At 37.1% G+C, this 72,089-nt stretch overlaps 1 protein-coding gene across 1 annotated transcript; it reads right to left on the bottom strand.

Moving 5' to 3' along the window:
* Window positions 1-19,982: 19,982 nt before the first annotated feature.
* On the bottom strand, window positions 19,983-64,270 carry QRFPR (pyroglutamylated RFamide peptide receptor). Its single transcript, XM_007087601.3, has 6 exons — window positions 63,664-64,270; window positions 29,190-29,348; window positions 26,445-26,506; window positions 22,529-22,764; window positions 21,239-21,336; window positions 19,983-20,453 (listed from the first exon to the last, which is right to left on the bottom strand). Exons 1-6 carry the CDS (start codon window positions 64,001-64,003, stop codon window positions 20,113-20,115), a joined length of 1,236 nt encoding a protein of 411 aa, XP_007087663.3. The 5' UTR covers window positions 64,004-64,270; the 3' UTR covers window positions 19,983-20,112.
* Between the last annotated feature and the right edge of the window lie 7,819 nt (window positions 64,271-72,089).

Here is a 72,089-nt window from a genome sequence, read left to right as displayed (position 1 = left end):
TTCTTTTTTTTTTTTTTTTTTTTTAATTTTTTTTTCAACGTTTTTTATTTATTTTTGGGACAGAGAGAGACAGAGCATGAACGGGGGAGGGGCAGAGAGAGAGGGAGACACAGAATCGGAAACAGGCTCCAGGCTCCGAGCCATTAGCCCAGAGCCTGACGCGGGGCTCGAACTCAGCCCAGAGCCTGACGCGGGGCTCGAACTCACGGACCGCGAGATCGTGACCTGGCTGAAGTCGGACGCTCAACCGACTGCGCCACCCAGGCGCCCCATGTTTTATATTTCTAAGGTAATATCTAAACTAGTGATGCAAAAATGTATAGCATAAAGCTACTAATAAAACTAATAATAAAATGTGGTTTATTAAAGGGTGCCTGGGTGGCTCAGTCAGTTAAGTCCTAGACTCTTGATTTCTGCTCAGGTCATGACCTCTCTATCATGAGATCTAGCTCTGTGTTGGGGCTCAGCGTGGAGCCTGCTTAGGATTCTCTCTCTCCTTCTGCCCCTCTCCCTCATTCACATGCTATCTCTCTCTCTCAAAAAAAAATTATTAATGCAAAAAGAAGTACTATCCTTAGTCAGTAAAGAATAAAAGGATGACATGGCTCTGACTTTTTTTAAAAATTTTTTTAAAGTTTTTTAAATGTTTATTATTTTTGAGAGAGTGTGAAAGAGCACAAGTCAGGGAGGCACAGAGAGAGAGGGAGACACAAAAACTGAAGCAGTTTCAGGCTCTGACCTGTCAGCATAGAGCCTGATGTGGGGCTCGAACCCATGAACTGGGGGATCATGACCTGAGCCAAAGTTGGATGCTTAAGTAGCTCAGCCACCCAGGTGCCCCTAACTTCTATTTTTATTTATTAAAAAAAAATTTTAACGTTTATTTATTTTTGAGAGAGAGATAAATTCAGAGAGTGAGCAGGCTCCAGGCTCTGAGCTGACAGCACAAAACCCCATGTGGGGCTTGAGCTCACAAACTGGGAGATGATAACCTGAGCCAAAGTCGGATGCTTAACGGACTGAACTACCCAAGCACCCCTTAACTTTTGTTTTTAAATACAAGGTTGAACTATTTGAACTAAGAGCTTCTACATTGGGTTTTTCATGTTATTTTAATATGCTTTAGAAACAACATGTACCTTACTACAGTCTCCATTTTCTTTCCCACTCCATATCCGTATACTCACAACTTGGGACTATGGTTCTCTATTAGTCAATTTAAATTACATACGGGTGTGTATTAGATTACACTACCTTCTCCATTCGCTTGACGCTTTATGTAATAGAAAATTTATAACACCAAGACACGTAAGGGTGCAGCATGCCCAATGGCCAAAGACCAGCTTCTAAAGAATTGGGCCAACACAAAGATTATTATTATATATATATATATATTTTTTTTTTACCAAAAATAAGTTCTATTCCACTATTAGATACCATCAGACAGTGAGTATGATTCTACTCTTAATGTATTAAAGTGAATTTGAGAGTAAAAGTAATTTTGATCAAGGTGTCATCAGAAGGCAGTAAAGGGATTTAGATTTCAGGGTTTCAAAATCCAAATTTTCACTTCTCACCTTCAGCCCATCTTTTTATTAATTTCCAGTTTTATAAATGTACTGATATTCAAATTGTAGCACAAGTCCTGGGAGTATAGCCATATTTTTTCTGGTTTCCAACATCAATTTTCTTATTCCTTCTTTACAAGCCAGGCTTCCAAGACTTGCCAAATTCTTGGAGTGATTTATAAAGCATTTAGAAATATAGATTCTCAAGTTTTGCCTCAGACCTAATGCATTGTAATCTGTTTGGGTGGAGCTCAGGAAATATTTGTTCTAAGATATGGAAATCACTCTTCCAGGCTATGCTTTTCTTTTTTTTTTAAGTACGAACAAACAAAAATCTCTACCTACTAAAAATGTATGTATGCTGTACAAACTATATTCTGTGAAACCCATAGCAGATTATAGTGCTAAGAATACAAGGGACTTCCCTCAAAAGAGCTCACCCACAGAGTCATGGTTAGGTGAATCTTTACCAAGCATGTCTGTTTGATAGTGTTATTAATGCAACTGTATTCTTTTCACAAATAAGTGGCTCGAATAGAATTCTAAGTAACTGGAGTTTTCTAGGAATTATTATTCTTCCACCCATTTTCAAATTTGCTAGAAGATTTTAAAAGTTGAAAGGAATCACAGTAGCTAAGGTTCCTCTTCAGTTACATTGTTTGGCTTTTGAATAGGTTAATGAGCCTCAGCATTTATGTTTATTTGGGCTTTATCGCTCACATTCATATTCTACTTTTTGTTCCAAAAATAAAGTTTTGAAGGAATGATTTATTTCATAAAACAAAAATCAGAAAGAGACAGAATCAATGTTTTCTCATTAAAGCAAGAAAGAGCGTCAGGGCAAGAAGAGGACAAAGCATGAATTTGAAAATGAAACAGTGTCATGGCTTCCTCTCCCAGGCAACTTCTAGCCCACCTTCCCACAGACTAAGATGACCTCTTGAGCAGGATGGCATATTTTTGTACCAGCCCAGATGAGCTCTGAAAGAAGAAAAACAATACACAAACTGGGCTGTCAAAAGCATCCTACTAAAGGTTAAGGCACTGCACCTTTGTCTCTTGCTAACAAACCCACTTGTGGATTAGGACTGCCAAACCCATTTTTACCTTTACTTTCCAGACAGTAGAGGCAACTCGCCAACATTTAACCACAGACCAAACCTGAAAATACTTAGCTCTGACCCAACCATGTGCTGGAGTTCCAGACGATCTTTAAAATTAACCTGTTCTGAGCCTTCTTGAAGGCCAATTCTTATGCAACTGACCTGACACTGTGCAGCAATGGCGCCACCTGCAGAACAATGTGAAAAAAATAACAAATGCCTCAAAGATGGAGGTCAGATTTGGTGGAGAGAGCGGAATAACATTTTTTTTTTTTTAAACTATAGTATTTTACAGTGTATTTTCTGTATGCACTTGGTCAGTTTAGGTTATATTTACATTAAATACAGCTCTGCATTTTTCATTATCAACAATTGTTTTATTTAAAAATGTGAAAAGGGAAGAGATATAAAATAAATAGAGAAAATAATAAATTTGGAATGAACAAATCATGATCCATGTAGTGAGTGAATCATGATAAACGAGATGGATTCTGGAAGCCAACAAATGTGGTGGTAGTCCTTGATTCCTTATCTTCCAGACTGTAGCAGAGAAAGTGGCTTCTCGTCAGGCCAGTTACACTTTATGAGAGTAATTCCTGCAAACTCAGTCTAGAGCTTGCTCCTCCAGCCCTTCCAAAAGTATTGGGAGTCACCACAAAACTTCTGTTTAACCTCTTTGACATAAATTGATTAAAGGGTGTTCTGTTGCCTTCAACCAACCCCTAACTCTACATGATGACATGGGACTGAAAACGATTAGTGACAGAAGTTGAGTCAAGGCAACGCCTCTGCTGCTTCCACAGAAAACCAGTCGCTCCCATGGCTGTATTTCTCTGCAGAGGCGGCAAAAACAGCAGAAGTGGGGCCTCTATGTAAGTTCCATCTATGCCCTCAAATAATGATAAGGGACAGTTATGACGATAAATACATAGATGCAGTAGGGTGTGCCTTCTAGATCCCAGGCTGATGCTAGATCCCAGGGAAGCCTGACCTCTAAAGGCATCTAGGAAATGTAGTTTTTTCTCTTCCCAGACTGTAGTGTGCCATAAGGTCCATTTCATGCAGGTGGGAATGGAGGTAGTGATCCAGTCTTCAGTACCAGCCTCATAGGATTGCAGCCTCAAAGTTTTTTCTGTGATTCACTAAACTCCTCTTTGAGAGCTTATCACCTTGTTATAACTATTATATTTTTTTCTAGGGCATATAAAATAAACACAGGACATTAAGTTTCAAAATGTTCAACTGAATGCCACCAAAAATTCATCTTATGTGCCACTGTTGGGCACCCTGGCACATGAAGAGTGCAGACTTTAGATTTAGGTCTGGTCCTGCTCTACCTCTAGTAACCTCACTAAGCTTTGACCTCCACTTTCCCAGGAGGATTCAGTCATAACACATGTAGCACAACACGTGTATGTGGTTGTCAGATCAACCACCCCGTGCTCTGAAAATGATAAACTATTAGATATTTTCTAATTTTTCAAAGGTTCTAATATAGTAACTTATCTCTCTGGAAATCTAAGGTATTTAAATATATGCTATTTGAACAACTATTTCCAATGGAATAAGCTGGGATTTCACTCAGTAAGGAAATGTGGAGCACAATATATAGTAAAGCCAACATTGGTGTCAGTAGAGGAAAAATGCTAAAATTGCTTCCATTTTTTGAGCTCTATGTTTATGGTTTGTGTACTTTTCTCTCTATATATATTATACTCCAATAAAAAAGGTTTATAATAGAGAGAAGTGCCAAGAGATTTCATTCAAACAGATTTGGGCATAGGTTGATGAAATTAGAAAACAAGACACTTTTTAAGGAACGAATGTGCAATGCAGCTTAGGTATTCTGGTAGAATGAAGACAGCAAGAAAAAGATGTTTACAATGTTTTCTTAGAATCGCAATAGAGGATTGTTTTTCAAATCCAAGAGTCTCCTATTTTATACCATAATACAAATGGATTTAAATCAAAAGGGAAAAGTTGTTGAAAATTACTCTTCATTCAGCGTTCTCACTTGGCTATTTTTCCTACTGATTTGAGTAAAGATTATGTTTTTTTTTTTTAAATTATGGCTTCCTTTCATGTCATATAATTTGTTTCTTCTCCTTATGGCTTCAAGTAAATGTTTGTTGCTATAGCACTATATCATTATAGTTCCAGACATTTTAAATGTAGGTGTTCTTCTTTCAAATACTTGGAAAATGTAAGTACTTTTTATCTCAGAAATGTGTAATGGTGGTGTAGGGAGGAAATTAATAAACTTTAACTCAGAGAACAAAAATGCCAATACTAGCAGTTATGCAAACATGAATTATGTGAAGAAGAGTACAATAGAAAGGTTCTAAAAATAGGGGCACCTGGGTAGCTCAGTCTGTTAAGCTTTAACTTGGGCTGAGGTCATGATCTCACAGTTCCTGAGTTCCAGCCCCACATGAGGCTCTCTGCTGTCAGCGGGGAGCCTGCTGCTTAGGATCCTCTGTCTTCCTCTCTCTCTGCCCCTCCCCCACTCATGTTTTCTCTCTCTTTCTCTCTCTCTCTCTCTCTCTCTCAAAAATAACCAGATTTTTTTAAAAAAAGGTTCTAAAAATATATAAAAGCTGAAAGGAACAAAGAACACCTTTGAAAAGGTATCACTGGAGACAGATATTGCATCTAAAGAGAAAATAAAACTCTTAGAAGAAAATATGCATCTAAATCTTTGTTACCTTGGATTAGGTATGTTTTTCTCAGACATGACATGAAACACAAGCAAGTGAAGAAAATATAGGTAAGTTGGACTTCATTAAATTTTAAATTTTTTATATATCAAAGGACACTATTAAGAAAGTGAAAAGATAACCCACAGAATTGGTGGAAATATTTTCAAATGATAAATCTGTTAAGGAGCTAGTATCCAAATATATAAAGAGCTCTTTCAACTAGAAACCTAAATAATCCAATTAAAAAATGGAAAAATGATTTGAATCAACATTTCTCCAATAGTGATATAAAAATGGACAACAAACACATAAAAAGAACCACATCATTAGTGATGTGCAAATCAAGACCACAATAAAATATCATGTCACATTCACTGAGATGTCTATGATCAAAAAATTGGAGCATAACAAGTGTGGAGAGATTGTGGAGAAATTTGAACTCCTGAACATTGATTTGGGGAGGGTAAAATGTATACTTCCTGTGAAAAACGTTTTGACAGTTCCTCAAAAAGTTAAGCATAGAGTTACCTTATGATCCAGCAATTCCATCCTAGGTATATATACAGTAGAGTTAAAAATATATTGTCAGACAAAAACTTACACATGAATCTTCATAGCAGCATTATTCATAATAGACAAAATGTAGAAAAAAATGTTCATCAACTGATGAATTCATAAGAAGTGGTAGGTCCATTCAATGGAATATTATTTATCCATAAAAAGGAATGGACTATTGGTACATATGACAACATAATAAACATTACAGTAGTCCCTCCCCCTTATCTACAGTTTTGTTTTCCTTGGTTTCAGTTACCTGTGGTCAACAGGGGCCTGGAAGCATATGATTTTCCTTCTAAAGGTCAGTAGTAGCCTAACACTATGTCACAATGCCTATGTCATTCACCTCATTTCATCTTATCGCAGAGGCATTTCATCACATCACATCATCAAAAGTAGGCTGAGTATAGTACAATAAGATATTTTGAGAGAAGCCACTTTCATTTAACCTTTATTACAGTATATTGTTATAATTATTCTATTTTGTTAAGAATAGGCAGAATACGTAAATAGGTGCCAGAATAGGGAAACCCATAGGGACAGAAAGTAGATTGGTGGCTTCCAGAGCTAGAGAAGGAAATAGTAGAGAGTGACTGCTAATGAATATAAGGCTTTGATTTGGTGTAATGGAAATATTCTGAAATTAGACAGTGGTGATAGTTGCACAAATTTATGAATATACTGGAAACTCCTCAGTTTCATACTTTTAAGTAGTAAATTTTATGCTATGTCAGATGCATTGCAAAAAAAAAATCTAGGTGTCTTAAGAGCAAGGCAATTTTTATTTTGCTAAAATAATCTTTTTTTTATGAAAATGAACCAAATCTAATTCTCTACATGCTTCTTTAATGAGTTTCTTCCCCTTCTCTGACAGAAAGAAGTTAAGTATTTCAAATTTTTCAGTTCCCAGAATCAATATCTTGGAATACGTGAGTTCTCAAAAAAATTTCAGAGGTAGGATGAGAAAGGAAGGAAACTACTATACGTGGAATGAATACATGTTTTCATATGCATCACAGTGTTAGTGCATTTACATAGATGTTTTCTTAATCCTCACAACAGCATGATATATTGTTTTATTACTTTATTTATGTATTATATTATTATAATTATATATTATAATTATTTATATATATACCTATTCATTACATTTTACTAGAATTACAGAAAATGCAAGAAAGGCTACATACTAAGATGTGAGCAGGAAAGAAGTGATCCAAGAAATCCCAATTGGATAAGTGTCCATTTTAATTTGAAGATCAAACAATCGTGTAAAAAACATAAGGGGAAAATACTTCAGAAAAATCTTGAATAGAATTAAAAAAATATAATTGAAATTTCTAAAAGATAAAAAACAACAATAATAACACATACACACACACACACAACAGATCTAGAAAAATGTTCAGGGCATAAAACTCAATATCCCATAAATCAGCTTCTGACTAAAATCATTAAATACTTTCAGAAAAGATGTTGGGTGATTTAAGGCCTTTTTCTCCTTTCAATTTATGGTCAGTTCTATCATGGCTTATTCCTGATTCCTATTCACTACCATCTGTAGCATATCCCCCCTCCTCTGATTCCAAAACAGCTGATTTCTCAGTAGTGTTTTGTTTTTTTCAACTTGTCCATTTTACTTGAATTTTTTTCTCCCTTTCCTACACTAATACAGACTGTAAGCCCCCAGAGTGAACATTTATTCTGTGTTGCATGCCCAGTGTATTAGCCACTATAGGTATTTAATAATACATAATAAATTAATGAGTATATATAAAAGACAACTGCACAGTTTTGGTAGAGGGATAAAAATTCCAAGATGGAGTACAATTGTAATTTAAATATACTTGCATTCTAATGCCAAATATAAATGGCTTTATCCATTTGCTATCTGTACCATTGTATTTTTTCCAGACGTAAGACAATGTAGATTTATATCATGAGACAAGTAATACTTCAATTTTAGTGAGCAAAATAAGAATAATTACTTTCCTTTTAGGTCTTGAGTTTTATACTCTCAATGATCTGTAAAAGTAAGGTAATCACCAGATAAATAAACCAAAACAGCTATTGGAGATAAAAATTGGCTTGGATTATTCCAACTTAAATTAGCCACTTACCTAAATTCCTTTATTTTTACTATGAAGTCCAATTCTTTTTTCTTTCTACCAAAAGAAAGTTTGTAGTATGCCTCTTTTATTTTCATTTAATTATGTGTCTAGTTTTTTAAATTTGTTTTAGAAATCATGTTCTTAGAAAAACTTAGTTCTACTTGTGTAGGCATTTAAATTAAACCTACACAGTAAGGTACACATTTCTGTAACAGCAAAATATAAATAAATGTAATATTTGCAGAAGGAGGTTAGAACCAGTGACTCAATCCTTCAACCAGATTTCCAACCAACACAGTAAAATATAGACTATGGTTAGAATAATGTTATTAATTTTTAATAAAGTAATAAGGTATTCTTTACATTTCTGAATTTTAGGTTTAAAGTTTCAACGACCACAATCTCATTGAATCTTTATACCCTTACCTTGTCCTATAAATAAGAAAGGTGAGATTCAGAAAGATTAGGACTTACCTGAACCAATTCAGCTCCTGGGAGCTGGCAAGATAAAACATAAATGTAATTCATACAATATTGAGCATGAAATAATTAAATATGAATTTAAGTAAATGGTATGACCATCTAACCTTACATTACATGGGAACCTGAGATCTCTCCCTCTACCCACTCCCCAAAGCCCATGCACTAGCAATCCTGTCCATTTCACCTATGAAGTGTCTCTTCAATCTCTTTAATTCTTCCCATCCTGATTTTGATGTGTGTCTCTTAATAATATCCAGCTTTCCCAGTAGATATCATTACCCTCCACTGGTCAGAAACCATATCTCATTTAGCTTACCACTTTATTCTCAGAATCTAACAAAATTTCTGATACAGAAATGATACAGAATATGTCTCAATAAATGTGTCGAATAAATGAATGAATAAACACAGAGAAAATATCAGGGTATTAGCAAATCAGGATGCATTTTCATTTTGAACTCCAAGCAGTCAGTAACATATTCATTCAGTTGTTTTTGAACACTTATGTCCGCACAAAAACCTGCACACAGATGTTTAAAGAGGCTTTATTCATTCAATGCCTTATATCTTTTCAGATATAAGAAGATATAAGAAATTCCAAGAGGCTTCATCAAAATTGAATTTATGAACACAAATTTCAGCATCCTAGGAGCTGATTTCCCTTAGTGAAGCTTGATCCAAGGCCTGGTTTCTACTTTCCATTTTGTGCCTCACCTCTTCAGTGGAAGCCTTGTTATTAAGTCACTATTTGGCATTATTCAAAAGATGAGTGCAGCAGCACTTGTCTTGAATCCAACAAGAAAGTAAAAGTGTTTCTATTTCAAAATTGGCAAAAATGTCTTAGGCCTGATTGTTGTTGGCTAAAATTGGGCCATGTGCTCATCCTTAAACCAATCACCGTGGCCTATACTAATCATGGAATATTCTGGAGTTGCAAGTAGAGATAATTCCAGTCCAACACTGTAGTCCAATATGACAAAGGGGTGATTCCCCAAAGGAATTTTTTACCATAAAAAGGATGAATGTTTTCAGTCCAGCAAAAACAACAAACCAACAGATTCCCACTACAAGGCCTTTATACTTTTTGATTATTGTTGCTACCAGGGCAAAAAAATACTGGTATCTACAGAAAGCTTGTAGAGTGAGAGAGAAAGAACTATAGCATACACCACATTTTTTCAATGGTGAAGGTGGCAGGTTTATTAAAATATAGAACTCTATATTTAGAACAAGTAAGATAAAACAAAGCCTCAAACCTATAAGTTTGGGCCCCCAACAAGATGAGGAAGCCTCAGTGGATGAGACTAGGAGGCCAGAGCAACATAGTACAACACAGAATGTGTTTCTTTATCCACCCTGGACAGAGTTACTGTTGTCTTACTGAAAATTTGATGATTTGCTGAAAAATACTGCCAACATATATTCAGATTCTGGTTCCCAGAATGGGCAAAAACAGTGAACAGTTCACTCATCCCTCACTTTTATAGAAATCTGTCTGTATATATTTGTGTTACATGAGGACCCCAAAACAAGATCAAAACAAGATCTAAGACAACAAAAGGCAGTACAGGACTGACTGTCAGAGACATGTGTCACAGGCAAGAAGTGCCTTAAGAGTTGGGAAACAAATTGATTAGGCCAAACTCTTCAGGGAGACCTGCAGAAAAAAACATTTTGTCCTCCCCATAGGAAGATGACACAGGAAACAAAAATATGTGCTTTTAGTTGCTTCTCTCCCCCCAGTAGGTAGTAACTTCTTGTATGTATTTTAACTGTATGTTTTTATCTTATCCGTCTTATGACATAGGCATGTTTTGATGAAAGCCCAGCTAAAGATAAGGATGTCATCTAAAACCACGGAAACACAAAGCTTCAATCAGTTCTTGGGCAATATTAAGAGCTTCCATTTCTCCTACAGAATGTTGAAAGCCTCAGTGAGATTCCATTCTCAGAGGACCTTATTACTAGCGAGGTCAGAGCCTCAAAAGAGAAAAACACCTTCCTCTTTTCCCACCCGGGGAGGTGATGAGGGAGAGGTGGTGTACAGATGTTCACTCACATCAAATTTTCAATTTTTTTTAAAACTTTTTAATTTATTTTTGAGACAGAGAGAGACAGAGCATGAACGGGGGAGGGGCAGAGAGAGAGGGAGACACAGAATCGGAAGCAGGCTCCAGGCTCTGAGCCATCAGCCCAGAGCCCGACACAGGGCTCGAACTCATGGACCGTGAGATCGTGACCTGAGCTGAAGTCGGATGCCTAACCGACTGAGCCACCCAGGTGCCCCTCACATCAAATTTTCAACCAGAGTAATGATATCAGACAGTCTGAAATCTCATCTACTCACAGAAGTCCACCTACCAATGTTTTCTGTGCCACACTGCACATTTCCCACCTTCCTTCGGTATCTACTCCTATTATCTGTGTCTGATGACAGAGAGAAGACTTTTCATATCTACTCATTCCTGTCAAAATCAGTTCTCTTCCTCCTTACTGTTTTCTTTTGCTTTCTTAATCATTTTTTTTTCTGTTATTAAAAATAGAACAGCTGTTATATTTTCAAGAAAATACCCTTTATTTTAGTGTTCTTTTTGTGATCACCGTATTTGCTGATCTGAATTTCCCAGGCAACCCCATTTACTCTTTGGCATTATTAGAAAATTTTATAAGACCATGCTGCTTTGATTGACCAATAACTTGTGAAACCTAACTTTTATCTGGCCCACCTGCTAACTCAGAAACCCTTTCAATCATCCCTTACTGACGCATTTCCCATAGTTGACTATTTTGGACCATTTCCATACAATCTAACACTCCAACCACTATTCCCTACTCATAGGAGATGTCTTTGCTTTAAAACAAATCTTATTACATTTTCAACAGAATTCTCCCTCAGCACCTCTATGAATCTTTATTTGCGCTACTTCTCTTATCTAGAACATCCTTTCTTCCCCAGACTATTTTAACCTCACAACTTGTCCAAACACTTCAAATTGCAGCTATTGCTGCCTCACTGTCTCCTTGACTATTCCAGGACCTTCTCTAAATTTCCACAGTAATATTTGAATCCCATTTGACACAGTTTTGTTGTCTACTGCTGTCTTTTCATATGCATATTCTGCCTTCTTGAGTAACAATAAACATCGACACGAATCATAAGATAACCCCTATTATAGTGTCTCAGAATTTGCACTTTAATAAGGCTGCATTTGAAAGTATAAATAATTCTTTTACAGGTATAAATATTTTAGTTGTTGCACATTAAAAAAATTTTTGCTTTACCACATACTTAAAGGTTTGGAAAATGGTTATTAGTAAAGTTATATGTATATACCTGTTTTCAAGGTGATCAGTTAGTTTTCTTCAAAGATACAGCCTATTCAATGGACTAATAACTAATAACTAGAGCTAACTATCTTGTAAATGCAAGGTTGGCATATAGAAGTCACTCAACAAATATATATTAGATGGATAGATATATGGCTAGAATAAAAATGTGATGACTTCATCTTCATTGGAAAAAGGAATTCAGTTGACATCATAATAAAACAACCAGGATTACCTGAGGGAGATAGGAGTAAACAATGATAGTAGTCTAAATTGGGGTGCTGGCAACTCTGCATCCTGAGGGACATCCTCTCTTTCTGTAAACTCACTAAAAAGGCAGCATCTGGATGTAGCCTCTCTTTCTTTAAGTCCCCTTTATATAGTAAGCCAAGATTCTATTTTTTAAGAGAAATATGAACTCACAAAGTAAATTAAGGAGATATCTGAAAAGCATAACTGATATTAAAGGACAGTGATAGAATAAATAATCTATGTAGCCATGCAAAATAAGTGGAATGAGGAGATCAAGAACTTAAAATAAGCACAATAAATATCTTTCAAGAAATGTTAAGAGGTGTCTGGGTGGTTCAGTCAGTTAAGCATCCAACTCCTGATTTTGAGTCAGGTCATGATCTCACAATTTGTGAGACTGAGCTCATGTGAGGCTCTGTGCTAACAGCAGAAAGCCTGCTTGGGATTCTCTCTCTCCCTCTCTCTCTGACTCTTCCCTGATTGCATTCTCTTTCCTTAAATAAATAAACAAACTTAAAAAGATAGAAATGTTAAGGAGCTCAACTATACTTCAATTAATTTTTTAAATGTTATTTATTTATTTGGGAGGGGAGGATAAGTAGGGAGGCAGAGAGAGAGAGAGAGAGAGAGAGAGAGAGAGAATCCCAAGCAGGCTTTATGCTCAGTGGGGAGCTCAATGTGGAGTTCAGTCTTACAACCATGAGATCATGAACTGAGCTAAGACCAAGAGTCAGCTGCTTAACTGACTGAGCCACCCAAGCACACTCAATTTTTTTTTTAATATTACGGAGGATTCCAGTGATATGAGGAAAAAACTAACAGTTACAATGAAAAATCAAATGGATATATTCAGTATGAAAATATAAAATTTGAAATAAAAATATTGTAAGTCAGGATCAAAAGGCAGAGTAGAGAAAACAAACAAATTGTTGAGCAAGAATATCAAATTAAGAAACTCTCCCAGAAGACATCAAGGAAGTTTAAAGGGATGAAAAAAAATCATTAATGAAAAATTGAGTGAAATGGGGAGTGGATGTAGATATATAAAATCTACAGAAAAGAAATTCCAGAAGAAAAAATAAAGAGAGGGAAGGAAATATTTGAAGAAATAATAACCAGAGATTTTCAAAAATAAAGATTAGAAACCTCAGACTAAAAGGACTCAAAGAGTATCAAAGAAAAAAAAATACACATCTAAACACAAGGTGGTAAAATCTTACAGGCTCTAATTCAAAGAACAAGTTTTAAAAGGTATCAAAGAGAAAGAGGATATCTCAGACTGACATCAGAATTCTAAAGAGCTACGTTGAGCACTGGGTGTTGTATGGAAACCAATTTGTCAATAAATTATGTTAAAAACAAACAGACAAAAAAGAGCCACATTGATATCAAACAAAACTTCACAGATTTAGATGTAATGAATGAAATGAATTTAGAACTTAGACTTTAATATCTAGCTAATCCATCATTAAGTATGAATGCAGCACTAAAGGTGTTCACGCATACATGTACTGGATATTTTCTGTTTGTCCACCCAGAACCATGCACCCTGCATCACTGTGCTCTGTGCCTGGATCAAAGGGCTCCCTTGCTGCTAGGCTGTGTCTGGGGAATGGAGACCAATTGCAGATTAGAGGGAGCTAGGAGTCAGGTCAGTGCATTAGTGCCCATGGCACCCACCACGAGGAGTAGCATGGGCTGGCTCATCATGCCTCCATCCACAGTCACAGCTCCAATAGGTAGCCCCTTACACACAGATCTTTCACTGTCTCTCTCCCTCAGTTGCTTCCTTTTCTCCTCCTGCTCTTCTTCGTCTTCCTCCTGTTCATCTTCCTCCATCTTCTTGGCTCCCCTTCAGGCCTAGGGATGGGAACTGTGCCTTGCTATAATGAACAGCTGATACTGCACTAACCCTTCTGCTTTTCTGCACCCTGCTCACTCCTTTGTAAATCGTCCCTTTATTAATTACACCTCAAATTACTCCGTTTGAATGTGCCATCTGTCTCCAGACAACACTCCAGATAATAAACATAGCCTCAAGAGGTTTGCTATACAAACATACTTTGGGAAATGCTTTTGAAGGAAAATGTTGGGGCTTTTCTAAATATATGGGGGATAAAGATGAGTACATAGTCTATTTTTAATTTCAGCAACGTATTTTTAATTTCTCAGAGTTTCATTAACCCGTTTTTCCCCATTTTGTAGCATGCTTTATTTATGTTTTTATAAAAACAGTTTTCTTAAATCTCCTTGAGAATAGTACTAATTATATTTATTTCTAAGCCTTCTTTTATTATCTTGAATTATTTCATTATTCTAGATTCAGTTTTCTATCTCTATCATAGTCTTATTCCTTCATTTTGTAGGATGTTCTAAAATGTCTAACAAGCCTTTAAGAAGGCAGAAATGATTGTTTCCTTTTCTGTGCAGAAGCTTTTTATCTTAATGAGATCCCAATAGTTCATTTTTGCTTTTATTTCCCTTGCTACCGGAGACGTGTCAGGTAAGAAGTTGCTGCAGCCAAGGTCAAAGAGGTTGCTGCCTGTTTTATCCTCTAGGATCTTTATCCTCTTTTCCTGTCTCACATTTAGGTATTTAGGTCTTTCATCCATTTTCAATTTGTTTTTGTCTATGGTGTAGGAATGTTCCAGTTTCATTCTTCTGTATGTCGCTCCAGTTTTCCCAGCACCATTTTCTGAAAAGATTCTTTTTTCCATTGGATACTCTTTCCTGCTTTGTTGAAGATGAATTGGCCATACAGCTGTGGGTCCATTTCTGGGATTTCTATTCTATTCCATTGATCTATGTGTCTGTTTTTGTGCCAATACCATACTATCTTGATGATTACAGCTTTGTAATCCAGCTTAAAGTCTGGAATTGTGATGCCTCCGGTTTTGTTTTTCTTTTGTAACCTCTGTCTCCCTCTCTCTCTGCACCTCCCCTACTCAGACAAACACACTCTCTCTCTCAAAAATAAACATTAAAAAAAAAAAAGAAACCTGTGGAGTTGGACCTATATTTCATTTACTCCTGTCTTCTCAGGATTCTAAAGATATAAATTGGAGCATTTTTATGTCATTTTATCTCATTTTTTTCTGATTTCTTATTTCATAGATGGATCATAATCTCAGTTCTAGAAAAGAAAACTTTGAGTGAACAAGAAAACATAGGGCCTGAGATATAAGCCAGTAAATTTATGTATGGTTTTAAAATATACAGATTCACCTGATTTTATGACTTTCCCCTATTCTCTCATTTGCCAACCAACCCTCTTTAGCCTTATCTGGTTCAGAGTAAAAAGGATTTTTCTCCTTCTCCTTCTCCTTCTTCTTTCTTTTTTCTTTTTTTTTTTTTTTTTTTTTAGGATTTTCTTGATCCTGAAATGAAAACAGGGTGTCTAGGTTTTACACATAGTAGGAACTCCAAAAATATTGTTGAATATTGTTGAATAAGAACAACATCTAAAAAGTGCAGCCAATCTACACTTTTTCATATGTTGGGTCTGGTTTTGTTTCAACATTTCAAGAGCTCCTGCATGACCCATAAAACCTACAGCTACTCCATTTGAAATGTAGTTGAACTGCTTTTTGACTCTCTGCTCATAGCAATAACTTCTCAAGATTGTATTTAAGAGCCTGCTAGTCTGACAGATAATGGAATTAAATGGCTCCAGGTTGATTTGGTAGCTATAAAGCAGAAAATCATGTTAAGGCTACTTTGATGAACTGAGAATGTAAAAACAACTCTTTATGGAGTGATAAAGAAAGGAATTGTATTTTTACAGACCATATGTGGAATGGAGACAGTCAGGTTGAGTATTAGAAGAAAATTCTTGAATGTGTGATTTTCACATTTTATTACCATAACTTCACCTGACACACGTGGCAATAAACATGGCAATAAATAAAATATACGTATGTAGAAAGTCACGTAACCACGACCAGAATCAAGATATAGAACATTTCTATCATCCAAAGATGTCTCTCATGCCCTCTACATTCAGTTGCCTAAATTTAGCTAGCCTCTAGTACCACTTGCCTGTTTGCTATTCCTAGAGTTTTGTCTTTTCTACAATTCAGGTAAATTGAGTCATAGAGTATATAGTCTTTTCTGTTTTGCTTCTCTTACTTAGCATAACACTTTTGAAATGGATCCTTGTTGCATGTATCAGTAGTTGATTCCTTTTATTGCAGAGTCATATTCAATTAGATAGCCTCAACACAATTTGCTTATTTATTCATTGCTAAATGAATAGGTTGCTAAATGTTTGGGTTATTTGCAATTTTTGGTTATTTTGAATTAAGCTGCTATGAACATTCATGTATAGGTCTTTTCTTTTTTTCTTTTCTTTTCTTTTCTTTTCTTTCTTTCTTCTTCTTTTTTTTTTTTTTTTTTGGTTGAAGTTTATTTTATCAATTCTTTCTTTTAGGCTTCCTGCTTTGCTTTCAGTGCCCTGTCCACAAAATCTTTGCCTTGCCTAATCCAGGCTACAAAGATTTTATTCTGAGTTTTATTCTAGAAGTTTTATAGAATATTCTTATTCTTATTCTTATATTTAAGAATATGACACATTTTAAGTTAATTTTTGTATGTAGTATAAGGCCTAAGTTCCCATTTTCGGTATATGGGCATCCAATTGTTTCAGAACCATTTGTTTGAAAGATTTTCCTGTACCCATTGAATTATGTTACCACTTTTGTCAAAATAAGTTGACCATATACTTGTGCATCTACTTCGGGTAACTATTCTTTTGCAGTGCCAGTGTCACACTCTTTTGATTATTATAATTTTGATTTTTGTAATTTTTGATTATTGCAATTTATAATAGGTCTGCAGATAAGGTAGTATAAGCCCTGCAACTTGGTTCTTCTTTTTGAAACGTTTTTGGACTTGGGGCATGTGGGTGGCTCAGTCAGTTGAGCTCCTGACTTTGGCTCAGGTCATGACCTTACAGTCTGTGAGTTCGAGCCCTGCATTGGGCTCTGTGCTGACAGCTCAGAGCCTGGAGCCTGCTTCAGATTCTGTGTCTCCCCCCTCTCTCTCTCTGCCCCTCTCCCACTAGCTCTGTCTCTCTCTCAAAAATAAATAAAAACATTAAATTTTTTTAAAACATTTTCAGGCTGAGAAATTAGTCAAACGAGTATGCAAAATGCTGATGTCCTGATCCATAAGAAACTAAGAAAAGAGAGATATGTATTTTTTGTTTTGTTTTGGTTTTAGTTTTTCTTGTTGTGTTTTGTTTGTAGAGTAGAAGAAAAGACACAGCTCTTTTTGGCATAATGATCCATAATGAAATAAAAGGCTTAGAGGTCTAAGCAGTGATGCATATCTTTTCACTGATTTCATAGACATTTTACCCAAATGCTAATGAATGGTTTTAATGACTAGCCTTCTGTACCCCTCCACAACCCTCCCTTCTGGATCCAAAGAGACTTTTTCAATTCTCACTGTAAGCACAAATTCAGGGGAAATCAGATGGAATAAAATGAGTGACAGCCTAGGGCAAAGAAAAAAAAAGGGGAGAAAGCAGATGCCTGGGTGGAGGACAAAAGGCCTAAGAGACTCAGGGGGCAGGGAAGTCAGAGGAAACCAGAAGAAAGCTCAGAACCAGGGCTCCTTTTGCAAATCCAAGGTGAACTCTGTATGGGCTCATAAGCTGTGTTACACTATCATCAGTGCTCAGTGTCCAGACGGGAGCTTCTTTGACTAATTATAATAGTTTCCCAATAATGGATTGAACCAGTTTTCTCTTCCAAACTCTTATAACAGAATAAAAAGATTACATGTTTAAAGGACCAAAAACAAAACTGCTCTATTTTTATTTCTGAAATGGCATGAATGCAATGTGAGGGGTAAAAAATCTTTCACAGGTGTCTGGACATTTTACAGTAATTATTTAAATTGTTTAATATCTATATGTTTTTATTTTTTATTTTTTTAAGGTTTACTTATTTATTTGGAGAGACAGAGAGAGCAGTGGAGGGGCAGAGAGAGAGAGAGGGAGAGAGAGAATCCTAAGCAGTCTCCAGGGCAAAGCCCGACCCAGAGCTAGAACTCACAAACTGCGATATCATGACCTGAGCAGAAACCAGGAGTTGGATGCTTAACAGATTGAACCACCCAGGTGCAGCCAGATGTTTTTTGATCAATCTCTGCAATGTTTAGGAATTTTAAAAATCTCCAACCTTAATAATTAAATGGTCAGTAATAGTGTTGATTGATCCCATCTTCAGTAAGTTATATTTGGAACATACGTACATCAAATTTAGGAGAGTTATATGGATATCTGCTGATTAAATAAAGATAACCAAAATCAGTGAATATGATTCATTTTTAATGGTTTAATGATTTAATGATAATTACTGTTTTGCTACAAGATAGCTAGTCATAACAGGAGAATGGCACACACACATAATCCATAGTAAGTCCATTTCAACACAAACCAAATCATCAGTTGTCTTCTCTTGACTTTGTTAATTTTCTGTGTCATATTGCCATTTTTTCTTAATACCACACACTGTTTCAGTTGTGTTGCTGTATCCATTTTATCCTGACACACCTAAAAAGTCAAATGTCTACGTTTTGAAAGATCCGAATAGCCTGAGTTCTCTGGTTCCCAAACCTTAAAGCTTTACAAGTGAAATAATACTCTGATAATTCTTGAGCTTCTCTTCCTTTCTCTATTTCCTGGTAGAAAAAATAAGTGCTGCAAAACTGGAGGCAAAAGAAACACTTTAGCCAAGAGGCTGTGAATGGACTTTGGGAATCACAGTTGTTAAAGGGGAAGTGACAGGGCACTGGGATGTGGTCACTGGTTCCATGATATTTGAGGGTAAGAGGAGAAGACTGGAAAGAAGGGAGGTTATGATTAAGGGAGATTGAAGTAAGGTAAGGAATATGAGTGGGGAACTCCATTCTTCCTAGCCTTGCTCTCTCGGGGGTCAGTCTTGGGCACAGTAAAATCATGGGCTTGGAGTTAATGCTCTCATCTGCTAACTACATCTAAAAGTCCTTTTATATAAGAACCAGTCATTCATCCCACTACTAAAGTAAGGGATTTAAAAATATAAATATTTGAGATAGTTAGACTGGCTTACATATATTACAGCCAGCCTATAAATGAGGATCCCAGAAACATCCTTCTTTTGATTAGAGAAACCAGCTACAAAACAGGCATGGGTGGAAAGCTGGCAGGGTTGAGGGCAACTCTCAGGAAGCAAAAGGGAGCAGAAAGGGGAGGCCTGGAACATGGGGGCTGCGATGATGCTTCAGAACCTGAGGGTGCTGTACAGTACAAAGGGCTTTCCTGCTCACATCTCGTTTTCTTCTGGCAGTGACCCTGTGAAGCAGAAGAGGTACCTCACCAGTATACACAGGAAGAAACAGAGGCTTAAAGAGGTTCAGTGGCTTGCCAGTCATCACAGCAGTGGTAGCTGGTAGGGCTAGAAGAAGCTCACACCCGGGCATCTGCCTCTGAATCACATTCATTGGTCATTTTGCGGCTTCGCCATCTTCTTTGACTTGATGATTATTGGACAGACCTCATTTGTAAGAGACTGTATTACCAAGCTTCAACAGCACTGAAAATTACATTACTGTGTTCAACCATTAACTTACTCAAAAAAGAAGGCATAATTTTTAAGTTATTTCCTCAGCTCATTTAGCAATACATAGAAAGTCACATTACATTGACTGCATTAGGGGAGAAATTACCAGGCAAAAACATTTATTTCTATACAAGTTTTTTTTTTTTAATAATCTACAAGGATAGTTTACTAATTTTTCAAAATTGTCTTTTCATGTATAATGTTATATTTTTATGAAGAAAATGATTTGTTTCCTTCTTTTCCTCATTCTGAGAATAAAAAAAAATGTCTTCCACCTTTGCTCAAAATAATTTTCTCTTCCAATTAAGCTACAAACAGTCCTAATTATGCAGACATTGTTATAATTAGCGGCCACCACCTAAAGCAGAATTTTCAGAAAGTTCAGAATTGAACAGGGCAAGATGTCATTTGATGTATTTTTTCTCCTCTGATTGTTCACACAATTTGACTTCAATGTTGCCATCACTGAATGCTTCTCCTTTTGTCTCCTCCACTGGGTTCTCTCTCTGGGAAAACACTGCTTTCTTCTGCATCATTGTAATTCCTGAATTTCCATGCCTTCGTGCTGGAGATAAGGTTTCTTTTACTATGCAATAACAAACTGCAGACAAAAAATTTTTTTTGAAGTTTTCGTTCATAAATGCATAAACAATGGGATTACAGATGGAATTGGAAAATCCAATTATTTGCACGATAGCAAAAATCATCTTGATTGTGACATCATCATATTCCTTTTCAAAATTGCCTGAAATAAAAAGTAATAGTCTACAATGTATTATGTTTTCACGAGCATAAAATAAAATTTCTGTTTATCATATATCTTTACCAAACACTTACACTTGTACAAGTGGTTAAAGGTGTGAAAAATACTCAAGGCAATTTTGGGAAGAGCCAAATTTGTCTGAAGAAAATGTCTTCAGATGTCTGAAGAAAAATGAGCTCTGTGATGAGTTCCCATTCTTAGAGAATCTTGGCTTACAAGCTTAGCCTGGGGCCCAGCTCATATTAAGGAACTTACCGCATTTCGACTTGATTCCAAATGTCATGTAAACTGGGAAGCATCAGTTACCATTCAAACGTTCACTTGTGTTATAAAAATACAATCTGTATCTGAGAATCATGTTAAGTCTCAGATTATCACAGGTAATACACCGGGGGTCTGGCTGAAATCCTAGGTGTTATCAAATTCATGTGGTTCAAGTCAGGATTCTAGATCTAAACAGAGAATGCTCATAGACCGTCATACCTCCTCCATGTTTGAATGGTTTAGGGAGAACAGGGGACAGAGCATGAAAAAAGACTCTCAAAAATGTTTCTGTCCCTTCTGCGATTATTAAAGTTTTGTTCAAAATTGTACATAATTAACCTACCATGTAATGATCTGGTAATCTTGAAAATACGAGAGAAATCCATTAAATGTTTGATATTTGATTACCCGAGGGAATAGCAACAAATTTTTCAACGATTCATGGTCTAGTCTAGCAAGATATGAACTAGAACTTCTAACAAATGAGAATGAAAAGGACTCACTGTATTCAGTCATCATGTGCACGATGTGGAAAGGTGCCCAGCATAGAGCAAAGAGAGCCACCACTGTCACCATCATAATGACAGCTCGCTTCTTCTTCCTGGACCCACAAGGACACATCGCATTAGTTAACTTCTCCTTGGCAAATTTGTCAAATTGATATCAAAGCTATTAAATAAAGTTTGAGCCTAAATCTCTCAACCATAACTTTTCAAATATTAATAAAGTTCATGATAGGTTAATTGTGGGCTGTTTATCATCTCTTCCCATTGCTATTGCCCTCATTCCCAAATCTCTCATCTTATAAACATCATTATGAAGGATGCTCTATAGATCTGACACTCTGCTAGATGCTTGGCATGGGTTATGTCATTAACCTTCTCAGTAAGCCATTTGACAGATGCAGAAACTGAGGCACGGAGAAGGTTGAGTAACTTGCAAAGTCAGATGACTAATAAGGGATTTAAACTGTAAGGGCTAGTTTGGACTTAAAGTTAGGCAGCTAAAGTCAAGTGTTTCAGCTCTTATTCATTTTTATGTTGAAGAACACTCTTCTGAGGAAGTGAAGTGGAGAGTGAAATCAGCAATAAGTCCCAAAGAGCTGAAGATCCAGCCCTGGACACTGACAGGGAGGATTTCTTCTTACAAACTGGACGCTAGAGGTCGCTGCACACTTGAAGAAATGATAGAATTTCATCTAACCATTAAACTTCTAAGATTTTTGTTTTTGTTTTTAATAGCTGTTCCATGTAGATTATAAAATAAATGATATGGAATACAAGTACTATATCAGTAAATTGTGCTTTAAAATTTTTATTAATGCATATAACCAGAAAAGAAAGCCCTTATTATGATAGTATAGATAATAATAATAAGGTAAATAGCATACTCTGGTCACCAAAGAATTTTCATACAGATTTCATGTATTTCAGCATCATCTGAGGATGGATATTTATTATTCTCCCTGTCACACGTGAGGAAAGCGGAAGCCTTAGGTGTAAGGATACTTATCTGTACCACGTAACTGCCGTGTGGTAGAGAGGAGAACACCACAGCTCTTCCTAGCACGTCATCTTGACATATAGATGAAAATTCAACAGTTTTCCAAATTGTCTAAATACCTGCTATTCCTAAAATCTCCAAAGTTGAACGTCAGCCCATTCTCTGAACATGAATTACAAATGGCACTTGGGCTAAAGTTCCCAAGAATTGGGAGAGCTCTAGCAACTTCCCCCTCAAGCACAACTAATTAAAAGTATTTTAAACGGAGGCGACTGCTTCATTAAACAGACCTGGCTATTTTTGACATTTCTTTTCCGTGAATAGTTCGAAACACTGAGCAGTCCCCCACTCTTTTCTTTATCCAAAGTTCATAACCAATTTTAGTGTACAGGATAAGCATCAGCATAAGAGGCAGGAGGAACAGGATGACAAGGATGAACGTCGTATAGATTTTCTGGTGCGCAGGGCTGGCCCACTCTTCCAGACAGCAGACATGCTCCTTTTCATACAAGAAGTCATACTTAATCTTTAACATAAAAGCAAATCAGTTAGAGGAGGCAGAGTCAGCATCAACAGAACAGAAAACAGCCACATACCGCTATAATGCTGCAGTTTTCAAACCCTCCTGTATTTACTGTGGATCCATATTGCAAATTAGATACGATTTTGATTGTTCGTTTGTTGTAAGGTGTCATTTTCTCCACATCATTTCTTACATTCTTAACAGTTCTATACTTCCTTTCTATTTTAAATGGAATTGAGGTCAATAGGCTATTTTTTTAATGTTTCTCAACTTTTTTTTACACTCTAGTCAGAATTTTTTCAATTCGATGAAAGAGCTATACTCTTTGACCAAAGTATGTATGCATACTGTCCAGATGAGGATTATTACTTTTCAGAGGAAGAATACACTACATCAATCAAGGTACATATGAAAAAAAGGAAACATCTTGTAATTGCACGCCAGCTAGTTTAATGTTCCATTATTTTGCTTCCTCAGTTGTTGAAGAGACAGATTTTGGCAAAGTATCAGCTATCTTTCAGTTCACAGTACTGAAAGATTGCATTTTGTTACTGCTATTTCAGATTGCAATGATCAGGTTGCTTGCAAAGATTTTAGAAAGACAGCTGATAGCTTTAAGATTTGAGATGAATAAGAAATTGGGATTCAAACTATTGTCTATCTACAAATATTTAGACTCAGCTATCAGCCTTTGAGGTAGATATTTTACAGAAATGCAATGTCTCTTTGTTAATACTATTTCTGACAGATGGTTGGGTTCAGAATATTATTAAAAACAATATTACTAACAGTAGCAAATGCTAAGAAGGGACAAACTAAGCAAAGTCATTTATCTGGATAATAAGAATAAAAGTTAGAAAATTTATCAAAACTATTGCCATTTTAGTCACTTCAGAGATTTCCAGATGAAGAATCCCTAGGTCCTAGACATATTTCTGCCTCCATTCCTGCAAATTTTATTGCCAATCTTTAGTCAATTGAATGGGGGAAAAAGCTTTCTGGTATACTTATCAAAGGCAAGAAAATTCAAGTTCTGATCTAGGTGTTATTTACAAATGCAACAAGGGATGAAAACACTTACTGAATAATAATTTCAAGATCCAAACTCCCTTGGAAAGGGATATTAAGGTGAAATTCATGCTGACCCCATGTAGGCAGAGCCCACAAATGCCAACGACCATGGGGGCAACATATTGGCACATCTTAAAACACAAAGCTAGACTGATAGTCTCCAAGGGGGTGCATGTTGCCTTGGGAACAAGCAAAGACTTTCTGAGTGCACAGGCACATGGTTTTATGGGAATCAATTTCCGATTGTCTCTTTGCAACCACACAGTTCTCTAAAATTCCACTGCCTAGGGGAAGCCTGAGATTGAGTGTTGTGCTGGCCCTGCACTCCCAGCTCGCTTCTATCTCTCTTCTCCCCATCTACATAAGTCAGATGTCTCACTCAGTCCTACTCTTACTATGAGGCACTAAAAAAGGAGGTGGTTTGAACTACTGATGTCAGTGAAGCCACCGTAATCAAGACACCATAAATCCATGATAGGGTTTTGTGTTTTCCCTATATCAAACATATTTCTATTCTGGCATTAGAAGAAAGGTATTTTGACAGGTGTTGGGATGTTGTGAATTTACATTTTTCATACAGTGAAGAGGCAGAAGTGATGATGACAATTTTAATTTAGGCACCTCTTTGCTTCCATCCCATGAAAATTGTCAAATACATCACTCCTGAGAGAGAGCCCATTGACAGCAAAGCAAAGAGAACCTCAGTGGGTCGAAATGGTAAAGTTGGTGGTGTTTTATTTCATCCAGGTGAGAAATTCAGGCTTTATGCATGCTCACACACACTCTCTCTAATAGAATTTAGAAGTGAGGTGGCCATGGGATGCATATTAATATATTTATTTGATAGGAAAAATGAAATCACACTTTTTCCTGACAGAAAGCAAATCTGATTTAGCTGATTTGTCTGATAGTGAGGACCGACTCTGCCAATTACATATGCATTTCCTAAAAACTAAATGAGTTACATATTCAAAACATATTTAGAGCATATGATAAAATAATTTTATTTTAAAAAATAGACAAAACTCTTTGTGTTCTGTGGGCCAGAAATGGGCCCCACAAATGACTACTGGGTTGGGTCACTTGTGAAGCCTCCATCAGTATGGGATACCTGCCGGAATAAGGACAGCCTTAGAGAAAAGACCCAGCCACTTACAGTTGTGTGTGGAAGATACATGAGCAGCCTGCTGGAGCAGCAGTCAGAAGCCTCAGTGGTGTTATCTTTGAAAAACCCATGAATAAGGAATCAATCATGGGCAGCAAAGTCACACACATGTGGGCGATGATACCAGTACACCTGTCCCTTCCTCTCTCCATCCTTAACACCAGCTCCCAAGTTGCCAAGGGCAGCCATTTTCTTGGATGGGAAGAGAGAAAGAGAAACACCCAGTAAGGAAGCAGAGAAGAAGGGAATCACCTCCCCTTTGCATATTGTAGGATTCTAGACCTAAAAACAGTTCAAGCTGAGCTGGGAGACATTTTGTGTTGATTGAGAATATGGATTTATGTGATTGTGACACCGGGCTGGAATTTTAATGACAGAATTAACAAGTTGCTGTGAGTGAAAGTGACCATAGGAATGTTGCTATCTGAATGGCTGAAAGAATTACAGGGCCTGCTCAGAGCTTCATCCACAACATTTTGTCAAAGTATTGGAAAGTTCTCAGGTCACGTTTTTATAGGTAGCAAGGGATAGAATAAAATTACTTCCAGCTCTCACCTGTGGAGTCCAGCTTATTCAATATACCAATTACATAAAAAAAAAAAAAAGAAGAAGAAAGAAAGAAAGAAAGAAAGAAAGAAAGAAAGAAAGAAAGAAAAAAATCAAGTCATGTTTTAAATGTACCCTTTACTGAGGGCTCATTTGCTATCCTTGCCAATCGACATTTACCATCTAGTAAAGTTTCACTTTTGTCTATATCAATTTAAAAAGGTATAAAAGGATACAGTTAAAAAAAATTATCTAGTGATCAACCCACTACTGCCTTTGAAGACTACTGTCTGGGCTAGATCACCGATGCAGGATGTGTATGTATGCCCAATGGGATAGGCTGGGTCATCAAAAACAGCACAGTGTCCCCTTGCTGTGAATAGCCAGACAATGCTAGACCATCAGTTTAAGGTGTGGGGGAAGGGGAGAGATCAGATAAGATGATCCTGTCACACATTCCAATTCAAATTTCAATTTGTCAATGTATGGGAGGCAGAGAAGAAAGGACTTATGAGGGAGAATCAACAAATAAGCAGATGATTGATTACAATTTTTTGACGTGTTTTAAAAATAAAATAAAAATCTAAAGCAACCGTTGAACTCTTAAAATGTAATGAGACACGGGAGGCCACTAGGAAAATATGTTCGGCTGACAGGAAAATGTAGAAAATGACTCTGATAAGTTTTCTTTTAAGCATTAAAGTCTTAACCAAGGAAGAACTAGATAAAACAGAGGGAAAAATCTTAAAACAAATTATTTTATGTCATTTGAAAATTTTTCAGTGAAATAATTGGGGTCACCAGAATTTGCTATAAAGCTCTTACAGGAAGAAAAATGATTGTAATTGAGAAGGCTGGGGAACATTCAATAATATGATGATCAAACCAGCCCCGAACCTACCTCAAGGCGTTGTACATGCCACATGGGTGATCCTACGATGACTGCCAGCAGCCAGACCACACCTGCTAAGACATTAAAATCATCAGAATCTGATTCAGTGAGTGAAGCAGAACACATGCATACTTAAGCATAAAGCATATGCTGTAAGCATGAAGACTCCTTATGTGCAATCATCTCTGCCCTAGAGCAGTGCAGTGGGCTACATGTTCCCACTGCTGCTATTTCTCTGTCCTCAAAACTGTTGCTGGAATAGTCTTCCTGAAACATTTTTAAGTGTTTAATCAAAATCTTTAATAGTGTTGTACTACCTAAAAGATAAAACTTAAACCCTTAACATGATCACTGAGGTTCTCTCACTTGCCTCTCTCCCCTGTTATATTTCTGTCCACGTTCTTCATTTCCCAGGACTTAACTCAAAAGTCACTGTCTCTAGGAAACCTTTGAAGGCCACCATCATTTCCTGATAGAACTAATTCCCTGTTGGTTCCATTTGCCTTCTAGAGTGGCACCTTTGTTGCCCTTAGTTGTTTCTTTTCAACTTCTTCTAAGCTCATTAAGGGCAAACACAATGCAATTTATTTTTGTACTTGTTTGTTTCCCTAAACAAGGGAAGTTTTCCCAAAAGAAAATTCCTGGCCCTCAGAAGCACCTGCTGTTTGGTTGTCAAAAGGATGAATAACTTAAACATGATATTGATCACTCTCTACAATTTCTTCTTAAAATTGAGTACATTTATCTTATGCATCATAATATGAGTATTATTTTCTTATTTATAAAGCAAACATTTGATAAGAAACCAGAATGCTTTTTCCAAATTTCCTGCATTCATGATTTTGTTGACAGAATTGCTTTAATGATGTGTCTTTAGCAAGGAACAAAAGAGAATCAGAACAGACTAGGATGAGGCCATAACCAAGAGACCCACCATCAATTCTGAGAGAAATATCCCAGCTCAAATTCTTCTTATTCTATCTGTATTAAGTACTATTAAGAAAACAGTATATTGCCTTGGATTTCAAGGAACTGGGACTCACTTAAGCCATAACTGGGGTTTATTATAAAGAAATACATGAACTGGCACTGCCTATAGATAGTCATTATTATTCGATGATTCAAGACAGTTCTCAGACTCACAAATCAATCTCTCTCTATCCATATCACCATAAACATCTGCTCTAATCTAGTCCAATCATTATCTCACTATGTAATCTTATGTCCAATCACATTTCCAATTTTAGTAGAAATTCTGGATTCTAACTGAGTCTAATTGACTTAGCTCCTTGCCAATCCTTCTGGGTCTACTGCCTGTTCAGGGATAGAAAGGCTGGGATTAGATGAATATTACTGGTGTAAATGAACATTTGTGGGCAAATAAGTCTAGCAGATCTCTGATAGTGGGGGCCTGGAGGCAAAGCAGTCTCAGCTAAGAGGTACTTGACCAGAGAGAGACATCAGGCAACACTGTGAAAGCCCCATGGGATGCTGAGCCTTCTTGATTTAAAATCCTTTCTGTCTCCCATGAATTTTTTGAGTAGAAACTGCCTTGACTGCCTGTTACCGACTTTGCCCTCAGATGCTGAGACTCTCTACTTCTCTTTCCTTTTTTAATGACTTCCCTCCTCCATGTATTCCTTTCCTCATCCTCTTTCTACACCCACACAGGCTTTTCAGATGTTTTGAAGGTGGGAAGATGTCAATTATTAAAAGCCAAGAGGTCTTTGAATTCTTTGTAGGGAGGATGTGACATAAATTTGAAAATAACTAACTAAAACTAACGAATATTTTCCCCGTTGGTTTATCTATTTATTTCATACTATGTAAAATGAGTTTGGCATGGCAAAGCCCTTAGGAGTTCTTTCTGTAATTCTATTCTCCCATGCTGGCTAAACTCCTAAAGCAGAAATAAATGTTTACCTATTCCTCTCAAGTGAGATACTAGTAAAAATTGCTCTTTTTGGTTATTGCATTAGTTTTTTCCTCAAGCTTTCATTATTTAGCTGTAATACATATGCTACGGCTCTACTTTAAATGGCTCGATTGTAATTATCGAATAGAGAAATGCTTCCATCTTACTGTGGTAGGCTTTAGGACACCACTTACAGTTTGCCACTTATCAAGAGGTACATGCTCCTCATGTCTTGCTGACTCAGAAATGGTTACATCAAGCTGAGGATGCAGGAATGTCTGAAGCAAAATTATGAAGTGGATGGAATCTGTCTTCATCAGGCGCCTCCAGCACTCAGCAAACACCTAGCGTCCCCATGAGCCTCGCGGCTATTGTGTCCTCAGCACTGGGGCATCCTCTGAGCAGCACCCTCTTCTCTACCCATCTAAAAACACCTTTCCTTCCCCCTGTCAAAATCTACTGGCCCTAAGAAGGGCATTTTAGGTTACACGCCTCTTACCTCAGGATGACAGTTTACTAATCTAATAAATGTTAATGTGGTAATGCCATTGAAGGTTATCTTAAATCAACTAAAAGTAGTGCTTAAAAGTTTAAGACTTAAACTGAAGAAGTAAATCTGAGATAAGGAGATTTGAAGTGTGAAGTTAGGACTGAAAGGAGAAAAGGAGTGGAGGTCAAGGTAAAATGGGGAGAGGACTAAAACCCCAAAATTACACCTTGATGCCTACAAGGCTAGACAAGAAGCTACTCGTCCGCTTCATCAATATAGTTCACATTGAAGAAATTATTTTGTTCTGTACTGAAGAAGAGCATGAGTACTGCCACTGGCACACTCTCACCTAGCATGGTGAAAGCCCTTCTGTTGGTGTATTGCCACTTCATTTTAAAAGGATGCACAAGTCCCTGGTGCCTTTCCACAGCAATGCAGGTCATAGTAAGAATTTCTGTCACAATAGCAGTTGACTGGACAAATGGCAGCATCTTGCAAATGAAGGCACCTGCAGCAAGGAAACAGGACCAGTTAAACATCAAGATAAAAGTTTTATCTGTGTTTTTGTAATTGTTACAGTTGATTAATTCTGAGCGTCTGTTCAAAAGTTTTATGATTATAGTGACATTATAGACTCGAAATAATTGAAAAAGATTGAACTGGCTGATATTATCTTTAGGTTCCTTAATTATAGGTAATTATATATAAGAGGACAATGAGAGGACCAGTTAGTATCTGGTTATTGATAACAGGCAGAAAAAAAAAAATCAATGTGAGCTTTGCTTGAGAAACAACAAAGTCAGTGTGAAGTGGTCTCCTGGTGTCTCAACTACAGGTAGTCATCTTTATGTCTTTCTTTTTGGTTCTTTGTCAAATCACGGAAAAGGAAGAATTCTCACCAAAGACTCAGATTTCTTCTTTTATTTTTTATTCTCCTTTGCCTTTCTGTCCAAGACCTTATGTGTGGATTACATCATTACACTCATAACTGATTTCACTTTCTCTAGTGCAAAGATCTCAAATTGGTGGCCCCTGGGCAAGATTTGGTGTGCAAATAGACTTTGCATGATTTACATAATATTTTTTACAATACTTGAATGCATTGCCAGTATTTTGAAATGTTTACACTATCTGCCTTGCCCCTTCACCATTCATTTGTAACCCTGGTCTAACATTTCTGCTCTTGACTCCATCTTGTTCATTGCTACCAAATTAGTTACTCTGAATTATCAGAGAATCAGAAACTCAGGGAATATGAAGAGTTGGAAGAGACCTCAGAAGTCATGGAGTCCAAGCTCTCACCAAAAACAAAAATCATCTTTTCAGCTTCTCTCATAGATTCTCTGCCAAGCTCTGCTTAAATATCTGCAGAAGAGGCTTCCTTTCCGGCATACTCCCATCTCAGGCTGATGTGTGGCTTTCCTTTTCTGCTTGGAATGCTTTTCCCCGGAGAACTCCTCCTCTCTCTTACTCTACCTTTTTCACCTTCCTAAAGACTACATAATTTACTGATTGGTTTCATTTTCATTAAAAGTTTCCCTATGTCTACCAGAATGTAAACAATCCAAGAGCAAGAATTATCTGTTTTCTTCCCTGATATATTTCAAGCATTTAGAATGGCACAAGGAGGCTCTCAACCAGAATTCACTGAATTGAAGATAATGAGTAACCAGAGGGCTTTTAACCTCTCAAAATGCCTCCATTCAGCTTGGGAGAAAGGCTCTCACTGGAGAAAGTGCTTTTCAGTAGTTCCACCCACTTCTTTCAGTTTCACTTTCTGCTTTCTGAGAGTTTCAGAACTAACCAACTATCTTTTCCAAACATCAGCTCTTCGTATCTTTGAAAGAGCCATGCCACTCCTAAGTCTTTTCTTTTATAGTTTCTCCAGTTGTTCTTCATTTGACATGTTTTCAAACCTTTGAATTCCTTGGATGCCTTCCATGGACTTTCTTTGGTTTAGTAACTACATGGTCCTGAAGGAAACCCACCATCCTAAGATATGGTCTAGCTAAAGCAGAAACTGAAGGATTATATTGCTTCCTTTCCAATACCTCTCACATTGTTCTGTGACTGTGACTAGAATTTACAACAACTTTCAGTGCTAGGATTTTCAAATAGTTGGCTTCTGTTGCACTTGAAATCAACTTGAAACCAACTGGGTCCATTTAACAGAAAATTATTTTTAATAGAATATTTTTGTCCATCCAATATTGCTGTAACTAAGGCAAAAGACGTATTTAGATATCACTCTAGATACTTCCTTTCCAATCCTTTTGGGAACCTCCAAATTTCAATCCAAGAGCCAATCACACTCATTTATCCTCTGTTCCAGTTTCCCAAATCCAAACCCTGTTCAAAGCTAAGGCCTTTCCTTGTCTATTAGAGTTGTTTAAATGCTAAGTGCAGAAATTTGCTTTCCATACTAATATATTTCACTGTTTGAATACTGATCATACTATGAATGAATTAAATTACCTTTAATCCTATCTTGGATGTGATACTTGAATAAAGGTAAATGTAAATAAATTATTCATCTGAATATGTCTCCTTTTTTGTTTTTTAAAAAATCTGATAAGAATTTCTTCTACTCTTTCAACCAAGTTGTTTATTAAAAAATAGTTGGATAGGCTGAGGTTAAGAAACACCAGAAGAAACTTTCCATGAGATAAACATAGATTCATTATCAACACAGTTTATGTGTAACTATTCAAAAGTAAGAATTATTATGGTAATGTTTACTGTAGTCTTATCTCATGGTAGTATTATCCATCCTAAATATATTCATTGTGTCTATAATAATAGCATGGGATATTGGTCAACTGATTCCCTGTTTTTAGGATACGCTCTGATCCTGATTCTTCTGATCTTTTACTTAGCCACTCTGAGTCTCAATTTCATCATTTGTAAAAAGGGATTAATAACACCCATCTGTCACAGGACTTGTGGGTGTACTGATGTGATTATAAAATCATATAAATGCCCATCACAGGATGTGTTCTTTAATAAATGGAAGCCGTTTTATCATCAAAAAGAATTGAGGTAATTTGGTACATTTAGAGCTAATAGATTCTTTGTGGATACATTCTAAACTACCATCAAAGGGCATCTAGTTTTATAACATTTCCCAAATCAAGATATGCAGCTCAAAACACTCAAATGATTTGCTCATGTCTAAACAGCTGTCTATTGACAGATGAGGGCCTGTGCTCAGGTCGTCTGACTCCAATTCTTTCTACTATGTCATCCTCACTTAACACATCCATGTTATGTGGCAGTTTTCTTGTCTCATAAATCATCTGTTTAATAATCCACTTGAGAATCTCGCACCGGGTTGTCGTAGTTCTATAATCTGTCATCTTACCCTTTTAATGCATCCAGACAGCATTTGCCCAACTCATTGCTTCTGACATTTCTTCAAACAATGTTTTAAGAAATTACTGGCTGTGTGTTCTTGATCACATTGCCAAGTTTCTTCAGTGTTATGGTATGGTATTTATCCAGGCTGAAGATTTGAGTTCTTTTAAAAATAGGTAGATGTTCAGGTGTCCTGTGTGGCTCAGTCAGTTGAGCATCTCACTTGGGCACAGGTCATGATCTCACGGTCTGTGAATTCGAGCCCCGCGTCAGGCTGTGTGCTGACAGCTCAGAGCCTGGATCCTGCTTAAGATTCTGTGTCTCTCTCTCTCTCTCTGCCCCTCTCCCACTCATGCTCTGTCTCTGTCTCTTTCAAAAATAAACATTAAAATTTTTTTTTTAAATAGATAGATGCTCTTTTGCTATCCATTCACTTATCTTGGACCTTTATTTTTCATTCTAAACATCGTTGGTATGCTCTTTTTAAATTTGGAGATCATTTTTCAAGGTCTAGAAGACTAAAGCAAAAAAGGCACTGAAGATTTTTTTTTTTTTCTGTCGTCCATTAAATTTCCTACCCTTGTTCTGGTACTCTCTCTGATGACTCTTCAGTCAGCTTGTTCTACACTTTAGATTTCCTAGTGTAAAATTTATAGGTCTGAGCTACTTTGGAAGAATGTGTCCTTTGCAACATGTCTTCCTAACAGTGGCAATTTGAAACTGAAATAATCCTAGAATTCCCTATATAGGGCACTGCTTTCTTGGAATGTCCTTCCTTTTTTCTTTATGGGATTACCTGATTTTAATATCAGATTGTGTTTGTTTAAGCCTGCCTGGAATTCCTATTTCTCATATTTTTATTATCCACCATCCACCTGCATTTCCTAACAGCAACACAATATCCTCTAGTGTATAAACTCTACCGTATGTGGGCAGGTTAGGTAAGAAGTCCTGCTATAGAAGACAAAGAATTCTCACAATCTATCAGCTTCCAGTGTTCCAAATTTACTTCAATTCTTTTAATATGTTGAAAGAACACATTGAAGGTGGAAGGGGGGTCGAGGTGGTGCAATCCGGTGCTCACCAGATCTTGAGTGTTAACAGACCACAGCTTAGTTACCGCTTTTGACCTCTGAGTACCCTCAGTTCCTCTGTTACAGACCCATTCCTCAAGCTTCACACTGATCCTTGAGCCTCCCACATCCTTCCAGTACCTTCCCTTCTCTTAAGCCACTTAGCTATCAACAGTTGCTTGTAACTGAGTAAACTTATTTGATATACTCCATTTTTATTATCATTTCTTTAGAAGATGGATTTCCCAAAATGTAGACTACTCTGATCAATGTTCTTTCTGTGTGTATTGCTAACTCTAAAATAACACAGTCGGATCCTACTATTACGGTTTTTCCATTGCTGCTTCTATTTCTACTATGTGTGACTCCTGCATAAGAAACTACAAGTCTCCTTTGACTACTAGATTAAGAAGAAATGTTTTTGTTTACTATTTATTGCCTTCTATTTCCAACCTTGACTTATTTATACAACTTTATTTTCCAGAACAAGAACTCTTGTGTTCTGACAGAATGGTACCCACTCTATCTATTCAATCCTGCCCTCACTTCCCACCATGCATAATATTGGTCTTAGTGGTTCAAATGGAAACAAGACCTCATTATTTCTCAAACTGGTGCTTGGAAATTGAAAACATTTGGCCAGTATTTATTTTCATCCTAGTGTAATGGTGAGTTTAACAATGACCAAAGTGGAAAGGCAGAGTAAAAAGAACAGGGTATTTATATGTAGAAAAGATTAAAACATTCTTTTATTAGTTTAGAAACTGGTACAATGAAGTATAATTGCATGAAAGTATCTAATGATAGCCATTCTCTGAAGAATCTGTTCCAAGGTTAGTAAAACAAAAGCAAAACAAAACAAATAAAAAACGTGAATAGACATATACAGATTATATTACAAAAAAAAAAGGCTACTTTATATAACCACTATTTGAAACAATGGTTTAACGCATTATAAAACAATCTGGAAAAATCTGGCATTATAATTACCTTAATTTTCTGTACCAAAACAAGCCATATTGAAACAATTGATACATTCTGCCCCAATATAGCTTGTGAGTTTCTGGCTTTGTCCAATATGTTTCTTAAGCAACTGTTAATGAGCAAATTTACCAAATCCTGAAACATATCAGATAGTAGGAAAGTGAGGAACAAATGAAATATAGTCAAAATCAGAATTGTTATGCAAGCTGTGGCTGATAACCACAAAAGACGAGAACCATGGAAGGTCCTCCCAGAGATGAGCCAGGCTCATTCAGTATCCCACAGAGCTCTGTATTTCTGCAGGGGTTCTCAAGCAGCTGCCAATAAGGAAGAGAGGCAGGTCCAAAGCAGGAAGGGAGAAGAGGTTCTAAGCTCGACCCTACCTTATCTTGAGCAGCTCCAACTGCATCTAGTTTAATTTGATGAGGTTCCAGCACACAAGTCATCTGCAATTTTAAAGAAGTTATAAAACCCTTAAGTGGTCTTATACAGTACCCTAGAATATTCTGCCTACTTAAAGCATACAAACTGAAGAGGAGAATAGTTGCTAAATATCTGAAAAGAGATGTGTTGCCTATCCCTCCTAGGATCTTGGCCCTTCTGGTATTTATTCCTATTTAGCATGAGACTATGACAAAGCACTCTAGTTATTATTTTAAGACCTATGAAGTGTCCACTAACACTGCATTTGTGTAGCAGGATAGAACTTAGCCCAAGAGAAAGAAAGCTTGGTTTGGGGCAAAGGAGAAACCTAGGAGGAAGCAGAAGGAGCCTTAGCTCTTGCAGAGTGGAGGGAAAGACAGAAGAGCCCTACAGCTACCGGGTGCCAAGAGAAAAATTGGTAGAGAGGTTGCCATAGGAAACAGATAGAAGTTGAGCCATTTTTCTCCAAAATTGTTGCTCGACTTAGGGAAGGAGACAGAAACTGCCCAGCTGGCTCTGAGAGGAGGCACGTTTCAGTCCACTTGAGCTGCTATGACAACATACCACAGACTAGTTGGCTTATAAACAAGAGAAATTTATTTCTCACAGTCTGGAGGCTGGAGATATGAGATTAGGGTGCCAGTATGGGTGGTTGAGGACCTCTTCCAGGTCATAGACTTGTATCCTTACTTGGTGAAATGGGTTAGGGAGCTCTGTGGGAGCTCTTTCATAAGAACACCAATTGCATTCATGAGGGCTCTACCCTCTCCACCTAAGCACCTCTCAAAGGCTCCACATTTTTTTTTATTTTTATTTTTTTTGTTAATTTTTTTTAACGTTTATTTATTTTTGAGACAGAGAGAGACAGAGCATGAATGGGGGAGGGTCAGAGAAAGGGAGACAGAATCCGAAACAGGCTCCAGGCTCTGAGCTGTCAGCACAGAGCCCAACGCGGGGCTCAAACTCACGGACCGCGAGATCATGACCTGAGCCGAAGTCGGCCGCCCAACCAACTGAGCCACCCAGGCGCCCCTCAAAGGCTCCACATTTTAAAACCATCACAATGGACAATAGGATTTCAACATATAAACTTGGGGTGGGCACAAACACACAGACCATAGCAAGGCACTTCCCCTAAGTGGAACTGAAGAGAAACCAGATGAAATGAAACACTGCTGGACCCTGTCTAGATTACAAGAGAGTGAGAGTTGTATCCAGCAAGGAGAGGTGTTGTGATGATTACATTTATGTCAACTTATATATACTGATTCATAAGTTTTGGCCAATTGTTCCAACTGTTGGAATTCATCAATAGTTTATTCCTTTGTATTGCTTAGCAATATTCCCCAGTTTGTTTCATCATTCATCCATTGAAAAATATCTGGGTTATTTCAGTTTTTTACTGCTACAAATACAGCAGTTATGAATATTTGTGTACAGGCTTTGGTATGAACATAAGTTTTCATTTTTCTGGGATAAATGCCCAAGAATGTCATTACCTGGTTGTGTGGTAATTGCATGTTTACATTTATAAGAAACTGTCAAACTATTTTCCAGAGTGGCTGTATCATTTTACATTTCTGTTGGCAATGTATGAATGACTCATTTCTTCATATTCTTGTTAATATTTAGTGTCATTTCTTTAAATTTTAATCATTCTGATAGCTGTATAGTGATATCTTGTGGGTTTTTTTTAATTTCTCCAATTTCTAATAATGCCAAACATCTTCTCATATGTTTCTTTGCCATCTGTATATTCCCTGAGATAAAATGTCTCCTCATATCTTTTACTATCCATTTTCTATTAGAATTATCTTTTTATTGCTGAGTTTTAAGAGTGTTTATATGATCTAGATGCTAGTCCTTTGTCAGACGTATGATACATGCTTTATAAGAATTTTTTCCCAGTCTGTAACTTATCTCCTCATCTCTTCACTTAGGCTTTCACAGAGTAAGCATTTAATTTTGATGAGGCGAGTTTCCCAAATTTTCCTATTATGCATTGTACTTTTGGTGTCTGTTAAGAAGTCCTGGAGATTTTCTCATGAGTTTTTTTCTATAAGTTTTAAAGGTTTGCATTTACCTTTAAGTCTGTGATCCATTTTGAGTACATTTTTGTATAAAGTGGGGTTTTTAAGCTAAGGAGTTTTTGTTTGCTTTATTTCTTTTGGACTATGAAAATCGATTGCCCCAGCAATAATCGTTGAACAGGTAGTTCTTCCTCCTTTGAAATGTACCTTCGTCAAAAACAGTTGAGATATTTGTGTACATATATTTTTGAATTCTCTGTTCTATTCTATTCATCTAGATCTATCTCTCTGCCAATACTGTGTCTTGATTACTTCACCTACATAGGAAGCTTTAATATTCTGTAAAGGGAATACTCCCACTGCATTCTTTTTTTTTTTTTTTGTCAAGATTACCTTAGCTCTTCTAGGTCCTGTGTCTATTGATATATATTTTAGAATAAGTTTTCCAAAGCATATTGTTTTCAAAACTCCTTGAAGGGATTTTGATAGAAATTACATTAGACCTATTGATCAATTTGGGGAGAATTGGCATCTTTGATATGTTAAAGTTTTCCAATCCATGAACACAGTATATCTCTCCATATACTTATGTATTCTCTGACTTCATCAGCATTTTGTAATTTTCAGCACATAGGACCTGTATGTTTTTGGCTCACAGCATATCTAAGTACGTATTTCATTTTCTTTAGAGTAATTATAAAGAGCATGATATTTTTCATTTCAGCTTCTGAATGTTACTTGTTAATATGTAGAAATACTGTTGTATTTTGTGCAGTGATCTGGTATACTGTGACCTTGCTGAATTCAATTATAGGAGATTTTTGTAGATTCCTAGAGATTTTCTATGTAGAAAATAATGTCATTTGCAGATAAAGGTAGTATTATTTCTTTCTTTCCAAACTGCATGTCTTTTATTTTCTTTCTTTGTCTCCCTGAAGTGGCTGGAATTTTGAGTGCTATGTTACATAAGAATGATGAGAGCAAACATCCTTGCCCTGTTCCTGATTTTAGAACAAAAGTATTCAGTCTTTTACTATTAAGTATGTTATTAGCTGTAGGCTTTTTACATTGTCTTTATTAAGTTGAGGAAGTTTATTACTAACTTGCTGAGAATTTTATCATGAATAGTGCTAGATTTTGTCAAATTTTTTTTTTCTGTGCCAATTGCTATGATTATATGGTTTTTCTTCTTTAGCTAATTATATTGATTAGCTATGGTGGATTACATGGATTATTTTAATCAACTTTAATACTGAGTCAGTCTTACATACCTAGATAAATTGCACTTGATCATTCTTTTTATATGTTGTTGGATTCTGTCTGTAATGTATTAAGGATTTTTGTATCTAAGTTCATAAAAGACAGTAGACTGCAGTTTTCTTTTTATTGTACTGTCTTTGTTTGGTTTATTAGAGTAATAAGGACCTCATGAAATGAATTAGTAATTCTTCCTTCTGTTTAAATTTTCTGGAAGAATTTGTGTAAAATTAGTGTTAATTTAATTGTTTCATAGAATTCTCCAGTGTAAATATTTGGGCCTGGATATTTCTTTTGGAGAGATTTTTCAGTTGCAAAGTAAATTTCTTCTTCTCTTTCTTTTAAAAAATGTCTTTTAAATCACAGAATTATGAGCAAATTGTTTAAAGTCAGAAGGGCTATAATGAAAACGAATAGGTCTCTGCCCACCCTTGCTCATCTGCTGTTCTAGTTCCCAACACCTACTTGTTTTTAATTCTTCTACCAAGTACATTTACATCTCCAAACTAATTGCTTTATATAGCCTTTTCTTCATTTACTGATTTTACTGATATCTATTGACTTTCTTCGAGGATAGATGGGCTTTTGGTTCATTTTTACCACCTCTCACTCCTGCTTCTCTCCACAGCTTTTAATTTTCTTACAATTATAACACTTTCTTCAATAACTTCTTTGGAAAGGTTTTGGGAGATTATTTCCTAAATTCTTGAGTGGAGTCTTCTCTATCTTAGGCCCATAAAGTAATATACTTAAACCCCTATTCATTGGCCTATCAACTTCCAACAGCTTATCTTGTCCCCCACTTTGTAAGATAATGATACCCCACCTCCTTCCTCCTTTGCTTCCTTTCTTCTTCCTTCAAACTTCTATCAGCTCACGTTTGCATTTACTTTATCAACACGGATAGCTTTCCATTCTGTTTCATAGCCATATTAAATCTTCTTCACTTGACCTATATTATAATTATAAAAGATTAAAACTATAAATAGCATTTTCATTATTTTATAATGGCAAAGCCAACATGTATGTTCTAAATACATTTCTCTTCCTCTGATTTTATAATCATGATCCTTGTTAACTTATTTAATGCTCTAAAGTATGCCATATTTTAATGTGCTTTGTATTTGGGCCATAATTTTCTTCTAGAGTATTTTTGCTTATTATTTTTTCCAGGTATTTTTTTATTGTATTTTTTCTAGTTGGAAGAAGAAACATGTACCTTCTTCAACATAGTCTAGTGGTTTAGAGTATGAGGTCTGGAATTACTGCCTGGATTTGTATCCTGGATCTACTACTACTTTACTGTGTGACCTAAAGCAAATTATCTTACTTCTCTGTGTCTTGGGTTTTCTTATTTTTAAATGTAGATGACGATAATAGTACTTGTCTCACATAGCTATAAGAGGATTCAGTGAGTGGGATGCCTGGGTGGCTCAGTCGGTTAAGCGTCTGACTTCAGCTCAGGTTATAATCTCACACTCCATGAGTTCGAGCCCGGGTCATAATCTTACACTCTGTGAGTTCGAGCCCCCCGTAGGGCTGTGTGCTGTCAGGTCAGAGCCGGGAGGTTGCTTTGGACTCTGTGTCTCCTTCTCTCTCTGCCCCTCCCCCACCCACGCTCTGTCTCTATCAAAAAATGAATAAACGTTAAAAAAATTTAAAAAAAAGAAGAGGATTCAATGAAATAATAATAATAATAATAATAATAATAATAATAATAATGTGTTTAGGACATGCCTGGCACTGTGTGAAAGTGCATTCATAAATGTTAGCTATATTTTTGCTGTCATCATCACCATTATCACCATTCTTATCACTTTTATACTGTATCTCAACTTTTCACATAACATTTGCTGCTTAGAATAAATTACACACACGTTGAGAAAACTAGACAGCAATATGTAAAAGAATGAAACTGAACCACTTTCTTAAACCATACACAAAAAATAAATTCAAAATGGATAAAAGACCTAAATATGAGACAGGAAATCATCAAAATCCTAGAGGAGAACACAAGCAGTAGACAGAGGCCATAGCAAATTTTTACTAGATATGTCTCCTGATGCAAGGGAAACAAAAGCAAAAATAAACTATTGGGACTTCATCAATATTTGTTATTTTAAGATTCTTCTAGAAGACTACTGACTTCTAATTTTGATGGCTGCAGTTTTTGTTTTTTTTTTTAATAGACTGCTGTATAACTGTTATCATAATATTCATTTTCAATGGATTCCTTCCCCACTTTTTCTTTAATTTCACAACTTCTTGGTTCTTGTGTTTCATGTGAATATTTTATAAGTAATTTCTTCAAAAATAATGATTTTAAAGTAAGCTCTTTAAGTTCTTGTGTATCTGAAAATGGCTATAATTTGACTTTAAATTCAGTGTCATCTTTCTTTGGAATATTGAAGACCTTTCTTTATTGATTTTTAGCATCTTTATTGTCCATGTGATTTTTCCTCACTTACAAGTATCCTGGTTTACTATTTGGAAGATTTTATTGATCTCTTGGCAATTGAAATTCTGAAATATTGCAGGGATATGTTTGAGCATGTACCATTTTTTACTCTTTTTCTTTGGCCTTGTATGCACCTTTTGAAATTAGAGATTTCTAACTCATTTACCTCTGTGCTTTTCTTTGTGCATTTTTTTTTTTTTTTTTTTTTTGTGGAACTCCTATTAATCAGGTGTTGGAATTCTTGGATTGATCTTACTATGTTTACCACTTTTGTTTCTATATATATATATATGTGTGTGTGTGTGTATATATATATATACACATATATATACACATATATATATACACATATATATGTATGTATATACATATATGTATATGTGTATATATTTGCTTTATAGATTCTCTTTGTCTTTTGCTCCACATTATGGAGATTTTCTTGTCTTTGTCTTCCACTTCTTATAATATTTACATAAATTCATCAATCACATTTTCACTTTTAAGAACTTTTCCTTATTCTTGACTTTTTTTTCAGAGAAGCTTACTCATGATTTATGAAGTCAGTATCTCCTTAAATCCAGAGGTCTCTCACTCAACATCGGTAACTCATTCATGAAAATGAGACATTGTGTGAAATATGGACTGGTAGTCCATTTTCCATTTTTTAAAAAGCCCAATTAAACTCCCAACAGATTTCCTTAAGTGTAACTTGTAACTAAAACACAGTAAAACCATCATGTACTATTTAAGATGTCTAAAATAATGCTCTTGGTTGAAAAACAGAGTGGTTGTTATCAAATGGTTTGTACCTATGCTGCTCTGCATGCAACATTTTCATGCGCATCATTAATATCTCTTTTCAAACAAGGCATAGCAAATAGCACACATAAATTAAAAAATATATTAGAAAAATGAAGGTAAAATTTGCAACAAAAGAGGGCAAATACCTGGGGTGTCCTGTTACTTATGAAGAAGGGAACAGATTGGAAATTTGAAAGAGGAGGAGGGTTGAAGTATAATCACTGTCACTGGTTGTGGTAAGTAAAGTCATGGGTAAGCTGGGTTGCAAAGGTGCAATTTCAGGCAAACTATCAAACTCAGAAGCTGACAGATTCTTTATCCTTCTTGTGTTGGTAGGGGCTACTAAATGGATCTTCAGGGTGGCAGATGACACTTCAGGATGAAAAACGACAGAACGGTGCTTTATTTACTCTCTTCTAGCTCACGTTTATAGAATTCTTTGCATGGCGCTATAAGAAATATTAAGCAATAATATCTCCACCAACTTCAAGGGTAATGATTAGCATTGTATCTGTATAGCCCACAAGTTATTTTCAGCAAGCAATGTCTAGTGGTTAAATTGAATGTTTTCGAGCTTATCACTGTGATTAATTTTTCCAACAGATATTCCAAACAAGTTCAGTACTTGTTAATTTATCAGCATGACATTTAAAAAATTCTTCAGCATCTTCCTCATTGATCTCTTCTCAAAGCCAGTCTTCTTTGCAAGTGTTAACAAAGAGCTGCAAAGAACGGCTCAATTGCAAAGAATGAATAAAATGACATGATGTTTCTCTTGGTGTCAGCAACATTTGGCACACGCATCTCTTTGTGGACACTCGGCATGCTTTTCAAAACATCTATTTGTAATGTTGTTCTACCAACTATATTTGGAACATAGCTAAAGAATGTTTCTATGTATCGTTTTGCTTAAAATGTTTTATTAATTTGAGGGACATAAATTTTTTCTTATGTAAACATCAGCTTGCAAATTGTGGTGCCGAATGATACATTTACTGTAGAAGTTTGAGACTTAAAAACAAATAGTAATTCCACTGGGAAAATATCAGGTGAGAAGACATTTTTCAGGGTTATGTCTGTAAATATAAAAATACTACTTAGAGTTTATTTCTAAATTCATCTATAAATAATCCATTCCTTCCAGTTTCATTTATCTGTCTTGTTCCCTTTTATTTTGCACATCTTCTTCAAACTGTCTGACAATCCTTAGTTGCCTTTACATATTTAAGAATGTGGCAGTGTACAGACAACTGGTGTTCTGTGCATTCATGGGTTGGAGTGGCCCCAAGAAAGACTCTGATTTAGGATGAGTAGGCCTACACCAGGGGCCTCATGGATTATAAGACCTTAAGGTTTTTCTTGTGGAGCCAAAGCTCATACTAATATTGTAATTCTGCTCAGAGCACTTCCTTCAATTACCTTATAAGAAGAATCTTCTGGGTGTATATTTGTGCCAGAAAACAAGTCCACTACAGTAAAATTATGCATGTTCTGGTATTTTTCTTCTAATTTTTGTTATTCTAATAGCTATAAATACCATTTTAGCAAAATAACTGAATTGGCTTTTTCCTCTCCACTAATGGCAATAATTAGACTTTCAAATAATAGAATTAAATGAGCCCAGGTTAAACATTAGGGAAATAAAGCAAAAAGAATTAATGTGATTTCTTTATGCTAAAATGTTAAAATAACTCACTGTCAAGTAATAAAGGAGGATTTTTTTGTGTTCATAAATGATAAAAGATATGGAGAAGTTCAGGTTAGGCATCAGAAAAGAATTCTTGAAAATGAAGGTTATCAGCCAACAAAACACATTATGAAGTGTCCTTCCCAAGAATTGCTAAATGAAATTTTCAAAATATTCATGTAACTCATGTACTTGTTTTCTCACCAAACATGCAATAACCTCAAATTAGTATAAACTAATGTCAAAACAGGGAAATTGAGAAATAAATTATATGTTAATATGTTGTAAATTACTAAATTATTAAATCATTTTTTCAAAGCATATTTTAAAATGAAACAGAAAACTGAAACAAGCAGTAAACAAACAATATACACATATGCACGCACATATACCCAAACACTAAAATGTTTCTATTTTTCTAAAAATATACATAGGAAAAAACTAAAATGTAACACACTAAAATTATCACTGTAATCATTTCTGGATGTTGGAATAAATAATTTTTATTTCTACTTATTTGTTTTACATATTGATTAATTAGGATATTTCAGACTGCAAATAAAAGAAAATTCTTCTGTGTCTTCCTCTCTCTTCCCCTTCCCTGCTCACACACTCTCTCTCTCTCTCTCTCAAAAATAAATAAACATTTTTTTAAAAAGAAAATTCAATTCAACTGAACGAAAACATAAGGAAAATGTATCATTTCATATAAAAGGCATTCCATAGGTAGGGAAATAACAGTGTGGTAAATTCCACAGCTGAATGATTTCACCACAGATTGGGTTTTCTTCATTGGGTTACTTTGTCTTCCTCAGCATATTTTTGCTTTTGTTCTTAGGATTGTCCCTTTGTCCAAATAAATGACTGCAGTATCTCAGACCATTTCAAAAAGCAAAAGGGTAAAGAAAAGTATATATATTTTTATAAGCCCTTATAAAAATGAGGAAAACCTCAGACCCCATGGCCAAAATGGGCCACATGCCCATTTTTAAACTCATTATTGACAAGGAGAATGAAATTTAAAATATTGGTCTAAATTAATCAAATGCAACTCCTAGAGCTGGGAAGGAGTCCTAACCTTCTCTTAAAGAACATGCCCACCACCACCACCCCCCCAAAAAAAGAAAGGAAATGCTCACCCAATACCTGAATATATCAAGTTTTGGTTACCAAGGAATAACATCAAACAAGACCCAACAAATGGAGAGTTATTATATATGCCTAGGGTGGTTGTGTTATTTTCCTATTGCTGCTATAATAAATAACCACAATCTCAGTGTCTTAAAGGAACACAAATATATATCTTACAATTCTGTAAGTCAGATATTTAAAATGGGTCTTTAGGGCTACATTCCTTCTGAAGGCTTTAGAAGGGAATCTGTTTCCTTGCCCTTTCCAATGTCTAGAGACTGCCCACATTCCCTGACCCATGGCCCTGCATCAGTCTGATCCCTGACACTTGTCACATTTCTTCTCTACCTTTGACACTCCTGACTTCCTTTTATAAGTACCCTGTGATTAATTGGGCCCACCCAGATAACCCAGGATAATTTCCCCATCTCCAGATCCTTTCCCATGTAAAAGCCCTCTTGTCATACAAGGTAATATAGAAGTAGAAGATTGTGGAGATTATAATATGGAAATCTTTGAGGGACTAATGTTCTGTTTTACCACATAAAATTAATATAACAATATCATACAGTGACTTAACATGGCAAAGATGTCAATTATCTCCAAAATAATATGCAAATTGAATACAATACCTATCAAAATTCCAGGGGGAGTTTTTAGGAAATTGACAAACTTATTTTTAAATGTGTATGGAATAATAAAAGTCCATACATAGCTACATCAACTCTGAAAAAGGAGGTGAGGGGCATCTGGGTGGCTCAGTCCGTTGAGCGTCTGACTTCAGCTCCTGTCATGGTCTTGCAATTCGTGGGTTCCAGCCCCACACTGGGCTCACTGCTGTCAGCCTGTCAGCACAGACCCTGCTTCAGATCCTCTGTCCCCCTCTCTGTGCCTGTCCCCTGCTTGAGCTCTCCCAAAAGTAAATATTTAAAAAAGAAAGAAAAAGGAGGTTAAAGGAGTAGGAGACTTTCCTTATGCAATATGTAGATATGCTAATAACCTTTGCAACAAACACTATAGCACTGGTGTGGGCATAGGCAACTAGACAATATTTCAAAATAGAAATTTAAGAAGAAGATAGGAAATTGATTTATAATTAAAAGGCCACCACAGATCGGTGGGTAATTATAAAACTGTTTGTTTATAGGTGGTGTAAAGAAGACTAGCTCTACATGGAGAAAAATAAACCAAGTTGCCTATCCTACATCATATACAAAAGTGAACTCTAAACAGATAAATTATCTGCTGTAAATAAAAGTATTAGATAAATATATGAACACAGACTGCAAATGAGTGCATATCTGAAGACAGAAACAGTACCACCAGTTGGTTACACTGTCAGCAGGCACTTCTAGATAGATATTCAGACTCCCTTCCCCAAAACAGGGAATATGTGTGTGCTTGGAATTCTAAGATGTAGCCCCAGATTTCAGGCCCTAGGAAGCACTGGTTCTGAAACTTGGCTACATGTTGGGATTACCTGGAAATCTTTAAAAGAAATCAATGACTAAATCTCATACTGAGGGAATCTAATTTATGGGATATGAGTGAGGCCTTAGGGTTTTAAAAAGCTCCCAGGTGGTTTTAATATGTAGTGAAATTTGAGAACCACTGAGGTAGAAATGTATTTGAGAATGAGCCTTCACTTCAAGGTCTGTGTTTCCAACATAGCTTCTAACTGTGGGGCGTGGGGGTGGGGTGGGAAGGGCTTGGAGGGATATTCTCAATCTATCACACTGATTTTACATTCTATATTCTATCTTCTCACTCATTTACACATTTGTTCATTCATTCACCTATGGGTCATATACTGTTTAAGGCTTTTTTTTAAGTCTTTTTTTGAAGCTTATTTATTTATTTTGAGAGAGAGAGAGAGAGAGAGAAAGAGAGAACTCATGCACATGAATGGGGAGAGGCAGAGAGAGAGAGGGAGAGAGAGAATACTAAGTAGGCCCCATGCTGTTAGCACAGAGCTGGATGCAGATGCAGGGCTCGAATTCATTAACCCTGAGATCATGACCTGAACCAAAACTAAGAGACGCTTAACCGACTGAGCCACCCAGGTGCCCCAAGGCTTTTTGGATTCAGACTAAAACAAAACATAAACACTCTTAGCTGTTCTTCATGGAAAGAGAACAGACATTAAACAATATCCCACAAATAAACATTTAATTACAAAGTAGTATTCCAAATAATTTTGCTTGGATACAGATAAGGATAAAGGAATCAAAATATTTAAAAACCAAAAACAAAATGTTGGGGTGCCTGAGTGGCTAAGCCAGTTAAGCATCTGACTCTTGCTTTGGGCTCAGGTCATGATTTTGCAGTTGGTGGATGGAGCCCTGCATGGGGCTCTATGCTGACGGCTTGGAGCCTGCTTGGGATTCTCTCTCTTCCTCTCTTTCTGTTCCTTTCCCGTTAATGCTCTTTCTCTCTCTCAAAATAAATAAGCATTTTAAAAAAAGCATTTAAAAATGAACTAAATCTAATTGAGAAATGACAAAAGAAAAATATACATTACACCAATAGTGGCAAGTAATACCTAGAATGCTGTCTATTGTTTATCATCTACATTACAAGGGATACAAGTGAAGATATGCTGGTAATTATTAAAAACCAGCTTTCCAAGTTAAAAAGAAAAAAGATTATGATTTGTAGTGTTTGTGAATATCCCTCCTGTAAATACTCTCACCGTGGCCAATTCCAAACTACCAACATGGTATTAGTGGATGTGGAGTTGGAAAGAAATGCACACAGGTGGTTCTCATGAGCTGGTGCAAGCTAGCTCTAGCATACCATCAGATACATAATCATATTCAAATAAATTATAACTAAAAATAATGCCAATGAATATATGTTTAGTGACTTATGGTTTTGTTTTCTTCTTTTCTATTCTTTCTCTGTTTTATCTGAATCACTATTCTTGAAAGGACTAGTTGTAAAAGGAGGTTTATGTTTTATAGATGAATTCTTGTTAATTTGATGTCAATTTGACTGGATCATAGGATGCCCACATATCTGGCTAAGCAGTATATCTAGGTGTGTCTGTGAGGTTGTTTCCAAAAGAGATCAGCATTTGAACTGGTGAACTGAGTAAAGCAGATGGCCCTTCCCAACAGGAGTGGACATCATTTAATCTGTTGAGAGCCTAAATAGAACAAAAAGGCAGAGGAAGGTTGAGTTTGCTCTCTGCCTGCCTGCTTGAGCTGAGAAACCAATTTTCTTCTTCTTCCCTGGACATCTCTGGTTCTCAGGCCTTCAGACATGGACTGGAATCTACACATTGATTCTCTGTCTCTCAGGCCTTTGAACTGCCACCAGCAGTGGGTTTCCTGTGTCTCCAGCTTGCAAACAACATGTTGTGGGACTCTTCAACATCCATAACTATGTGAGCCAATCATTATAATAAATTATAATAGTATATATATATATATATAGCATATACTATATATGTACATATATAGTATATACTATATAATATTATATAGTATATACTATATATATTATATACTATATACATATATATACTATATACTATACTATATACTATATGCTAAATATATATACTATATATTATATATTATATACTATATATATACTATATACTAGTATATACTATATGCTATATACTGTATACTATATACTATATATATTATATACTATTATATATTATATACTATATTATATATATACTATATACTTTATATATACTATATACTATACTATATACTATAGTATATATACTATACTATATACTATATACTATATAGTATATAGGTCATTCCTATATTCCACATGATGGAGCAAGCAGTCTGGCTCCAGAGTCTATGCTCTTAGCCACCATGAAAAATAGCCCCTAGATAACAGATTTTAAGTAATTAGTGAAGGCTTTACAAAAGAAGTGTGTATTCAGTGTGCCACACTGGTTTAGAAGCAGCAATGTTATTTCTTTTAAATTCCTTTAAATTACTTCACTACTTGCCCAATTAATACAACTCTATTAGCTACCCGTGTGTGTATTTAGACTCGGAAGATGTTGATTATCTCCATTCCTTCTTTTCCACATCTCATCTCTACACCTTTCACATTTCTTATTGCTTTCCCACCCTGTTTTTCTAAACACTAGTTTTTTGAATCTTATTGGGGTAATATTTTCCTAAATTTTATTTGAGTGATGGGTCTCCTATGCTATAATTTACTAATATCTAACTTAACACAGTCCGAAAATTAAAATACATTATCCACAGAGAGTACACCATACTTTTTTTTCAATAAAAGCTGCTTTTATTAATAATAGTAATGAAATTACTAATAAATAGTAATAAGTAACAGTAATACAAACAGAGAGCTAGGAGGCCCTAGGCAAAAATCATATGTAAGACAGCCATTCTTCTACTCAGCCAGTGCTTACATCTTTTGGCATAATCTAAACAATTTGCCTTTGTCAGTCTCATTTACACCCACACATTCCAAAATGGATACAAAAGACTTACTACTTTATTAACAACCATAGGTAAATCGATTTTTTGATTATCTGTGTTCCTTATAAATTGCATCATCAATTCCTCCACACTTGATCTCAGCCAAAAGGCCGAGAAGCGGTAATTCCTCCAGTTTAGTAACCCAATCCTGACAGTTGGCCAAAACAAAGTATAGCCACTGTGTAGCCACACACCCAAATCAAAGCGCTGCTGAGTTCTGCTGGTCTAACCTGTTTATGGTCAACTGGACTTGCTCTAGCCCGACTCCCTTTCCAGCAGTGGTTCTCACCTCAATAAGAAATACCTTTATATTACACACACACACACACACACACACATAAATAAAAGTATTTCTTACTGTGTGTATGTGTGTGTATATGTGTGTGTGTGTGTGTGTGTGTACACATGTAACCAAAAGTTTTATTATGTAAATGATCTTTGATATTCTCTATTCTAATATATTTAATATATTTGTATTTTTCTTCAGTTGCTAATCCTGACTCACCAAATGACTTCATGACTCATTAATAAGTTACAACTCATACTCTGAAATTCACTGCCTTAGAGCAGTGATGCCTCTGCTCCAAAATGAAGTTCAAACTCCTTAACATAGCAGTAGAAGGCTCTTCATGATCTGTCTTCCTTTTCTCTCTAGCTTTATCTCTCACCACTTCCCCTTTGAATGCTAAACTCCAGGGCTATGGAGCTACTTGTATTTTCCAGGAAGCCTGATGTCTCTCAAAATCTTTACACAGTCTACACGGCGTACTGTTCACCCTTGTATCTCAAGTTTGACATTGTGGCTGGCATCTACTAGGCAGTCAATAAACACTAGTTGGATGAGTAAATGAATAAATGAATAAATGGTAAAAATTCTATAAAAATCTATTTAAATAATATCTTTTGACAACAAAATCCCATCGATTTCACTCTGAAAATCCACACCTAGGCTACAGAAAGCAGAAAAAGCACTCAATATCCTAGAAGTTTATTAAGGAAAAATGTAATTTCTGAAAAATCACAGCAAACAGTTTCGTAAAAGCTTACTTACTCAGGAAATTTTCACCCATTAAATTTGGATCAGCTTGGTTTTTGTCACAACAAATCAAGCAGATAAATAAAGTTGATTGTATATAAAATTCTGTACCCTTCTGGGTATAATGATGACTTGGAAGAAAATAATGGCATAAGTCCTGGTTACTGTAGTAACTGCCTCTATGGTACAATAGGTAATCAAAGAGGTATATTTAGCCATTCTATTTGCTAATGAAAAGTGCTCAATGGTCTTTCACCTTTGGTCAAAAGAATCTATCCCATGTTCATCAGAAGCAAAAGTGTAACACAGCAATGGTATATTATAAACCAGCCTCAAACTCCCTTGTGCATATGGACCACATAGGTCGTAAGCCCAGGATGGGGTCTGAAACAGTTTCTAACAAGGTTCCAGGTGCTGCTGCTGCTGGCGGTCCATGGAGCAGATTCTAAACAGCAAGGAAAGTACACAGTATATTGAAGACTTTCTATTTTGCTGTTAGGGAATGCTCTTTCCTGGCCCATTTTTGTTACCAAGGTAACTGGGCCACGAGAGGTGGGTCCTACCACCTCTTGACCTAATGACCTCTTACGCCTGGCAGAAGAACTGTTTTAGCAAAAGGGCAGCGTCTCCTTTCCTTAGGCTCTTTCCAGACACTTAGCTCCTTTTCCCTTTTCAAATTAAAGGAATCAGTACAGTTTACCCCCAGATAAAGTTCCTTCTAGTTACCAGTGAAGCAGCCACTTTTTATTTACCCCTTTATTTCAGGAACTTAAAAAAAAAAACAAGCAAACAAACAAAAAACCCTTCGATTGTCTGTAATACTCCACCATTGCTACTACCTAGAGCTGAAAACATGTTGAAAAGATGTATGAAAACCATGCAGTACCCAAATAGCTCAGTATACAATTTTGACTTGTATGCTTCTCTCTGAATAATTTTTTTTCTGTTAGAGATTTCCTTAAAGTTTTTAATGGAAGATAATAAAATTCCATTCTCATATAGTCAGTTTCCCATCTGTCAGTAACATCTGTAAGTCAAGATTTTCTGACAATATTAGAAAAATGTGGATGTTTTTCCCCAGTTCTCTTCCTTTTTAAAAGTTTTTTTTTTCCTTTTTGCTATATACCTTTCTCCAGGAAGAGAGAAAATGGGTGTAAGTGTACAGAGTTGCTTTAAAAAAACAGAAAAAGTCTTTCTTTGACATATTTACTACAAGAAAGGCCTTTAAAAATGAAGTCTGAAAAGGATAAAAAGCAAAGGCAATTGAAATAACTAACCAAGATTCATGCTTAGCTGACTTGAAATGTTCATCATTGTTATTGAAATAACTTCGCAAATATATTACAGAGAACTGTTCTTCCAAAAATTTGAGAATTTCACAGATAGTTTAAGAGACATAAATTAGTCAGTTAACCTCTCTGGATTCCATGCAAACCTAGTGCATTTTGCGGCCTCTAGGAATTTCCTAAAGAAGGAGCCAAAACTATATTTTATCTCAGGCCAATCCTGCCAGGAAAATGCACTGCCTTTTCTCTCCAACCCTGTCGAAGGAGTGGCCCCATATGAACCCATGGGTCACATGAACCCACCTATTCCTCCTAGCCTTTTGCTGACATTTGGGCCCAAAGTCTAAGCCAGTCAAATTCCTTCTCTTTGGATTAAGACATAGGAAACAGAATAAGGACTGTGAGATGAAGCCGATAGATATATAGAAAAGTCATGAGTAAGAGTGGGGGCCACAAGGGTTATGAGAAAGTAGAAAATCTAAAGACAAACAAATACGACAGGGATAAAATGAGCATAAGAGTTCTCCTGGCTTCTTTCTCTCCTCTACCCTTTTCTCTTTAACTCAAAGACATGCCTGCTGGATGGTTCTCTCTATGGGCTGTTTCATTAACCAGATTGTATGTAATAATTGGGGTCACATATCAGGATGGGATATTTGCATAAATAAGACTGAGATTTAAAGACAGAGAGGGAGAGGGTAGGAGACGGAGGGAGATGGGTAGAGAAGGAATAGAAATAGGGAGACCTGAGAAAAGACTGATGAGGATGAATAGAAAGAAGTAGGTAGTAAGAATGCCCACAGGTAACTGAAGCATATGTTCTTAACCAAGGGAGGCTTCCTTGGGATGGGATAGGGAAGTTGAGAGACCTTGACATCCTGCATTACAAGATGAGGGCACAAGTCAGTGATAGCTTTTGAATTAATATCACTGAGGCAGCAGTACAGTCTGGGGTGTTCTGAAAAGACACACGATCTTTGCATGGTGAAAAAAGTTTTGTGGGGCACTACTACGTGTAATATTAAAGACCTGAATGAAATGGAAGAAAGGGATTTCAAGAAATAATTTTGTGAGTAATGAACTAAAATCTTTGAAAATTTCTTTGATCAAAATTATTTTACATTAGTGTTGGTCACTGGACTAAGTCTCTTTGAATGTGACACTGTACCAAGCCTGAGCCACCTGGAACCCTAGGATTTATTCAGCTTTCCAAGAATAGAAAGCAGAAAGGGAAAGATATGTAATGGTAAAAAGATCGACCAAACCAAATGATTGTACACCATGGTAGTACAAAGCAATCAGACTTAATAAGCAAGTTTTTGTCCACTGGTGGACTGGAGCAAAGTCACATTCATGGCTGAGCCCTGGAGATTCATGAATTCTTCATGCTGAACTCCACATAGCTGCTGCTTTGGATCCCACTTCAGTTTTCATGAGACCTACCTGCTACTGTCCCTAAATTCAAAGGAGATCCCTCTATTCTTTACTACAAAATAGGCTTGTCATACTCCAATTATTTGAGGTAAATTGAATCTTCATTCCTTGCGACCAAAAAAAAGCAAAAATATATACAAAAGATAAATATAATCTCATTCTTCCGCATGTTGCGAAAATAAATACAACTGATTCCTTAAAAGTCTCAAATATTAGTACAATGACGAATAAGGTGATATACTTTAATGCATCCAAAAATATTTATTGAGAAGCTACTAGGTGATACTGAGAACTATTACCGTGCAATTAACTAAATGATGGATAAACAAGAGAGATGAAGTCTTTGACTTTATGGAGCTTACCTTCTAATGCAGAAGACCAAAAACAGGCAAATAGATTGTGTCTTCAAAGTCATAAAATTCACATGTATTATTTCCTCAACACTGAAAATCTAATTTGAATAATGTGTTTATTGAATAGACCAGCTATTTTTGCATCTTGCAAACACAGTGTGAAGATCTATATTTTACACCTAATGATTCTATTTATAGGTAATACAAAATTTTAACCGGATCTTGCCCAGAGTGATGTTTTATGTCATTAAGTCTTCATTTAATTCATTTTAAGCAATAGACCAGTGCTAATTTTCAAAGCTCCATCACTCTGATTTTTTTTTTTTAAAGTAAAACTGTTCTTCCTCAGAATCCACTGAAGAAATCACTGCTTGGATTAGGTCTATATTGATACTTGGATTCGATTTTGACTCAATAAAATTCCTCCTTATAAAAAATAAATCCCTTATTGTTTGTAGATATTGCAGTAGAGGAAAAGTTTTAAAAAGCCACACATGTTGCCCTATCTGTAGAATAACCTGACAGTACTTCTAAAGCTGAGTCAATATGGACTTCTGGGAATATGTGTTGTGTGTTAGGGCTCCAAACTTTAGTACACAGGTGGGCAGAACCACTGAGAGTAAATGTGCAGGAGTCTGTTCTCGTGAAAGTTTCTGAGGAAAAGACCAGGACAACTTTTTATTTCAGAAATTTGTCCTCCAGATCCCAGAAACTAGCATATGAGGTCTAACTATGTAGGCAAAACTGTGCACAAATGGGGCAGAAACAGGTGATGAAACGCAACCCGTTGCAGAGAGAAACCGTGCCCTGTGCCAGCATAGCAGGACGTGTCTGTATTAATACTAGCGTGGCAACACGGTGCCTATGGTCTGCAGTGTCCTGGAAAGACACATGGGCCTTGCAAGGAACTACAAAATCTATATCGGCCCCAACAAGTCTTTTACCACTTAAGCCTCTTTTCAGGATATGTTATTGCTTCTGAAATGAACAAAAGTAAGTACTCTTTTCTGTGTTTAGACTACAAATGATTAGTTTGACTTTTCATGAATATAGAAGTAAATATTTTCATGGTAATTATTCAAGGCTTTGTTAACAAAACTAAGTTATATGTGGATGGGACTATTTATAGTTGTTTTATATAAGTGCATATCATATGTCGTTGAGAAATTAATTCTGTAATTACAGTTTTTTTAAACTCTATCATCCTTATTGTCTATAAACCAAATTAAAATAAAATTTACATTTTATTTTATTTTATTTTATTTTATTTATTTTATTTTATCTTAATGTTTATTTATTTTTTTGAGAGTGAGAGAGAACACAAGCAGGGGGTAGGCAGAGAGAGAGGAAGAGAGAAATCCCAAGCGGGCTCCGCACCATCGGCACAAAGCCCGATGCAGGGCTCCACCTCAACAACTATGAGATCACGACCTGAGCCAAAATCAAGGGTCAGATGCTTAACCAATTGAGTCACCCAGGTGCCACCCTAACATTTAAATAGTAATAATTTGCAGCCGTAAGTCACAATTAGCTTCCTTTCTTTGGGTGCCCACTAAGTGCTGGGTCCTTCACATACAGGGTCATTCACTCTCACAGCAGCCCTATAAAGTATGCATACGTTTCCCAAATTTACAGATGAAGAAGCTACAGCAAGGAGAAATAAAATAATTGTCCCAGTATGAAACACTGTGTTTGTCAACCTGCAAATAACACTGCAGATATTAAATGCATCTCAATTCTACAAAGAAGAGATTTTTTAAAATATTTTTTTTATACGTGTATTGAAAGAGACTTTCAACCTCGTTTCAAGTTTTATAGGCGAAATGTTTTATAGGTGGAAATGTGTAAATATTGTATACTTCATACTGAAATACAATGAGAAATCATAAGAACTGAATATGCATTAATATTTTTGATAAAATATAGTATGATGTAAATCTTGCATTTTGATGTAATGTATGCTGCTACATTGTCCACTGGGGGGCAACATCAGACATTATTTTATAACTTCTCAGCTTATAACATCGTATAACATCTCCTAATAGGAGCAGATGGAATGCAAGGAAATGTAGTTAATAGTACAGTAACTTGTGAGTCATAAATGGTGCGACAGGATTAAAACCCAGTACTGTCCACACTAAGGACCTACTCATTTTGATTTATATTAATTTTTTTATAATTTTTTAATGTTTATTTATTTTGACACACAGAGAGAGGCAGCATGAGCAGGGCAGGGGCAGAGAGAGAGGGAGACACAGGATCCGAAGCAGGCTCCAGGCTCTGAGCTGTCAGCACAGAGTGGGACACGGGGCTCGAACATATGAACCGCAAGATCGTGACCTGAGCCTAAGTCGGTCACCTGAGCGACCTAGGCGCCCCTGAACCAAACTGTCTTTTTACCTCTTTTATTTCTCCTGTGTTATAAGAACACATTACATTTTAAGGAGAATTCCACTAGTCCTTAATAATCTACAATCTTTCTGGTACTATACGCGATGTATTTCTCAGAAACAGCCACAAGAAGAACAAATTTTGTCTTGCCTAGATAGATAAGAACAATAAACACTTGAGTACTTAAAAATTAATAATTAGAAATCAATCTTCAGGGGCGCCTAGGCGGCTCAGTTGGTTAAGCGTCTAAGTTTCCGACTCCTGATTTCAGCTCAGGTCATGATCTCACCTTTCAGGAGACTGACCCCTCTGGCTCCTTGCTAACAGCTCACAGAGCCTGTTTCAGATTCTCTGTCTCCCTTACTCTCTGCCCCTCCCTCGCTCACACTTTCTCAAAATAAGTAAACTTTTAAAAAATGAAATCAATACTTAATTTTAAAGCAGGAATCAAGACAACAAAATTATCTGTGGATACACATTTGAGTTGAGATAGGGAGTTTTAAAGAAAATGTGAGCCTATAGCTCCAGGACCATCTTTCATACTACCTGAAAAAGATATTCCAAGAATGAAGCTGCAAAACAGAAGGAAGTGAGGCTGGGCACAGAGAGGAAGGATGGTGGGCCTCCAGAGTCACTGTCAGAGGACCTAGATCCAGCTGTGCCAGAAGCTAACCCTAATCCTGAGTTTTTCAGTTCCATGAGTCAGAATACCTCCCCCCCGCCCGCCCCCCGCCGCCCGCTCCTTTTCTTAAGTTAGTTTAAAATGGGCTTCTCTAGTTGCGAACAAGAATTATAATAAACCAACCACTGGCCAAAGAACATGCTAAGCTCTATTTTAGAAAAGCAAATGAAAAAGAGATTTTTTTTATGCCTCTTAAGTGCCCAATGAATTTTTCCAAGTTTTGTCATTGCCAAATCCTTTTGTGTCCCTTTTTTAAAAAAGTTTATTTGGGGCGCCTGGGTGGCTCAGTCGGTTAAGCGGCCGACTTCGGCTCAGGTCATGATCTCGCACTCCATGAGTTCGAGCCCTGCGTCGGGCTCTGTGCTGACCGTTCAGAGCCTGGAGCCTGTTTCAGATTCTGTGTCTCCCTCTCTCTGGCCCTCCCCCGTTCATGCTCTGTCTCTCTCTGTCTCAAAAGTAAATAAACGTTAAAAAAAAAAGTTTATTTATTGATTTTGAGCACGTGAATGGGGGGAGGGGCAGAGAGAGAGGGAGAAAGAGAATCCCAAGCAGGATCTGCATTGTCAGCGCAGAGCCCCACGACAGGGCTCAATCTCACAAATTGCAAGATCATGACCTGAGCTGAAGTCAAGAGTCAGATGATTAACCGACTGAGCCACCCAGGCATCCCTTCTGTGTCCTTATTTTAACCATGAAATGCTGTTGTCTCTATGTAGAGACGCATACAAATCCCACTGCTTTTACTACCACCCTGCAGCCTTCCAAGAAAACTTAGTGAATTTCTTGACCATGGTATCTTTTCTTCTTAAAGTGTGCCCGTAATTGATTTTAGAGAAGATCACCCAGAGGTTGGCCTTGGCACATTTTTTCATTTGAGTTCCAAACTACCATTGGGTCTCTCTTTGATTTCTTTCTTTTATTTTTTTAGTGAGTCTACTCTTCGTCAAGAGCTTTCATCATTCCCATTAAAAGGTTTTTAAAAAGCCCCATAATACTGTTGATTTTACATCAGTTTCACCATATTTAAATTTCCCCCAGAAACTCTGAAGTTTCTGAAATGCTATAGGAAAAGAGAAAATTATTATAACATGTGTAAGTGATGTTTTCTAATCACCAATCAAATAATGAAATAGTTCCAGTCTAATCCCTCTGCTCTGAGCTGGCCCCCCTAATTAAGATCTTTTCACCACATAATGTTCAACAATTTCCTTTAATAACCTATTTCACAATTTATCAAGCTGAAATCTCTAAAAACTCACCTGAATTTCTGTGTTGTGTACAGTGAGTGTTCGTTTTTTTCTCACCCTCCCTCCTTCCAGTTCTTTCTTCCAGTAAAATCCTTTTTCACAAATATGAAATGTTATGCAAAACCCCATTTATTAACAAGAGAGAAGGGGGCTATTTTGATAAAGCCTGGGAACCCGCCTGTTCCATACACACTGACACCAGCCACCATGGCTCTGGGTAACATGCACTGAAAACCTTGCTGTGGGGTGTGCTAAGTTTCAGGGGCACCCCGGGGCTCAGTCAGTTAAGCGTCCGAGTTTTGCCCCCATCATGATCTCATAGTTTGTGAGTTCAAGCCCTGCCTTGGGCTCTGTGCTGACAGCGCGGAGCCTGGAGCCTACTTCAGATTCCATGTCTCTCTCTCTCTCTCTCTCTCTTTCTCTCTCTCTCTCCCTCTCTCTCTCTGCCCCTCCCCTGCTCACAGTCGGCCAGTCTCTCTAAAATAAATAGACATTGAAAAAAAAATTTTTTTAATTTAAAAATGTTAAATTAGAGTTTCATTCTCCAAGTGAGAGAATAATTCTTTTTGTCTTTCATCTTACATCAGCCCAACATTTTAATCATTTTTGACTTCTTTCTAAATCCACCATGAAAGACTCCAAAAAAGTGTATGGCTTTAGTAAAGACGTGGCTGGGTACAATGGGAGAACTGTCTCAGAGTTCCATGTTGGATTCCATTTTATGCAGTTTACTTTTGCATTTTCCAAGCATTCTAATTCCGATTGCTTTTTTTTATACAACACATAGCAAACGTGTGCTGGCATAGGTAGCAGGCACTTTGCTATTTAAGCACTTTACATCCATTATTTCTTTTCACCTTCACAATAGCCCAAGCCTTGGTGCTGTCAACATTTACCCTACATCAGTGGTTCTCAACCTTGGCTACAAATTATACAATTCAGGAACTTCTGAAAATCCAGTACCTAGGTATCACATTCAGCCCAATTAAATCAGAATCTCTAAGGGGTAGGAACAGTCATCATTTTTTTTAAATTTTTTTTAACGTTTATTTATTTTTGAGACAGAGAGAGACAGAGCATGAACGGGGGAGGGTCAGAGAGAGAAGGAGACACAGAATCTGAAACAGGCTCCAGGCTCTGAGCTGTCAGCACAGAGTCCAACACGGGGCTCGAACTCACGGACCGCGAGATCATGACCTGAGCAGAAGTCGGACGCTTAACCGACTGAGCCACCCAGGGGCCCCAGAACAGTCATCATTTTAAGAACTCCCCCGAGTGATTCCATCTGTTGGCAAGATTGAGAATCACTGCTCTAATAGGAATTTTCCTATCAGCTACTGAAAAAATTAATTTTCACATTTTTTTTTTACCTAAGCAAGTAGTCTTCAAATGTAGTAAGTTTATGTGAAAGTACACTTCTCCCAGTGAGGCTGCCATTACTTAGGGTATTTTTGGAACTCCTTTTTTGTAATTGCTTTTAGTCAATTTGCCAGTCATCATTAGAAAATTCTTTTCAGTGCCCACAACAGGATTGCAGGGAGATGCATAGAGCTCTGGGTGCACACTTCCCCTGGCTGTGACTACACCCCCAGCAGGATGAAAGCCAGCAGAGAGACCTGTGGGCTCCTGGCAAGGCCATCAAGGCCTCCGCATCTCAATTTATTAATGGTGAGAACCATAAAGGAGGGTAAGATTAGAACTGATTTTCCAACTCCTTCTGGAAAGACTTTAGAATTAATCCCTTCATGTTTTAAGTTCACTTTTATCTCAGTCACCATGAGTCCTATTCTCCTAGACCATCCCTTGCCCCTGGACCCAATCTAGGCTCTTGATATCCCCACTATGACCCAAGGTCCCATTCCCTAACACGCCCCCCCCCCTGCTTTCTCCATAGTGCACTCTGGATCTCTGACATCAACAAAATCCCCTACCTCGCCCATGTTTTCTTTGAATGGCACCTTCCCCTTCTTGCTCTAACTGAAACCTGGCAGTTCCACAAGGACACAGCTTTCTCTACACTTACAATATTCCAGTGCACACAGCAGATATTCAGAGGATGCTGAATACAAGAATGACTCATAGTACTATTAATAATAATTTAGACCCTGGGCCGAGAGACAAAGTAAGGTGAGAGAATGGTGGATGCTAATTAGATATCCATGTGTAAATGCCTACTTTACAGATAAGAGAGATTATGGCTTACAATAATTAGATAATTAGATACTTGTTTCAGAATTATCACCAACAAAAGGAGAGTCCTGATTGTAGCCTCTATGCAGAAATGAACAATGGAAGAAAAGAGATTGCGTACCAGGCTTCAGGTGACACACACTCAAAAAATGAGAGAAAGTATGAGAATCACTGAAGGAAAGAATATAGAGAAAAAGACTGATATATAGAAAGTAAAGTAAGAAGGAAAAAGAGAAGCTTATGGACACCTAGAGAAGAGAGAAAAGTGTTCTGGAGCATTGTTCAGAAGCAAAATCTATTGTACTGAATTTAGTTGAAAAAAATTTCACCATACTGTCAGTAAATTTGGAGGAACATTTAGATATTTCGAAGAAATATATTAAAGAACGAAAAAAAGAGACAAAATGAGGAAGAACAGCCAGCAGATAAGGATAGGTAAATTCTGTGGTGCCAAGAACACAAAGGGCAAGTTCACTGCTGAAGTTGAACCAAACAGATTGGTGACTAGAATGCACACAGAACTTCCAAGGGCTGACTCCTAATTGCTAAGACAATAAAACCCCATCCTCACATTAGTGATTAAAAAAAATCATAAGCAAATGCTATTTACTATTCTTGGGGGCAGTGAATCTCTACTCCTACCAGCTCCATGTCGGAAGTTCTGGGGAGTAGTGTGGGAGCAAATCAACTGTTGATCACAGAGAGTTGGCATTAGGATGGTAATGCCAGATATACAGAAGGATTGAACATACACTTTCCTCAATGCTGAGCAAACTCAGATGCTGAATTAAGATCTTCTAAATTGAGTGTAACTCATATAAATAAACCAAATATTTATGGATATAATTTGTTGCACCTGTCATTTATGGTGTCACCACTGTACAAATGGAAACTCAAAGTTTTGCTCAGTGGTATGCTGGAAGACAACTGTATGGTTTTGAGTTTTGGGGTTTTGTCTTTAAAAAAGAAACTGATCTGCAGCTGCTGATGTCCACAGTGTAAATACTCCTACCATGACCGACTTCTTTTTTTTTTTTTTTTTTTTAATGTTTATTTATTTTTGAGAGAGAGAGACAGAGCGTGAACAGGGGAGGGGCAGAGAGAAAGACACAGAATCTGAAGCAGGCTCCAGGCTCTGTGCTGTCAGAACAGAGCCCGACATGGGGCTCAAACCCATGAACTGTGGTGAGATCATGACCTGAGCTGAAGTTGGATGCTTAACCGACTGAGCCATCCATGAGCTCCACCATGGCTGATTTCAAGCCAACAATACGATGTCCCTGAATGGGGAACTGAGTAAAGATGAACACAATGGTCTCTGTAAGTCAGTGCAAGCTGGCTCCAGAGAGTCAGATGTAATTAATTTGGACTGGGGCCTGCACAGATCATTTTCAAAGTCTCTCAAGAGGTTCTCTAGGCAGCCAAGTCTGAAAATCATTACTTATAGTGGTGCTTCTCAAATTTTCATGTGCTTATGAATCACCTGGAGGTCTTGTCCAAATGCAGGCTTTGACTCAGTAGGTAACATTGGTCCCTAGCAAGGGAGATAAGTGGACTAAAGAAGAAAACAACAGTCATTTATAGCTCTACCTTTGTCAGAAATGTTTGAGAGGGAGGCTTTGAGAAGTCACAAACTGGAGGTTCATGAATTATTCGTGGCCAAACCCACAGAGAGGTTCTTTTACACAATTCTACTTTTAAATTTGAATTACATGCCAAGATCATAACATTCCATATTCCCAGCTTCTCTGAAAAAAAAAAAAAAAAGGCAGTAACTACAACAACAACCAAAGAAGATCTGACACCCCTGCCTGCAGGGATCCTGCCTGCTTTAGGGGAGGTAGCAGACTTCCTTCTCCACTGTTTCCTCCTAGTGGTCTCTGCTGTTCCATTTATGTTTCCTATTTCACTTCTGAAGGAATTTGAGGGGTATTCATATTTTAGGTGTAGTATAACTGATAATATACTTTTTCTTCCCCATTTGCACTAGCCTACTCTTCTGTCTCATTTCCCACCATTGCTCACATATAAACTATATTCTTGAAATGGCTTACACAGCATTCCCGGAATTCATCACCTTTTCCTTTCCTCCAAACTTTGGATTGACCCCTGTTCCTAGAACACACTCCAACCTTCTTCCTTTGCTAGGAACAATCTGAATCATTCCTCAACATCTAGCTCGAAAGTCCTTGGTAAAGCCTTCCTGACTTCTGTGCTCTTGCAGCAGAATGGATCCTCTTCTATTAAATCCTAGATTTGCTTATTCTGGGATATTTCATATTCTCTGAGGCCCCAAAAGTCATTAGATAAGCTTTGTTCATTTTTTTGTATTACCAAGGTAAAATGCTTTGCCATAAAGAAGATCCTCAATAGCTTTATGGACTAATAGACTGTGAATTAACTTTGAACTATTAGATTACATTCCCTTGAAAGCTCTTTTGTTAATTTATCAAAGGAGTGTTGCAATTATTATCCTATCCTATAAAGGACAGGTTAAATCTGTTTGCATCACTTTCTCCAGAAACTCTGCAAGCTCTCTTCTTTCCCCTGAACTTCAATTTTGGTGTTACTTACTTGATTTATAAGAATATTTATTCTATAAATCTAGTCTCAGATAAACATAAGCCACCTAAAATCAAACAATCCTTAATAGAATTAATACCTTATACTTTCATGGAATAATAAATTGCTTCAAAGCACTTTTACTAACACATTTATCCTCACACTAACTTGTAAAATACATACCCAATGTATTACTCTTTTTCAGCATTTAGAACCTAAAGTGAAATGTCCTTCATGAACGGGGAAGCAAGGAAAACAGAAAGTTTAAGAAAAATCTTTGCAGCGCCCACCTAAGTCCTCTGAAAGAAAGATCCACCCTGTAATCTTTCCCAGGCTTGATCTCCTAGGATGGCTAGGGGCTAAACATCTGCTTTATTCCACTTCCAGGCTCCCAGAATTCCTAATATTTTATTGAGAAACTGAGGCTCAGATGTGTTGAATCAACATGTATCAGAGCCAAAGTAGTAATCCAGGTCTTTGAATTCCCAGTATAACACCCCACTTTTCTTAACTGTGTTTATCTTTACAAACAGAGCTATAATCATCCAGCAATACATATATGCTTCATAAATCTGTCTTCAGAAACATGCAGAAATGAAAACTCCTGTACCATTGCTTCAAAAAATAAGTTATATATGATGACCAAAAGTTTACCCATTAATTTGGCGGAGTTAGTTGCACCAGGCAACTTTAAAATGCCCAAGGACAATGATTTCATCAGAGTGCATAAGAAAGGCTATAACCCATAAGTCAGTTTGCAAATTCCTGCACTGTGTCACCTTCAAGTGGATGCTATGTTCTCTAATGTTTAATTTAGTTTTGGGAATATTTACATTACAGATGAGGTGGGAATCAAAGATTTTAGCCTCTTGACCCACTAATGATAAAATCCAATGCAAATTAATGGGGGAAAAAAAGCTATGCCAGGGAGAGAAAATCTCAAATTGTTAATGTAGGATGAAATGAACACCCGCAGTGAGATTTAAAGGAAGTAGCAAAGGAGTGGAAATGGCAGGGTTTAAAGGCATAATGACCCATTTCTCTCACATTCCCTCTGTATTTCCAACCACTTTCTAAGAATTTTGATGAGGCCTCAAGGATGCACCCATCCATGACAATGGGGTACAACACAACCTGTGCTTCCTCCCCAAGGCACACCAAGAACACTGGTGACAATAGAAGACAATACTGCTTACGGATTACAAGGATGCTCTAAAGCTGTGTCTCTGGAAAGACTGAATCATTTAGGGAAGTGAAGTGTCTATTTTTTTCTCAACCTCAACATACTGCTCCCAGTTCAATGACTCTGAATGGCTTTTCTGCCGAAAATTTCCACTCCCCTTTTAAGGAAGGAGGACAAATCGCTGTCTCCTTCATTATCAGTCAGCAGGGGGTATGTTATGTTTTCTGTGTTCTTTCTCCCTGCTTGACTGTTAATACAATTTTTAAAAAGAAGGACTATTCCAAGATATATATATATATATATATATATATATATATATATATATAGTTTAAATCCTCATATAAGAGTTAGATCTACAAATACCTGTTTGGAAGCCACAGAGGCAACTGTGGAGTGAGCCTAGAGGTATGCAGGCAGAGCGGATATCGAGACTTTTATTATGTGAAATATTTTTATCTTACTTTTATTGGAAATAGGGAAAATCCTGGTAATTATGGAAAAAGGAGCTGAAATAACAGGAGAGAGGTGCAACTCCCCACCTCACTGCCTTGTACGTTTCCTAGGCATTTTCCTAACTATGTCTTTAAGCGACAAGGAAAAGAAACGTTGGGCTGAATTAAAAGTGGCAAAAAACTTCTCTCCAAGTGAGCACAAGTGAGGAAGTTCTAAGAAGGAGCACTGGATTCATTTGGTAGAGACAGAAATGTAAGGAATAGAGGGGGCGGGAAGAGTCCCTTGGCAGACTGGGGTTTAGAGAAGAAGGTGCGCTCGCGGACTCACCCCCCAGCCAGGTGTCAGAGATGTTCTGTAGCATGGTGACCGGGATGCAGAAGAAGGCGATGAGCAGGTCGCTGAGCGCCAAGGAACAGATGAAGATGTTCGTGACGGTGCGCATGGCCTTGCTGCGGGTCACCACATAGACCACCAGCGCGTTGCCAAAGAGCGCTAGGGCAAATATGAGCACGCTGGTGAGCACTAAGGCCAGCTTGGCGCGCCCCGGCAGCTCCGGGGTGTAGACAAGCGGCCGCAGCCCATAGCGCGCGATGAACTGCTCGCGCGTCAGGTTATGGTCCCGTAGCAGCCTGGAGAACTGCTCCCGGGTGATGTTGAGAGACTGCATGCCGCGCGCTGCCCGAGCGCCAGGCACAGCCAGCTACCCCGGGCGAGCACCGCTGCGCGGCGGGGCGGGGGCTGCGAGGGGACAGGGCTGGCGGCCGCCTCCCACCCTCGCAGGTCCGGACAGCCGTCTGGCGCGCAGACGGGCTCCCGATTGCACCCCAGCAGGTTCGAGAAGGAAAGCAGCGAGGGATCAGAACCACAATGAAGAGGCGGGAAGCCAAAGCATGGGAGGCTATCCCGTTGACCAAAACTGTTCGCAGTTCAAAGAAAGTTCTCTTGGTCCTCTCAAGGTTTGGAGCCGCGGTGTCGGGAATGCAGGAGCGCCGCTCCAGAGTCCTCGCGCCTCCGGCTCCCCAGCCTTCTGCTGCAGGGATCGCACGGGCTCCAGGAGCCCGCGGAGGGTGGGGCTGGGACTGGGCGGCGCGCCACTCACCTCCCTGCTTCAGGCGCTCAGACGCCGCCTCCCACACCCTCAGGGAGAGGGAAACCTCTCTCTGGCTCCCCGCCTTCTGCAGCCCTGAGCCTTTCTTCTGCCCCAGGTCATGCTTCTGTGTAAAACCCGGAATTGGGGTTTGTACCGTCTCACGGTTTCTCCTTTGACTAAATAATGTAGGCCACAGCTACCCGAGGCAAAATGGGATTTTTAATTTTTTCCCTATATTTTCAAAAATAATTACAGCACACAGAAAATTTCAAGGATAATACAGAGAGGTCCCAAGCATCCTTTATCTACTTTCTCCCGTGATTACATCGTAGTTAATTAAGGTACAATACCAAACCAGGAATTTGACATAGCTACAGTGTGTGTGTAAAGTCCGTCTTTATACCGAGTGTAGATTCCCGTAACCATCACCAAAATCAAGATACAAAACTATGACCAAAACGATCTCCCTCCTGCTACATGTTTGTAGTCATACCAAGTCCCTCTCCCCTCCCCCGCAGCCCTGAACCCCTGGCAATTACTAAGCTGTTCTCCATCTCTATGCTTTTGACATAAGATTGTGTAAATTGAATCACAAATTATACCTTTTGATACTGATTTTTTCCACTCAGCATAGTGCCATTCAGATCCACCCAAGTTATTATTATTCCTTTTTTATTGCTGATAATGGCCCAGGGTTTGCTTAACCATTCATGGAGACGAGGACATTTTGGTTGTTTCCAGCTCTATTAAAAATAGAGCTGCTATGAAGAATCATGTACAGGTTTTTATGTGAACGAATATTTTTATTTCTCTGGGAAATGCCAAGAAGTTTGGTGGTTGGGTCTATGGTTTATATAGTTAGGTTTGAAAGAAATTGTCAAATTCCGTTCCAAAGTGTACCATTTTACATTAGCCATAGCGACATATGAGAGATTCAATTTTTCCACATCCTTACCAGCATTTGGCATTGTCATTGTTTTTTATATATGTTCTAATAAGTATGCAGTGATATTTCCTTCATCCCTAATTTGCATTTTCCTGATAGTTAATGATTAGCATCTTCCCGTGGGCTTATTTGCTATCCCAGTATTTTCTTCGGAGAAATAGTTTTTCATGTATTTTGCCCATTGTCTTTCTTTTTTCATATTTCTTTTTTAAAATGGACATTGGGCTCTTTCCATACTTTGACTATTGTTAATAGTGCTGCTATAGACATTGGGGTGCATGTGTCCCTTCTATCAGCATTGCTTTATCCTTTGGACAAATTCCCAGTAGTAAAATTGCTGGGTAGTAGGTTAGTTCTATTTTTAATTTTTTGAGGAACCTCCATACTGTTTTCCAGAGTGGCTACACCAGTTTGCATTCCCACCAGCAGTGCTAAAGGGTTCCTTTCTTTGCATCCTCACCAACATCTGTTGCCTGAGTTGTTAATGTTAGCCATTCTGACAAGTATGAGATGACATCCCATTATGGCTTTGATTTGTATTTCCCTGATGATGAGTGATGTTGAGCCCTTTTTCATGTGTCTGTTAGCCATCTGGATGTCTTCTTGGGAAAAGTGTCTATGCGGGTCCTTTGCCCATTTGTTCACTGGATTATTTGTTTTTTAGGTGTTGAGTCTGGTAAGTTCTTTATAGATTTTAGATACTATCCCTTTATCTGATATGTCATTTGCAAACATCTTCTCCCATTCCATTGGTTACCTTTTAGTTTTCCTGTCCTTCACCATGCAAAAGGTTTTTATCTTCATGAGGTCCCAATAGTTCAGTTTTGCTTTTGTTTCCCTTGCCTCTGGAGATATGACAAATAAGAAGTTGCTGCAGCTGAGGTTAAAGAGGCTGCTGTCTATTTTCTCCTCTAGGATTTTGGTGGCTTCCTGTCTTACATTTAGGTCTTTCATCAATTTTGAGTTTATTTTTTGTGTATAGTGTAAGAAAGTGGTCCAGGTTCTTTCTTCTGCATATTGCTGTCCACTTTTTCCCAACACCATTTGCTGAAGAGACTGCTTTTTCCACTAGATATCCTTTCCTTCTTTGTAAAAGATTAGTTGGCCATACATTTGTGGGTCCATTTCTGGGCTTTTTATTCTGTTCCATTGATCTATGTGTCTGTTTTTGTGCCAGTACCACACTGTTGTGATGATTACAGCTTTGTAATACAGTTTAAGGTCTAGTTTTGGTTTTCTTTTTCAACATTACTTTGGCTATTCAGGGTCTTTTCTGGTTTTGTACAAATGTTACGATTGTTTATTCTAGCTCTGTCACGAATGCTGATGTTATTTTGATAGGGATTGCATTGAATATGTAGATTGCTTTGGGTAATACTGACATTTTAACAATATTAGTTCTTCTAATCCATGAGCGTGGAATGTTTTTCCATTTTTTCGTGTGTGTCTTCTTCAATTTCTTTCATAAGCTTTCTATGGTATTCAGTGTATAGATTTTTCACCTCTTTCGTTAGGTTTATTCCTAGGTATTCTATGGGTTTTGATGCAATTGTAAATGGGATCAATTCATTGATTTCTCTTTCTTCTGCTTCATTATTGGTGTATAGAAAGGAAACCTATTTCTGTACTTTGATTTTATATCCTGTGACTTTGCTGAATTCATGTATCAGTTCTGGCAGTTTTTTGGTAGAGTCTTTTGGGTTTTTCACACAGAGTATCATGTCATCTGAAAGGAGTGAATGTTTGACTTCTTCCTTGATGATTTGGATGCCTTTTATTTCTTCTGTTCTCTGATTGCTGAGGCTAGGACTTCCAGTACCATCTTGAAGAGCAGTGGTGAGAGTAGACATCCTTGTAATGTTCCTGACCTTAGGGGGAAAGCTCTCAGTTTTTCCCTATTGAGGATGGTATTAGCGGTGGGTCTTTTATATGTGGCCTTTATGACTTGAGGTATGATCCTTCTATCCCTAGTGTTTTGAGATTTTTATCAAGAAAGGATGCTGTATTTTCTCAAATGCCTTTTCTGCATCTATTGAGAGGATCATGTGGTTCGTACCCTTTTATTAATGTGATGTATCACACTGATTGATTTGCTGATATTGAACGAGCCTTGCATCTCAAGAATAAATCCCACTTGATCGTGGTGAATAATTCTTTTAATATACTGTTGGATCCAGTTTTCTAGTATATTGTTGATAATTTTTACATCCATGTTCATCAGAGAAATTGGTCTGTAGTTCTTTTTAGTGGGGTCTTTGGTTTTGGAATCAAGGTAATGCTGGCCTCATAAAATGAGTTTGGAAGTTTTCCTTCCATTTGTATTTTTTTAGACAGCTTCAAAAAAATAGGTGTCAACTCTTCTTTAAATGTTTGGTAGAGTTTCCATAGAAAGCCATGCAGCTCTTGATTCTTGTTTGTTGGGAGATTTTTGATTACTGATTCAATTTCTTTACTGGTTATGAGTCTGTTCAAATTTTCTATTTCTTCCTGTTTCAGTTTTTGTAGTTTATATATTTCTAGGAATTTATCCATTTCTTTCAGATTGGCCAATTTGTTGGCATATAATTGATCATAATATTCTTTTTTTATTGTTTTTATTTCTATGGTATTGGTTGGGATCTCTCCTCTTTCATTCGTGATTTTATTTATTTGGATCCTTTCCTTTTTCTTTTTGTTCAAACTTGCTAGAGGTTTATCAATTTTGTTAATTTTTTCAAATAACCAGTTCCCGGTTTCATTTATCTGTTGTACTGTTTTGTTTTGTTTTTTTTGGATTCTATATCATTTATTTCTGCTTTGATCTTAATTATTTTCCTTCTTCTGCTGGTTTTGCACTTTTTTGCCATTTTTTTCCCGTTCTTTTAGGTGTAAGGTTAGGTTGTGCATTTGAGTTCTTTCTTCCTTCTTTAGGAGGTCCTAGATTGCTATATAATTCCCTCTTATGACAACCTTTGCTGCATCCAGAGGTTTTGGCTGTTGTGTTTTCATTTTGATTGGCTTCCGTGTACTTTTTAATTTCCTCCTTAATTTCTCGGTTAACCGATTCATTCTTAAGTAGGATGTTCTCTAATCTCCAAGTATTCATGGTCTTTCCAAATTTTTTTTCTGTGATTGATTTCAAGTTTCATAGAGTTGTGGTCTGAAAATATGCAAGGTATGATATCAATCCTTTGGTACTTATTGAGGACTGATTTGTGACCCAGTATGTGATCTATTCTGGAAAATGTTCCATGAGCACTCAAGAAGAATGTGTATTCTGCTGCTTTTTAGGATGCAATGTTCTGAATATATATGTAAAATCCATCCAGTCCAGTGTGTCATTCAAAGCCATCGTTTCCTTGTTGGTTTTCTGCTTAGATGATCTGTCCATTCCTTTAAGTGGGGTATTGATGTCCCTTACTATTATGGTATTATTATCAATGAGTTTCTTTTATATTTGTGATTGATTAATTTATTTATATATTTGGATGCCTCCACATGGGAGACATAAATATTTACAGTTGTTAGAGCTTCTTGGTGGATAATTTTGATATAGTACCTTTCTTCATCTCTTGTTACAGTAATTATTTTAAAATTTGGTTTGTCTGATATAAGTATCCAGCTTTCTTTTGATGAACATTAGCATGATAGATGGTTCTCCATCCCCTTACTTTCAATCTGCATGTGTCTTTATGTCTAAAAATAAGTCTCTTGTAAGCAGCATATAGATGGGTCTTGTTTTTTCATCCATTCTGATACCCTATGTCTTTTTATTGGAGCATTTAGTCCATTAACATTTAGAATGAATACTAAAAGATATGAATTTAATGCCATTGTGTTGCCTGTTGAGTTGGTGTTTCTGATGATATTCTCTGGTCCTTTCTAATCTTTGCTGCTTTTGGTCTTTTTTGTTTTGTCTCTTCTCCACTCAAAGGGTCCCCTTTATAATTTCTTACAGGGCTGGTTTAGTGGTAACAAACTCCTTTAGTTTTTGTTTTCCTGGGAAAATATCTCTCCTTCTACTTCGAATGACAGCCTTGCTGGATAAAGAATTCTTGGCTGCATATTTTTCCAATTCAGCACATTAAATATATCCTGCCACTCCTTTCTAGCCTGCCAAATTTTCGTGGATAGGTCTACTGCGAACCTGATCTGTCTTCCCTGATATGTTAAGGACTTTTTTTCCCTTTCTGCTTTCATAATTATTTCCTTGTCTGTGCATTTTGTGAATTTGTGTATGATATGCCTTGGTGATGGTCAGGTTTTTTTTTTTTTTATCTAATGGATTTTGATGTCTGTGTCCTTCAACAGATTAAGAAAGTTTTCCACTATAATTTGCTCACATAAATTTTCTGCCCCCTTTTCTCTCTCTTCATCTTCTGGCACTCCTATGATTTGGATGTTATTCCCTTTTAATAAGTCACTGAGTTCTCTAAGTCTTGTGTTGTGATCTTTTGCCTTTGTTTTCCTCTTTTTTTTCTGCTTCATTATTCTCCATAATTTTATATTCTAAATTGCTGATTTGCTGCTCTGCTTCATTCATCCTTGCCCTCGTGGCACCATTCAAGCTTGCATCTGAGTTATAGCATTTTAAATTTCATCCTGACTAGATTTTATTTCTTTAATCTCTACAGAAGGGGATTCTATGCTTTTTTGGTTCTAAATTCTAATTCAGACATCTTGCTTATATCTGTTTATTAACCCCCTGGCACTCATTTCTTGCTATTCTGTCTTCTGGGGTGAATGCCTTTGTTTTGTCATTGGAAGGAAGAAAAAAACTAATAAAAAAATAAAATTAAAAAATTAAAAACAGCACAAATAATCAAATAAAGGAAGGTAGATCCTAGGTGTGTTCAGTCTGCCTGCTGAAAGAAGTTTGAAAGAATAGAGAAAAAAGGGAAAGAAAAGAAAAAAATGGTAAGAAAAAAAATTAAAATTAAGAAAGATTAAATAATAAAGTAGAAGAAAATGAAGTGAAGAAAATGAAATAGAAATTTTTTTTAAATAAAAAATAAAGTAAAAAAATAAAAACAATTTTTTCTTTCTGTATCCAAGAATGAGGAAGGAAAGAAAGGAAAAAAAAAAAGAAAAATTAAGCAAAAACATAAATGAAGAAAATGAAGAAATAAAGGAGCCAGCAAATGGAATGAAACCTGAATGAAGTTACATCCAGTTTCCCCTAGATCTGAAACTATGAAGCCTTCTATAGTCAGTACATATATTAAGCAGATGGAGTTCCTTGTGCTGGTCTTCTAGGGGATGTGTTTGGAGGGTGCAGTTGGGCGGAGCTTGTTGTAATGGCTCTGTTCTTCACTAGCTGGTGCTGCTTACCTTACTGGGGTGGATCACTGTGGCTCACATGTGCATGTGTGTGCATGGGAGTGGTTGAAATGGCTTCACCCAGCTCCTTAGTCTCTGGTACAGGATTTCATGTTCTCACCAACCCGCAATCAAGCACCCATCCTTTGTCTCATGCCTCTATCCATACCCTGTCTCTACTATGTTCGTGTCCAAACTGTCCACCTGCCAAGCAGTACCTCCCTCCAGAATTTTATCTCCAATGGGATTGTGTTTCAAAACCTCACTCTTCAGGACCTCTGAGGCTTGGACTTATGCCAACTCTCTGGGTGATAGTCTTGCTGAGCAGTGGCTAGGTGCTCACTTGTCCCAGAAAACATTCATGCTATCACACAGCAGCACAGGTTCAGAGATTATGGCAAATCACAACACACAGCTGGCACCAGGTTTCAATGTACTTTGGCATCTTTGTCCCAATACCCGCAAATGTGGCTGCTCTCCAGGGTTCACTGGGACCTCTGCTTATGGGGAGGCCATATGACTCTACCAAATGCTCTCTAAGCAAGGGAATCATTTCTCCCCATGTGGCATGTGGACCCCTCAGACCCCACTGCCAGCTCCTAAGGATTCTCTCGGTTTCCTTATGGGAGCACCACCACGCGCTGAGATCCAGAACTTCAGACTCTGCACTCCACTGTTTATAGAATCATGTTGATATTGAAACCCTCTCCTTTCAGGGGCTCCTGGGTGGCTCAGTCAGTTAAACATCTGACTTCAGGTCATGATCTCATGGTTTGTGGGTTCAAGCCCCTCATTGGGCTCTGTGCTGACAGCTCAGAGCCTAGAGTCTACTTCAGATTCTGCGTCTCTCTCTCTCTCTCTCTCTAGCTCTCTCTCTCTGTCTCTCTGCCTCTCCTTCACTCACGCTCTGTCTCTCTCAAAAATGAATAAACATTAAAAAAAAAATAAAAAGAAGGAAACCCTCTCCTTTTTTCCCATCAATGGTTTTGGGGAACAATTTTGTTATTCAGTCCCTTGCGAGTGTTTTCACTCTTTCTCTCTCTTTCTCTACAGCTACTTTTGGGGCAGTGCTTTTCTTGCACAGTCCCGATTTGCCACACTCTCCCCTTTCTCTCTCTGTCTTCTCTCTGCAAAAACAACTCCCTAACCTCCACAGCTTTTCTCTCCTCTGGTTCACCTCTCTGCACCTTGTACCTGCTGGGTTCTGTGGTTCAAGTTATTCAGGTTGTTGTATTAATACTGATATCAACTTCCTAGGTGTTCAAAATGTTTTGGTGCTGATCTAGCTGTGTTTCAGGGACAAGGTAAGCTCAGGGTCTCCATGCTGCTCTGCCATCTTAACTCCCCCCCAAAAACCTCTATCTTTCCCATTTTCTAATTGAATTGTTTCACTTATTTGCTGTTAGTGTTGAGGGGTCT

Source organism: Panthera tigris, chromosome B1, assembly GCF_018350195.1.
Source record: "Panthera tigris isolate Pti1 chromosome B1, P.tigris_Pti1_mat1.1, whole genome shotgun sequence".
NCBI lineage: Eukaryota > Metazoa > Chordata > Mammalia > Carnivora > Felidae > Panthera > Panthera tigris.
This window is presented reverse-complemented; position numbering and strand designations above follow the sequence as displayed.

Coding starts and splice junctions, on each gene's coding strand:
- QRFPR (XM_007087601.3), bottom strand. CDS start 64,003: ATGCAGTCTCTCAACATCACCCGGGAGCAGTTCTCCAGGCTGCTACGG. Junction 22,765..26,444: donor GGCATGTACAACGCCTTGAG/GTAGGTTCGGGG, acceptor TTTATGTTAAAG/ATTAAGTATGACTTCTTGTA. Junction 20,454..21,238: donor GCACATGATGACTGAATACA/GTGAGTCCTTTT, acceptor TTTTTATTTCAG/GCAATTTTGAAAAGGAATAT.